This window comes from Schistocerca piceifrons, chromosome 1, assembly GCF_021461385.2.
Source record: "Schistocerca piceifrons isolate TAMUIC-IGC-003096 chromosome 1, iqSchPice1.1, whole genome shotgun sequence".
Classification (NCBI taxonomy): Eukaryota; Metazoa; Arthropoda; class Insecta; order Orthoptera; family Acrididae; genus Schistocerca; species Schistocerca piceifrons.
Genome location: NC_060138.1, coordinates 343,592,216 through 343,664,304, shown reverse-complemented (window position 1 = coordinate 343,664,304; position 72,089 = coordinate 343,592,216). Strand labels below are relative to the sequence as shown.

General features: G+C 43.1%; 1 protein-coding gene across 1 annotated transcript; it reads right to left on the bottom strand.

Annotated features, from left to right (window-relative positions):
- Positions 1–27,299: 27,299 nt before the first annotated feature.
- LOC124710447 (PE-PGRS family protein PE_PGRS30-like) lies at positions 27,300–67,563 on the bottom strand. Its single transcript, XM_047240926.1, has 4 exons — positions 67,468–67,563; positions 45,575–45,637; positions 32,888–33,145; positions 27,300–29,327 (listed from the first exon to the last, which is right to left on the bottom strand). Exons 1-4 carry the CDS (start codon positions 67,553–67,555, stop codon positions 27,712–27,714), a joined length of 2,025 nt encoding a protein of 674 aa, XP_047096882.1. The 5' UTR covers positions 67,556–67,563; the 3' UTR covers positions 27,300–27,711.
- Between the last annotated feature and the right edge of the window lie 4,526 nt (positions 67,564–72,089).

The window sequence follows — 72,089 nt, the reverse complement described above, 5'->3', positions numbered from 1 at the left end:
GAAGTCAGTGGTAGCGGAGCATGCTTGGAGCTAGGCCATCGGAAGACTGAAGCGGGCGTGGCAGGTGCCCAACGAGAATATAAACATATATTGTGCTGGAATGAGCACCAGTGGCGTCACAGGAGGCAGCGCGGCTTTGTAAGGACGGCAGGAGTCACCGGACAGTCACTACTTGACAATGCCCTAGGAGCACTTGGTCGAAAGCCTGTGGATTTTAAATCACTTGATGCGGCTGGAATCACAAGAGAATTTCAACAGTTTCTGTAGTGGCAGAAACATGCTTTCGTCTATACGTCTACATCTGCATCTACATTACATACATACCCCGCAGGAGAGTACCTTGTGCCGCTAGCAGTCTTTACCCTTTCAGTTCCATTCACAAATAGAGCGCGGGAAAAAAGACTTTTTATATGCCTCCGTAGGAGCCCTAATTTCTCTCCCTAGTTTCTGCCATCTTTTCTTCGTCGTCCTAGACGAAATGTACGTTGACGGCAGAAGAATCGTTCGGCAATCAGCTTCAAATGGCGGAGTAGCCGTGCGGTTCTAGGCGCTCCAGTCTGGAACTGAGCGACTGCTACGGTCGCAGGTTCGAATCCTGCCTCGGGCATGGATGTGTGTGATGTCCATAGGTTAGTTAGGTTTAATTAGTTCTAAGTTCTAGGCGACTGATGGCCTCAGAAGTTGAGTCGCATAGTGCTCAGAGCCATCTGAACCATCAAATGGCGGTTTCCTAATTTTATCTATAGTGTTCTGCGAATAGGACGTCGTCTTCTACTCATGGATTCCCATTTGAGTTCACGAAGCATATCCGTAATAGTCACATGTTCATGGAGCCAACCGGTGACAAATCTAGCAGCCCGCCTCTGAGCTGCTTGGATGTCCTCCCTTAAACCGATATGGTAAGGATCCCAAACACTTGAGCCATACCCAAGAACTCGTCGCAATAATGTTCTATACGCGTTCTGCTTTACAAATAAGCAATACCTTCCTAAAATTCTCCCAGTAAATCGTAGTCGATCATTCGTCTTCCCTACTACAGACCTTACGTAATGGTTCCATTTCGTATCGCTTTGGACGTTACACTTAGATATTTAATCCACGTGAATGTGTCATGCAGCACTCTGCTAATGCTGTATTCGAACACTGCAGGTTTGTTTTTCCTATTCATTGCATTTAGAGCAAACCGTTATTCGTCACAGCAACCAGATATTTGTCTACTCATCTTGTATCCTTCTACCGTCATTCAACGATGATACCTCCCGTGAACCACAGCATCACCAACCAACAGCCGTACATTGCTGCTCACCCTACCCGTCAGATCATTTATGTACACTCCTGGAAATTGAAATAAGAACACCGTGAATTCATTGTCCCAGGAAGGGGAAACTTTATTGACACATTCCTGGGGTCAGATACATCACATGATCACACTGACAGAACCACAGGCACATAGACACAGGCAACAGAGCATGCACAATGTCGGCACTAGTACAGTGTATATCCGCCTTTCGCAGCAATGCAGGCTGCTATTCTCCCATGGAAACGATCGTAGAGATGCTGGATGTAGTCCTGTGGAACGGCTTGCCATGCCATTTCCACCTGGCGCCTCAGTTGGACCAACGTTCGTGCTGGACGTGCAGACCGCGTGAGACGACGCTTCATCCAGTCCCAAACATGCTCAATGGGGGACAGATCCGGAGATCTTGCTGGCCAGGGTAGTTGACTTACACCTTCTAGAGCACGTTGGGTGGCACGGGATACATGCGGACGTGCATTGTCCTGTTGGAACAGCAAGTTCCCTTGCCGGTCTAGGAATGGTAGAGCGATGGGTTCGATGACGGTTTGGATGTACCGTGCACTATTCAGTGTCCCCTCGACGATCACCAGTGGTGTACGGCCAGTGTAGGAGATCGCTCCCCACACCATGATGCCGGGTGTTGGCCCTGTGTGCCTCGGTCGTATGCAGTCCTGATTGTGGCGCTCACCTGCACGGCGCCAAACACGCATACGACCATCATTGGCACCAAGGCAGAAGCGACTCTCATCGCTGAAGACGACACGTCTCCATTCGTCCCTCCATTCACGCCTGTCGCGACACCACTGGAGGCGGGCTGCACGATGTTGGGGCGTGAGCGGAAGACGGCCTAACGGCGTGCGGGACCGTAGCCCAGCTTCATGGAGACGGTTGCGAATGGTCCTCGCCGATACCCCAGGAGCAACAGTGTCCCTAATTTGCTGGGAAGTGGCGGTGCGGTCCCCTACGGCACTGCGTAGGATCCTACGGTCTTGGCGTGCATCCGTGCGTCGCTGCGGTCCGGTCTCAGGTCGACGGGCACGTGCACCTTCCGCCGACCACTGGCGACAGCATCGATGTACTGTGGAGACCTCAGGCCCCACGTGTTGAGCAATTCGGCGGTACGTCCACCCGGCCTCCCGCATGCCCACTATACGCCCTCGCTCAAAGTCCGTCAACTGCACATACGGTTCACGTCCACGCTGTCGCGGCATACTACCAGCGTTAAAGACTGCGATGGAGCTCCGTATGCCACGGCAAACTGGCTGACACTGACGGCGGCGGTGCACAAATGCTGCGCAGCTAGCGCCATTCAACTGCCAACACCGCGGTTCCTGGTGTGTCCGCTGTGTCGTGCGTGTGATCATTGCTTGTACAGCCCTCTCGCAGTGTCCGGAGCAAGTATGGTGGGTCTGACACACCGGTGTCGATGTGTTCTTTTTTCCATTTCCAGGAGTGTATATAGAGAACAAGAGTAGTCCTATCACACTTCCCTGGGGCACTGCTGACGATACCTCTGTCTCTGATAAACTGTCGAGGACAACGCACTGGGTACTTTTACTTGAGAAGTCTTCGAGCTATTCACGTATCTGGGAATCTAATCCGAATGCTCGTATCTTCTTCAGCAGTCTGTAACAGGGCACAACGTCGAACGCTTTCCGGAAATCTAGGACTATGGAATCTGCCCGTTATCCTTCACCCGCAGTTCACAGAATATCATGTGGGAAAAGGGGAAGCTGACTTCCGCACGAGAGATGCCTTCTAATACCGTGCTAACTCGTGGACAAACTTTTCTGTCTCAACAACATTTACTACATTCTGAGTATGATTTCAAGAATTCTGCAGCAAGCCGATGTCAAGAATATAATCTGTAATCTTGCGGGTTCATTCTTTTAACTGTCTTATACAAGGTATGCAGGAATCGCCTGCTCTTGGGACTTTGGGCTGAGCGAGAGATTCTTGATGAATGCAAGCTGTGTAGGGAGACAAAGCTGTAGAGTAATCTGTGTATAACTCGCAAGCTCTAATATTGGTAATAACACACCCAGGGGACTCACCACCAAATTACCAGTGACACCAAGAATTTATGAGGTACCGCAGCGACGCGGACGAAACCTGATTTATTTCAGTTTTTACGTGTGAGGCGGCACTAGACATTCTTGTTTCCACCTTCCTTTCTGCGCAGCGACAACCCAACAAGCCGCCACGTCTATGCTGTGTGGATTTACTGCGATGAACGAATGTAAGTCTATAGCTAAGCCGTTAGTGTACCATAAAAAACTTCAGAATGAACACGGATGTACTCAAGCGATCTAACAGCCGTTTATTATTTATTTTGAATCAGGTTTTCTTGGTATTCGCTGTAAATAGCGTAATGTCAGTGTATTACAAACCACATTTCAACTGGCGTCCGTGCAACGAGGATACTGAGCTTTGTGTGAGACGTGATTTACAACCAGAAAATTCATTTATTAGAAGACATACAAAGCCTGCAGCGACAGGTTTATAGATACTCTCTGGTCATGGAATGAGATATGATTTACAATTACCAACATCTGCTGCATTCGACAACTACTTCTGTAGCTATCTGTAACAGCTGTAATCTTTCCCTCCCACACATCACCATTAAATTTCTCTTAGTCTCTTCATTATTTTCAAAAGCTTAGAGAGGCGTAAGATATCCATTAGAAAAACTTTTTACTTATCTTCATTTTCTCTTGTTGTTGGCTCCAAGTCTTGCGTCTAGGGGTACATTCTTGCGGCTGAAATTTTGATTTAACGTTGTGGGTTCCTGATGACTAAATAACTGATAAAGATTTGCCTGTGTATTTCTTGTGTTTTATTCTTTGTCACATTATTAAATATCACAGCTTTTTACAATTTCCACTTAATATTCCATATTACATTGTTAGTGTCGATCAATACAGTAAATACGTCTGTATCCATAAGAGGCATGTCCACTACTAAATACACTCCGCGGCAACCCAATACTCCAAACACTAGAGTGTCCAAGCAAAAGAGTTTACAAACATTCCCCACCAAAGAAGAATAATCACCAAGTCATAACATTATATTACAAATGAATCCAGAAGCAAATTTAATAATTAGCGCTAGATTGTGCAATTAATGATATGAATTTCAAGTATACCAGAAATTTCGTAATTCAAATATCTCCAGAAGTACGTATCAATTGTAACACATTAATTTCTTTTCATACATTTTAGCCTGAAATACAAGACATCGTTCACAAAATCAAATGAAACTTTTTCAGTGAAACAGCCGAGAACGTTCACCAATACAAGAATCAATAGTATATATGGCATCGGTTATTTCCATATAAAAAAAATGCTAGAAGAGGCTGTTTCATTACACAGCTATAATTTTTCATCCAGAAATAGAATGTTTGTTTTTTTAACTACAGGTTTCTAGCTTCTCATCTATCTCTACGTTGATCATTCATTCTTCAGGCTCTCTGTTATAACAGATTAATCACTTTGCTACTGAGGGAAACTCAAAAAGTTACCCATCGTTAATGTCTACCAACGGCAAGTGTATTCTTTTTTTATTTTTACCTCTAACCTTCGTCAAAATCATGGAATCATTAACTTTGTCTGCTTTGTCTTTCTCTGCACATCACATTCTACTTTTCTTTGTACCTGTCGTCTTTTACCATTCCGTAATTTCTCTCTCAATCACTCTCAATCTCTCTCCCTATCTAGGAAACACAGTAAAGCAGCTGGCTACTGCTTGCCGCGTAGGACCCAAGAAGTTCTAGAAACCTGTAGCTTTAAACATATGATTCTCGTTTGTCTTCCCCTTAATGAATTTTTTTACCGAATAGAAAATTTTTTTGTAGCATTAATTTCAGTCTTTTATACTCTCCCGCAAAGTTTCATTAAGCTGAAAAAGATGTCCCTATCTGGTGCTGAGACTTACTTATTTTTGTTATTACTTACTTATATTACCTCTATATTTTCTCCACCATACTCTAACAGTTCTCAAACTGACAATAAAGTACAACCAATAGTTCCCCATTATTTTCCTTGATACAGAAGCGAGTTCAGTGCGTTCCTACATCATCACTCGGCAACCGCATATCATTCACCTCAGATCAGGACTGCTCAAGCAGTAGAAATTGAAATCAATGTGAACGTCGCTTTTTCCTCATATAATAAAATAATCTGCACAACTGCAGTGACGCATGTCCTTTACGGACAAGCTTGTCGATCATACACGGATAAATACGACTACCCCATGGATGTGATGCTGTCTCAATAGCTGTTTGCGTATCATCTCAATCAACTTCCTGGGCTGATCGCTAAATGACTCTGTTATCGCATTGAATCTAAAGCACTGAATTAAGAAATTAGCGACCTGTTTATGTCTGGATTGTCAACAGTTGAGTGGTGCCATTGGCCAGTTGTGCATCACGTGGTACAAAACGGCCATTTTGCACCAAAGAAATACATTAGAGTAAATTGGAGAATTGATCTGATTAGCGGTTATCTTCGTGTGTAGAGGTGTGTGAAAGACACCTTAAGAGGCTAACAAAAGAGGTCAACTTTTCTGTGGTAAGGAATGCCGCAGTGTCGTGCAATGAACTGCTGCTCGAGGGCAGAGTGTGGTGGTAGGTGTCTGCGAATTCCAGAATGCTAAAGGAATGCAGAAAAATGGAAAATATGAGTTCATCGATTTCGGAAGAAAGATGTATTTCCACACGAGTCTGCTAAACAATTTTAAATATATAAACATTTCGCTCATTGTAGATTACTTAAAAAATTGAGCAGACATGCACTGGTCAGTCAGTACATTATGACCACCTATCTAATGGCCGATATGACTTGGCCGGTCGGAGTGGTCGAGTGGTTCTAGGCGCTACAGTCTACCTAGTTCGAATCCTGCCTCGGGAATGGATGTGTGTGATGTCCTTAGGTTAGTTAGGTTTAAGCAGTTCTAAGCTCTAGGGGGCTGATGACCTCAGACGTTAAGTCCCATAGTGCTCAGAGCCATTTCAACCATTTGACTGCTTTGGAATGGCGTAGCAATGAGGCGTGAAAGGTCGCCGGAGGGAGCTGGTACCACATCTGCACTCACGCATGTCACCCAATTCCTGTAAATTCCGGGGAGGATGCGATGAGCTCTGACGCCACTTTCAATCATATCTCCCCTGGCCTTGTGATGTGGCGCATTATATCTTGTTGAAAAATGCCACTGTTGTGGAAAACATGATCGTCATGTTTCTTAGCAATCATATACAATCGCTCACTTGACGAAAGGTCTCTTCCTAAAGACTGGAAAGTAGCATAGGTCACATCAATATTCAAGAAAGGAAATAGGAGTAACCCATTGAATTACAGACCCATATAACTGACCTCAATTTGCAGTAGGATTTTGGAGCATATACAGTGCTCGAACATTATGAATCACCTTTAAGAAAATGACTTATTGATACATAATCAACAAGGCTTCAGAAAATATCGTTCTTGTGCGACACAGCTAGCTCTTTAATCCTATGAAGTAATGAGTGCTCTCGACATGGGATCTCAGATCTAGTCCATATTCCTAGATTTCCAGAAGGCTTTTGATGCCATTCCTCACAAGCGACTAGTAATCAAACTGCGTGCGTATGGAGTATCGTCTCAGTTGTGTGACTAGATTCGTGATTTCCTCCCAGAGAGTTCACAGTACGTAGTGATAGACGGTAAATCAACGAGTAGAACAGAAGTGATATCTGGCGTTCCGCAAGGCAGTATCACAGGCCCTCTGCTGTTCCTGATTTATATAAATGATCTAGGTGAGAATCTGGGCAATCCCCTTAGATTGTTTGCAGATGACGCTGTAATTTACTGTCTGGTAAAATCATCTGACGATCAATTCCAATTACAAAATGATCTAGAGAGAATTTCTGTATGGTGCGAAAAGTGGCCATTAGCACTAAACAAAGAAAAGTGCGAGGTCATCCACATGGGTACTAAAAGAAATCCGATAAATTTTGGGTATACAATGAATCGCACAAATCTATGGCCTGTCAATTCGACTAAATACCTGGGAATTACAATTAGAAGCAACTTAAATGGGAAAGACCACATAGGTAATATTGTGAGGAAGGCGAAACAAAGACTGCAAAAAAATGATTCAAATGGCTCTGAGCACTCTGGGACTTAACATCTATGGTCATCAGTCCCTTAGAACTTAGAACTACTTAAACCTAACTAACCTAAGGACATCACACAACACCCAGCCATCACGAGGCAGAGAAAATCCCAGATCCCACCGGGAATCGAAGCAGGGAACCCGGGCGTGGGAAGCGAGAACGCTACCACACGACCACGAGATGCGGGCACAAAGACTGCAGTTTGTTGGCAGAACACTTAGAAGATGCGACAAACCCACTAAAGAGACAGCCTACATTACACTTGTCCGTCCTCTGGAGGAGTATTGCTGCGCTGTATGGGATCCTTACCAGGTCGGATTGACGGAGGACATCGAAAAAGTACAAAGAAGGGCAGCTCGTTTCGTGTTACCGCGCAATAGGGGTGAGAGTGTCACTGATATGATACGCGAGTTGGGGTGGCAGTCACTGAAACAAAGGAGGTTTTCTATTTACGACATTTCAATCACCAACTTTCTCTTCTGAATGCGTAACTGTTTTGTTGACACCCACCTACGCAGGGAGAAATGATCATCACAATAAAATAAGAGAAATCAGAGCTCGAACGGAAAGATTTAGCTGTTCCTTTTTCCCACGTACCATTCGAGAGTGGAATGGTAGAGAAGTGGTATGAAATCGATGAACCCTTTGCCAGGCGCTTAAGTGTGAATTTCAGAATAACCACGTCGATGTAGATATAGAAGAGGTGTATGTGATACGCGACCAGTGTACGATACCTTGCACGTTCCACTGAACCCATGGATGCCCATTTGAATGTCCCCAAAACAAAACGGAGCCACCACCAGCTTGTCTCCGTCCTGCAGTACAGGTGTCAAGGAGATGTTCCCCTGCAAAACGACACATTTGCGCCTTCTCACTGCCTTGATGAAGAGGGTATCGGGATTCATCAGACCATGCAACACTCTGCCAGCGCACTAACGTCTAGCGCCGATGATCACGTGCCCATTTCAGTCGTAGTTGCCGAAGTCGTGGTGTTAACATTGGCACATGCATGGACCGTCGGCTGCTGAAGTCCATCGTTAGGAGCGTTCGGTGCACTGTGTGTTTAGATACACTTGTACTCTGCCCATCATTACAGTCTGATGTTAGCTCCTCCACAGTTCGCCGCCTGTGCTCTTTTACCAGCATGACCAGCGTCCGATGCCCGACATCTGCAGTGAGTGGTGGCTGCCCAACTCGACGACGTCTGGATGTGGTTTCATCTTGGTTTCGCCACGTGTTGAAGACACTCGCCACAGAACTCCCTCAACACTCGACAAGTCGTGCAGTTTCCGAAATACACTCCTGGAAATTGAAATAAGAACACCGTGAATTCATTGTCCCAGGAAGGGGAAACTTTATTGACACATTCCTGTGGTCAGATACATCACATGATCACACTGACAGAACCACAGGCACATAGACACAGGCAACAGAGCATGCACAATGTCGGCACTAGTACAGTGTATATCCACCTATCGCAGCAATGCAGGCTGCTATTCTCCCATGGAGACGATCGTAGAGATGCTGGATGTAGTCCTGTGGAACGGCTTGCCATGCCATTTCCACCTGGCGCCTCAGTTGGACCAGCGTTCGTGCTGGACGTGCAGACCGCGTGAGACGACGCTTCATCCAGTCCCAAATATGCTCAATGGGGGACAGATCCGGAGATCTTGCTGGCCAGGGTAGTTGACTTACACCTTCTAGAGCACGTTGGGTGGCACGGGATACATGCGGACGTGCATAGTCCTGTTGGAACAGCAAGTTCCCTTGCCGGTCTAGGAATGGTAGAACGATGGGTTCGATGACGGTTTGGATGTACCGTGCACTATTCAGTGTCCCCTCGACGATCACCAATGGTGTACGGCCAGTGTAGGAGATCGCTCACCACACCATGATGCCGGGTGTTGGCCCTGTGTGCCTCGGTCGTATGCAGTCCTGATTGTGGCGCTCACCTGCACGGCGCCAAACACGCATACGACCATCATTGGCACCAAGGCAGAAGCGACTCTCATCGCTGAAGACGACACGTCTCCATTCGTCCCTCCATTCACGCCTGTCGCGACACCACTGGAGGCGGGCTGCACGATGTTGGGGCGTGAGCGGAAGACGGCCTAACGGCGTGCGGGACCGTAGCCCAGCTTCATGGAGACGGTTGCGAATGGTCCTCGCCGATACCCCAGGAGCAACAGTGTCCCTAATTTGCTGGGAAGTGGCGGTGCGGTCCCCTACGGCACTGCGTAGGATCCTACGGTCTTGGCGTGCATCCATGCGTCGCTGCGGTCCGGTCCCAGGTCGACGGGCACGTGCACCTTCCGCCGACCACTGGCGACAACATCGATGTACTGTGGAGACCTCACGCCCCACGTGTTGAGCAATTCGGCGGTACGTCCACCCGGCCTCCCGCATGCCCACTATACGCCCTCGCTCAAAGTCCGTCAACTGTACATACGGTTCACGTCCACGCTGTCGCGGCATGCTACCAGTGTTAAAGACTGCGATGGAGCTCCGTATGCCATGGCAAACTGGCTGACACTGACGGCGGCGGTGCACAAATGCTGCGCAGCTAGCGCCATTCGACGGCCAACACCGCGGTTCCTGGTGTGTCCGCTGTGCCGTGCGTGTGATCATTGCTTGTACAGCCCTCTCGCAGTGTCCGGAGCAAGTATGGTGGGTCTGACACAGCGGTGTCAATGTGTTCTTTTTTCCATTTCCAGGAGTGTATTTGTTCAGAGCCTCCAGGCCATCACAGTCTGCCCTTGTTCAGACTCATACAGATCGCACGCCTACTCCATTCTACACACGGACAGCACGCTCACTGATACTGCCTACACGGTGCGTGTGTCTGACTAGCAGGCATTTCTCGCCAGGTGACGCTGCTACAGCCTGGATGGGTTTATCATCCTCAGTCCGTGGGTCCACATACCTGGACTTCAGGGTTTTATTTCGCAAAGCTTATGAACAGTTTCTATCGACTTAAGACCTCTGTTACACGTTTGTGGAAGTTTCATAGATTCAGTCCATGCCACTAGATTGCACCACAACCTGGTTGCAGCACCCACTCTGATGTTTTGAAGATACGGTCGGCAAAATGGCTGCACACGGCGCGCGCTCTGAAGGTAATTCAAAATGATACATTATTGTATATCCTAAATTCACTTTATTTTTTGCTTTGCATTGTAAAAATAGTCATAAATGTGATTGATATATGTTTTCTCCAAAATTATCTCTTATTTCGAATACAGTGGACATCGAAAGTCGAAGTACACATACGTGTACTTCAGGTCTCACCCTCAAAGTTTTTCTGTTTACCTTATTCATTGTGAAGTTTTAATAGTTATGAAATTGTTTCTGGAAATACTCATAGTTATCCTACGGTTGAGGCAGAATGTTATATAATTTTTACGATCTCGATTGTTTAAACATCAACAATCAATTTATGGCGTTATTTTCAGTAATCAACGTTGAAGAAATACTGCGGATACTGAAGGAGAGTAACTTCAGTTCGCTTTCAGACGATGAGAGTCAACATTTTTCGGATGAGGAGGCTTTCCGTGAATCTGCTGTCGCTACTGAACACGCAGAAATCGAAATAGAAGACCCTACCACTGAAAGGTCGCAGGGCAGTGGACGTGAACATAAGTTACAATGACTTGCTAAAAAATGAAAAGCAGGGAACCAGGTGAAGATAATTTCGCAAATCTGACGGATGGTGTGTTAAGGGATCTTGCTGAATACCTTTTTGAATATTATGATAAGAATTTTCGGAATGTTGATGCAGAAGAAACAAATCTGTATCATGTGCAAAGTAATAGCAAGAATTTCCTTTGTTGTGGTTGAAATTCTAATGGGTATCCTCAAGCTATCACAAGCCAAGATTTACTGGAGTAGGCTACCTAGCCCGCGTCTCGTCAGTGATACTATGACTTAGATTTCGTAAATAATTTACATGATCATGATAGGACTGACAAACTTTGGAAAGTGGGCCTATGGTTAATTTTTTGAGGAATAAGTGTCTCACCTTGCCACGATCTAAACATCTCCCAGTTGATGAGCAGATGCTTCCATTCTCTGGCAGATGTGCGATGAGAACTTATGTGCCAACTAAGTCTAATCCTCTAGGGTTGAATAACTTTATTTTGGAAACTTCAGGTGGTTTAGTTCTTGACTTCATAATATATACTGCCAAAGGAAGAATGCCTGACACTGAATTAAAAGAAATAGGTTTAGGTGCGAGTGTACTTAAGCTTTTGATTGTGACAGTTCCAAAAAAATGGACAGCATGTAATATACAGTGACAGATTTTTTACAGGCACTAAGTCAATTGAGCTTCTCTTAGGCAACAATGTATATCAAACAGGAACTGTAATGTAAAACAGAATTTCTGACGTGGCTTCAAAATTCAAAACTGATTGTGATCTAAACAGAGGTGAATGGAATAAATATGTGAGGAAAGACAAAAAGGTGTGTGCACTTAAATGGAAAGATGATAAGTCTCTTATTTTGGTATCATCTTGAATCGGGATTGAGCCGCGAGTTACTTGTAAGCGATGGTCAAAGGCTCAATATTGAATTATCGATGTACCACAACCAGCTATTCCAAGAGTTACAATTGTATCATGGATGGTTTTGACCTATGTGACAGATTCATGGTCTTCTACATGTTAAATACCAGAACAAGAAAATGGACAATCGGACTGTTTAACCATTTTACTGATTTAGCTACTATTAATTGCTGGATTATCTACAGAAAAACCTGTGCAAAAGAAGAAGCACCAAAGTGTAACAGACTGTCCCTAATAAACATCAGACTGAATTTGGCTAATGTACTGATAAAGTGTTCTCATGTCAGAAGTCCCTCACAACTCTCCAAAGAAATAACCTTGGATGAACAAGAGATCACTGACAGTTCAGGAGAAGACGATGACAATAAATCCAAAAGAAGAAAAGTTGTTTCGATGCCAAGGAAGCCAACTTGGTGTGACCAGATTGATCTTCCCCAATACGTAGAGGCAAAAAATTCTTCTAAATGTTGCTTTGAAGGTTGCAAATCCCGCACAAGAAACTTGTGCAAGAAGTGTAATGCTTATTTATGTATGAATAAAAACAGTTGTAATACGTTTTTCAGTGTATTATTTCTTTACCTGTTAAGACCTGAAGTTCAAATACGAGTACCTCAAATATTTTTGACCGTACAAAAAGTAAATATACAAATAATGTAATCCTGAATGTAATTATGTGCAAGACTAATAAAAATAACACTAAAAAAATTTTCTTCACTTATTTTATCATCGGGACTCAAGAGGTTATATTGATAATAGGTCGGTTGTCATAATGCTCTGGCTGACCAATGTATATCAAATACAAAATACACAGGGTATATTCTCAAACACTCGAAATATTTTCTTCCTCGTGTTTTCTTCGCTTCGCATTACTGTCTTCTAAAGTTTATTTTACTCTTAATACAGTTGCGTAAAACATTAAAATTTCATATAATAGTACACTTCAATATCTATTTTTATTTTACACCCTATCAATCTGAGATGAATGCAAGGACGACGTTAAACTATATTTCATGCCTGTTGAAGCTCATATTCTGAAGGATCAGGAAACTCTTTAATAATTTCCGGCCACATTATTGTCCCAGAGAAGTCGTTGATGACAATAGCTTGCTAGTTCCATTTGTCTCTTTTGATCCTGCTGTAAAATTGTACGATCTTTCCAAACAGTAAAAATTAAAAATTGCCTGGGAACTGCGAGAAAATCTAATAATACAGGACATTACGATAAAATGAAAGTTTGTTCTGCTTATGCAATTTTTAAGTCATAGTTTTTTAACAGCAGTGAAGTGTGCAGTACAACAGAAAATACTTTTTCTGTTGAGTCAGGTACATATTTTATAGGCAATTTACATTTATGTCCTCGAGGAACAGAAAAACTGGAAGGAGTACAGCTGTTGAAGACAAACGCTATGATGCTGTGCAATGCCCCACGAATGTTATTCAGCTGTCTGAGAATCGGGAAAAGAAATCCTGGAAAACAGGAGTAGTTCTGACAAGTACTTGGCAGCAGTTGGCAGTCAGAATTTCTTCCGAATGAAAGAGTTTTCCACTGTGTTTTACTGTGTAGGCTTTCACAAGATGCCCTGGAAAATATTTTCATCATAGTCCGAGAAAATAATTCAGTTCCATATTCCATCAGGTTGAAGACAATTCTACGGCTTATTGCTACGTCACAGTAGTTTCGTCCCAGTCGCTGTTGCAATCACCACACAGAACGCAGATGTAGGTGAGATAATATAGTTTCTACATTATCTAGTCACGATAACCGTAAAACAAGTTTAGCAGAAATATATGTTATGTGATGTATTCCATGTACCACCTTCAGCAAGACAGCAGTATGAATGAGAAAGAATTCCTATGTTAACCTACCTCAAAAGCTACACTTCCGACGACAGTTTAGAAAGCGTATTGGAATCAGCGGTTAACATTATTCAACTAGCAATAAACGTTTTATGTGTCAGTGAAAAACATATTTTGGAGTAAGCTTTTAACATTAACCAGACAGCAGAAAAAGGTTTTTGTATCAATGAAAAACAGATTTTGGTCTCGAAGATGTCAATTCAAGTACTGAAGGGAGATGCATGGAAAGCAGTCCATGAACTCCTTGACAGTATTCCGTCGCCAGCCGGAGTGGCCGAGCGGTTCTAGGCGCTACAGTCTGGAACCGTGCGACCGCTACGGTCGCAGGTTCGAATCCTGCCTCGGGCATGGATGTGTGTGATGTCCTTAGGTTAGTTAGGTTTAAGTAGTTCTAAGTTCTAGGGGACTGATGACCTCAGAAGTTAAGTCCCATAGTGCTCAGATCCATTTGAACCATTTGAGTATTCCGTCTTGTTACTCTGTCAGGGAAAATTGTATATGTACTCCTGGCAAACGTTGTATATTCTTTTGAGGAAATGTTACCGTCAGCTAGAGATGTGTGCCACTACAAGATGTGGTAGGAAACGTATAGGCAAGAGAAATGCAGTAAGGTTATTTTAAGAGGCCGTCAGAAGGCAGATAATTTACTTCTTATATTTTTTGGCTAATTAAGTTGGCTGTTATATAAATGGTAAGCAACTTGTAATCTGTAGAGCATCTGTAAAGAAACATAAAGATGTTAACATGTAGACAGAAGTATGCTCTTTTGTTTCAATAGCGTCTGCAGTTCCCAAATCTCTAGTTCAAACTATCTATCTATGCTGCTATTACATCTAGAGCATAATTTACTTAGCATAAAAGTAGCTGTGAAGAAGCTTTGCTCACATGACTAGGAAAATAAAATGCCATAATTCCAGTGACGAACTTACGAAAGTCATCATTTTTAAGTTCTGTCCATAGCGCAACTACAGCCACAGTGGTTCAAAATGGCACTCGCCACCGAGTTGGCGGTACTTTTTTTTATATTAACGCGTGGTGTCTGTCTGTTCTTTCGGACACGTCCGCCTCGATGGGCTATGAATCCACCGCCTTCAGTGCAAATGCACAAATACGTTCGACTTGCAACAGGAATCTCAAAGTAGCGAGCATGGATGACATGCACGGAGGCTGCAGATATTTATAGGTGGCGCTACGTTGGAATGTGGGTCAACCGAGGGGCTTACTGGGATAGTTTGCAAAATTATGATAAACCTGTGTCTGGGTGGCGAAGAGGTTAACGCAACTCCCTAACGAGCAAGAGGTCCTTGGTTGGAATCCTAGTTTGATACACATTTTCAGTCGGCGCTGCTGACTCCGCGTAAGATCCCGATGTAGCTGACATCATGAGTTCCTTTCTGTTACTTTCTTTTCTCCTTCCCCACCTTCTATTTACGTAATAGGTACCTTCTTTATTCGGGCCTTTAGCTGAACCAAGGGGAAGTTCCATCTCAGACACCCGAGATGTCCATGTTGTTTCTGCCACCCAGAATTATTCCGATTTTCAGAAACTGCGAAAATTTTCCCGTCATTATCTCTTCATTTTATGGACAGTTAAATTGTATAACTACTGTGCTTATGGGACAAGCGCATGTGTATAAGTTGCAAATGCTTTACTTACTGAGGAAAGTATAATGCAACACTCGATCATCACAGTTTCTACGCTGACAATCTGCAGCATCTTTATAAACTTTTATAAACGAATAACGTGCCCAACGCACGTTACAATGAACGTGAATCAAAGTGTTTTTTATTATCTTCTTCACTTTTTGTTTTCTGATACTATTCACAAAACTAGTTAGATGCAACATGATTCATTCCCACGGCAACTGGTGGACCAAACCATCAGTAGCTAACCTTGCTCAAGATTTAACCTACGGCTGGTATATATTCCTTCTCATCCTTACAGGTGTACTGCTTCGGTGTATCGATACATAGAGGAAAATTTTAACAAGAAGTCAAGGTCGCTACTGGATACAGAAATCTGTTGAATTAGTGATTGTCACCCTAATTAAATCGATCATAAAGCCTCAGTTACACGGGGACGAATTACCAGTGTTAATAGGGCAAGAAAAAACTGAAATTAAAATGAAACTTTCAAGAAGACAAGTATACCAGTCGCCAACAGCAGCTGACCTGTTTGTAGAAGCTTTCGGTCTACTGCACCGCTCTACATTACCATGCACTCTAAATGCTGACCGCGCGGGTTAGCTGCGCGGTTTCAGGCACATTCGCACGGTTCGCGCGGCTCACCCCATCGGAGGTTCGAATCCTCCCTCGGGCATGGGTGTGTGTGTTTCCATTAGCGTGAGTTAGTTTAAGTTAGGTTAAGTAGTGCGTAAGCTTAGGGACCGATGACCTCAGCAGTTTTCTCGCATAGGATCTTACCACAAATTTCCAAATTTCTAAATGATGTTCCCGATGTGGGGCGTTGAGTGCACAAGGGAATCAAGTCACGATAAGGAAGTTCTGAGAAAAATTTACATAAAGCTTTTTCTGGATAATTGATTACAGGAAAAAGTTTACGCCATTTTAAAATGCTTGAATGACGGAAGGTATTTTGTATAATGTATTCTAATGATGATGAAGGGTATTTCAACTGCTGCTACATACTACCTTGAACAGAAATGTAAAATTTTATACTTCGTTATTTTGTGCACTTCTAACAACCCTACCACAAGAAAGATCAAAATTTAATAATGATTGTGGTGTTGCTCACGCTGCTAAATACTGCATTTTCGGGCAACAACAAAGTTATTATGTGGCAGGTGTCATTAGAGCACAGTTAATAAAGTCATTTTATGTAATAATGAATAAACTAGGCACTCATCTTTTCGTGTTTCCCACGCTGGTCTCGTTGTAAAATCATGGTTCAATCGTCGAAAATCTAGGTGGTGATGATTCCAAAGAGGCCCTGGTTTTATTATGCGATATTCAAAAGTTTTATAGATCTGTTTCACAAACCATTCTTGAGGATTAAACCTTTGAAAGTTAGCACAATGGTGATGTAAAAAATAATCAGCACTCCGAATTTAAGTTACACTTCCTTTTTATTGCTTTTGTTGCAATATCACATAACACACAAAACATCACTTCACAATACAAAACATACTTGAAAACATCTTCCTCACTGTTAAAGTTTACATTTAATAAACTGACTACAATGTGCGTCTATCCAATATGACGTCCATGACTTGACATTTTCAAGGTCCGACTCTGTAACAACTCACCACTTACGCGCCCAAGAATCAGAGTTACAAGTACGTCAAAGATCATAGTGTCAAAAGAAAGAATACACATAAGAATAATATCATTGCAACACAAACATATCGATGTATCAAAGTACTTCTACATTAATGAAATCAAATCTGAATGTTGTCTCAGAAATATCTCAATTACTTTACAGAAACACAGTAGAATATTGCTGGTGTCGAGAGGTTGAGTTGAGGTGCCGTAATGGTTACGTAATGCAAGTACCATTACACACTGAATGCACACTGAGAGGACAAAAGGGATATCGATATGCACATATACAGACGGCTGTAGAGTCGGGTACACAAGGTATAAAGGAACAGTGAATTGGCGCAGCTGTCATTTATATTCAGGTGCTTCATGTGAAAAGATCTCAGATGCGATTATGACCACACGACAGGAATTAATAGACTTTGAACCGCAGAATTGTAGTAGGACCTAGACCCATGTGAGAGTCCATTTCGGAAATCGTTAGGGAATTCAATTGTCCAAGATCCACTGTACCAACAGTGTGCAGAGAATACCAAATTTTAGGCATTACCTCTCACCACAGACAACGCAGTGGCCGACGACCTTCACTTCACGACCGAGAGCAGCGGTGTTTAGGCAGAGTTGTCACTGCTGACAAACTAACAATGCTGCGTGAACTCAATCAACTTGGTAAATACGACGAACATATCAATTAGGGCAGTGCGGCGAAATTTGGCGTTAGTGGGCTATGGCAGCAGACGACCGACATGAGTGCCTTTTCTAACAGCACGCAGCATCTGCAGCGCGCCTTGTTGGCTAGCAGCCATATCAGTTAGACGCTAGACGATTGGAAACCGTGGCCTGGTCAGCTGAGTCCCAATTTCAGCTGGTAAGGGTTCGAGTGTAGTGCAGACCCCACGAAGCCATGGTTTCAAGTGGCCAACTAGGCGCAGTCCAGCTGGTGGTGACTCCATAACGGTGTCGGCCATGTTCACTTGGGATGGACTAGGTCCTCTGGTCCAAATGAACTAACCATTGACTGTAAATTATTCTGTTTGGCTACTTAAAGACAATTTGCAGCCAAAAAAGACGGAATATTTATGGATTACAGTTCACCATATCACCGGGCGACAGGTGTTCGCTATTGGCTTGAATAACATTGTGGAAAATTCGAGGGAATGATTGGCCACCCAGATCTCCCGCAATCAATAACATCGAACATTCACAGGACACAGTCGAGAGGTCAGTTCATGCACAAGATCTTACACCTTTAGCAATTATGGACAGCTGTCTCTATAGCTGCAGTGATCCTTCAGCGACTTGTTGAGACAATGCCACGTCGAGTTGCTCAAGTGCGACTGCTAAAAGGAGGTCCGACACAATATTAGGAGCTATCCCATTACTTTTCTCACCTCTTTATTCCAATCTTCAGGTTTTATTGAGAAAATAGTACAGCAAATACATCCCTGGAATATATAGTTATAGTTTTATTTCCTATGTCTGCTTGTAACAGATTTATCCAAACAGAATTTGTAAGTAGGCTGTTTACGTTTTTATGTTGGTAACGCCACGTAGCGCTGTGTATGAAAATCACTGACTGTGCTGTGTGCAGTCTATGGCTTGTTGGCATTGTTGGAATTTTTGATAATGTAGTGTTGGGCAGTTGGATGTGAACAGAGCATAGCATTGTGCAACTGGAGGTGAGCCGCCAGCAGTGGTGGATGTGGGAAGAGAGATGGCGGAGTTTTGAGAGCAAACAATCTGGACGTGTGTCCGTCAGAAAAACGAAATTTGTAAGACTGGATGTCATGAACTGATATATATATTATGACTTTTGAACACTATTAAGGTAAATACATTGTTTGTTCTCTATCAAAATCTTTCATTTGCTAACTACGCCTATCAGTAGTTAGTGTCTTCAGTAGTTAGAATCCTTTATTTAGCTGGCAGTATTGGCGCTCGCTGTATTGCAGTAGTTCGAGCAACCAAGATTTCTGTGAGGTAAGTGATTCATGAAAGGTATAGGTTATTGTTAGTTAGGGCCATTCTTTTGTAGGGATGATTGAAAGTCAGATTGCGTTGCGCTAAACAAATATTGTGTGTCAGTTTAGCGATGATCAGAATAAGCAAAGAGAGAAATGTCTGAGTAGTTCAGTTTTGCTCAGCTGTTTGAAAATCAAATAACGCAAGAGGTTTATCAGCATAGTATTTCAGTACTTTTTCTAAGGGGAAGTTTCATATGGCGACCCTGAGAAAGCTACGACGTTTCTGAGATTTGGCTGAGGTTTTATAATGTTATTATTATGATGACAATGTGTATTATGCTGTTGAGGTATGTTTATAATCAATAACCTGATGCTACAGTATATGAGGACTGTTATTACGTGTTTATATGTATATGAAAAAGGATGTTGGAAACCAAGAATCGTAGTTTAAGAGTTATGACTTGTTTGTCCATGCGTGAATGTATCACAAGACTGTTATTCATGAGATTTCGTTTCTACATATTTCTACTGTAATTTTTCGACCTATGAAACTTTATTGGTATCAAACTGTCACTGTAGCGGAAACTGCTGTCGTAAATTTTTGGTAAGAAAGTTAAGTGACCTTGACACAATGTGTTCTGTGCGCCCAGCTGCGCCAGTTGCATAGAGAAAAAGCCGTTAGGTGGAGAAAAAAGAGGCCATTAACCTTGCTATTGACATTCGTTTGTAGAAAGCATCAGAAATATGACACGCTATTACTTGGAAATATATGATTATACTGTGGAGCTCGTACTTTTGTTACTTACTGAAATGCTTATGAATTGATGGGAAATATTCTTACATGTGCACACCTGATTATGACAAGTGTCTTTCTACGAGAGTTGAGAGAATTTCTACTGACTTATGAGATGCCACATGGCTATTGAATGATGTTTTTATGCTTTGCTTTGTACATAGTTGCTTATTTCATTTGATATCTGGTTTCCAGCTGTATTGCAGCATTGGTTTTATAAAATAAAATTAGATGCATTTTCTAATGTGAACACTTTCTGTCTACAGATCTGTTAAATAATAATTTTATGATCCACATTCTTCAAAAAAGGAGCACTTGGAAAGGAAAGAACAATAAGAAGGGACTAATAACAGTAACTGCATACATAATTTTCTTTTCAAGTACTTGATAATCTTTTTTTTTGTGGAATAAGTTGTTCTGGTGCACCACTTTAATGACATGGACGTTAAGATGGATAATAGACATTTCCTTTATCTGCATTGTTGTCTTTAGTGTACTATTTTTTCTGATTGTGGGTTTGTCAGGTTTAGATATCAGTTATTGCATTTGCTGCTACTGTTTGCGAGGCATAATGCAAGTGAATTTCTCTTTGTATTACTCTGTTAAGCCAGTTTTACTACTGATTTTTTTTCTTGTTTGCTGCACATTTCCTTATATTAGTTGTAATATTGCATTTGCTTGCTAATTTAGATATACTGCTGCTTGCTTTGCCAATTTGCATTTTTTGTCATTGCTGTTTGTGTTAATTGGTTTGTGCTGCTGCATTGCCTCGTCTCTTAGTTTATGCATCTGAGCTTAGTAGATTTAAGTTAGCTTAAAAGGGGGTAGGCTATAAAAGAGAATGAGTTGCAATGAATTGGAAGAAACGTATTGAGAAGTTATACGAAAAAAGTTTGTACAAAACAGGTACTGCACAATGAAGAATAATTATTTTGAAAGAGGATATGAATAGAATACAGAAACCAGGTATAGATAGGACTTTTTGGGAATAATGATGAACGAAGGGAGATCTCCAAGAAGTAAAGAAAGTTTTGTTTGCAAAATACTGCAGCAAAACAAATTCTGTCCTTTCCTTTTGTGTTATTCCGCTTTGTGTTTGTGTACCCTTGTGTATTTGTGTTCTTCCTGTATTTATGTGTTTAGCAAATAAGAGTTACATTGTAGAATTTTTCTATTACTCGGCTACAGTCACTATCATGTGGAATACTGTTATCCTCAAATATAATTTGTATTTATGTTATTTACTTTGTAAAGATGTTTAGACATTATTTTAAAAAGCTATTCTGATCTTTTATGTATTTTCTTATGTCATAATTTCTGTAACACTGACGTATATGTTTAATTCTATTCTTTTGTGAAGCCTGTACTACTACAAATGTTATCTGTATTGTTTTGTTCTTTAATGATGTATTTTGTACCTTTGTAATTGTATTCTTATGTTGTAAATTTATAATTGTATAGACACTAGTTCTTCAAATTAAGTTCCATTTCACTGCACACGTTTCTGTTGGTCATAGTATATGCACAATATGTGGAAAAAGGGGACTGTTAGTGCTCGCACGTGTGTTGATAATTCAGCAAGGGACTGGTTAACAGCGTTGTTGGTTCTAAGGGCACCAAAAAGTTTGTGAGTGCACAAGTGGTGGTTTATGGACTTGCTATATTTCCGCAAGACGCTTCGATGGTGATTGTGCACCTGCACAGTCGCAAGAGATGGCTTCTGGCCGTCTCTACAAGGACTGCAGTGGATCTGCACCTCTGGTGACCCACCAATACCATAATCTCTACCAGGACTATAGTGGGACTGCTCTATGATGACATACCTACCAATATTCTTCAAACCTTCTACTGACTCTGCTGTGGGTTTACTCTGTTGCGGCCCATTACCTGTCTGCATCTCAGAGCACTGTCTTTCCATTGGAAGGACAACTCTACTTCCTCAAGACTGCATGAAAATCCACTACTTCTGTGTGCATTTTCTTTTACTGCTCAGACTTTGAGAAAAAAGAAAGAAAACTGTAATTACTATTGTGATGAATGATCAGGACTGTCTTTATGAGTACAATTTTTGCTTTTGACCAACATTGTATCAATAAGTGTCTGCATTTGATATTTTTGTTATTGTATTTATGAAACATTTTATCAAATCATTATTGGCCACTGCCCAAAACAACTTGTAAAATTTTTTGTGGGGAGCATGGGGGCTATGTAAGTAGGCTGTTTAGGTTTTTATTTTGCTAACGCCACATAGCGCTCTGTATGAAAAACACTGACTGAGCTGTGTGCAGTCTATGGCTGGTTTGCATGTTGGTATTTTCGCTATTGGCAGTTGGGCAGTTGGATGTGAACAGAGCATAGCGTTGCACAGCTGGATGAGAGCTGCCAGTAGTGGTGGCTGTGGGAAGAGAGACGGCAGAGTTTTGAGAGCGGACGATCTGGACGTGTGTCCGTCAGAAAAACGAAATTTGTAAGACTGGATGTCATGAACTGATACATAAATTATGACTTTTGAACACTATTAAGGTAAATACATTGTTTGTTCTCTATCAAAATCTTTCATTTGCTAACTATGCCTATCAGTAGTTAGTGCCTTCAGTAGTTAGAATCGTTTATTTAGCTAGCGCTATTGGCGCTCGCTGTATTGCAGTAGTTCGAGCAACGAAGATTTTTGTGAGGTAGGTGATTCATGAAAGGTGTAAGTTATTGTTAGTCAGGGCCATTCTTTTGCAGGGATTATTGAAAGTCAGATTGCGTTGCGCTAAACAAATATTGTGTGTCAGTTTAGTGATGATCAGAATAAGCAAAGAGAGAAATGTGTGAGTACGTTTAGTTTTGCTCAGCTGTTTGAAAATCGAATAACGTAAGAGGTTTATCAGCACAATAATTCATTAATTTTTCTAAGGGGAAGTTTCAAGTTATACAATATAGACTCAAAGAAAAATGTATTTGCTTTCGTCTGCTTGCTCTTGAAAAACCGAGGATACTGTTGTGGTAATGTCACACAGTAGGATTTTGAAAAATGGTGACACACAGCCGCAACATGTAAACGCTCCATGTCCTTTCCCTTCGCGTTTGTTGCTGTCGACGTTAGGAGCGCCCTGCTGTTTGCTATAAAATTATGTAATGGGATGGCTGGGGTTGTCCATTAAGTCATTTTCCTCAGATGACATATCAAGGTATAAGGAGATTGTGTTTCATACTGTAACCATCTCATAGTCAGTCAGTTCATGACGTAATAAACACCAATTTTTGCTGTTAGTTACCGAATTCTCCAAGTTTCCAGTGTGTATGAAGTCTGAGAATTTCATTTCAATGGTATCACATCTGGGGGACGTTTACTTTGCTGATCTAATGCTACTTTCCATTGGCATTCTTCACTAAACCAAAATCAGAAGTGCTGGGTAAGTGATAATGTCTTGAAACCAATAATTTATTATCAGTGGCTGAGGCTTCACATTCGGATCTTGATATAACTTCATGAAAAACAACTAAATTTTAATGATCCTGTTTTTGCCGGTAAAATAGTCTGAATGTAAGATTATTTTAATTTTTGTAGAGGATAGATACTCTTACAGATCTCACTCCAATCCGTAAGAGATATATAAAGCTAATGTCCTTAGGATTTCCGGAACCAACACTTTTCTGAGGCCTTATAATTGGACCTGAGTTAACAAGTTTGTAAGGCGTCTGGATTTTATGGACCTTGCATGAGCTTGATCCATAACGACAGGATGATACAGTGTCAGATCATCAGAAAATAATAATTATATTATATCATAAAAGGCAATTGCAGTTAATCTCATCTACTGAAAATTAAAAAAAAACATATCTACCGTATATGGACAGGCATGAACAAACAAGTTAAAATGAAACGCATTTTGTAGATGAACTGAGCAGGTGGTTAATGATATTATAAAACTCCCTATTAGCAAAATAACAGCGAGATTCAGCGCAGAAAGGGATAACGCCAGAAGAATACATTATTCCTTTTAATGTAAATAAGGCCAAGATTGAGTGTAAGTGGCTGCATGTCATTAACAGGGCTAGGCTGCGATCCAGCAAGAAAAATAAAATTGTATTCATCTCTAGCGAGATGGTGATTGGCTGAAGACATACTTCTCATGGCAGACCACACAAGTGTGTCGAAATAAGCGAGGACGTTGAGATCTTTGCTTTCTGCGAAGTGAGGACGATATGCTTCATGTATTGTGGCAACAGATAGCAAAGCGGTAGTAATTAATCCTGGAGGAATTATTGCACATCGCTCCGACCCATTATTTTGACTAGGGAAAGATTAATGTTCTACGGAATGCAGGATAGTTGCGACTGAGTGAATTCAGTCAAGATCAGAGTAGGGAATTAGCATTTCAGATCCATCATGGAGACAACACTGTTGCAGATGCCACTTGGTAAAGTACCATCATGCATTAGACCACAGTAAATGTTGAGTCTAGATTTTGCTCACTCCAACTTGCATACGCTTTAACCATTGAATATCAAAAGCTAGGATACTAACCTACCCTCACAATGAATACATGAGAATTTTTTTCATTGCTTAAAAAAGTACATTTATTCTCCACCAACTCAGTGCATGACCAGCTACAACAACATAGATTTAAATGAGCTGATGAGGATTTTTAATGATCTTTCTTTCCAGTGATAAAAATTTTTCATGTGCGGAGACAACGATTTTAATAATAGTCATTTCAATATGTCCAAGAATTAAATATTTTGTTATGGATTGTCAAAAGTAACTGAACATGATTGTTGTTTACCAATTGACCCCTGAAAGCAACAGTTGATAAATTGTATGTAGAATAAAAAAGAAGGGAATAGCTGTGTTGTTTTTCTAGAATAGACCACAAACTTTCAATTTTATTAATTCATGCATTGTAGGTACATGACAGCAGCATTTCTAACGATTTTTATTACGGTCCGCACCTGATATTAGCCACCTTACAGGGCCAGGGTCATACTTATTTAGAATGTCTGTTTGACACCCTGGGCTTCAGAATACAGTTCAGTCGTTTTGTCCATTTGTGTGCTAAGTGGAAAGCTATGTTTGCACACATTAGTACACTCACTGTGCAGATACAACGATCAGACATATGACAAGTCACTGAAGATACAGGTTTTTCCAATTGTAATCAGTTTCTAGAAGAAAGTAAATGCATTTGCTCTTCATTCATAATCATCAGTCCGCTTCAGTTAGAACTTACATACTGACAAACCAAGCCATAGAAACTGTTAGAGTGGGAATGTTCCCCCCTTGTGCTCTAAACAAAAGACTTCTTCTCTCCATGCTCAGCATTGCCGTCACTCCTATTGATGTTATTTAAAATACCTGGATTTGAACCTTTTATACTAAGAAAACAGCTTCATAAACAGTAATCAGAAGATGACCAAAAATGTACTTGATTCCCTTGTGCTCTGAACGCCACATATGTGGATGACACATTCGTCGTCAGGACAGATGGAGAAATCGAACTTCGCCGTTTCCACCAGCATTTAAACCAATAACAAAATCTAAAAGGAGGGAATGTACTTGTACGTTTTCTCACTATTAAAGTCTATACGAAACATAAAAGGAAACTCATACACAGAGTTCATGTGGCAGACAAGTAGTGGACAGGTACCTGAACACCATGTCCTGCCGCCACTCAAAAACAAAAGATACCTTCAATGTATTCGCAATTGCGAATATGGACAACCATCAGCTGCGTAATGGAATGGCAGCAATGAAAATTTGTGCCGGACTGGGGCTCGCTTATCGCGAGCAGTCGCCTTACCATTTGGCTATCTGTGCAAGAGCCACAGCCTGACTCAAACTTCCGAATGTTGTCAACCATCCATCTACAATCTGTACCCATACATTCATTATGTACATTCCCGTACAGGTGAGATATTTTACTTGAATGTGAGGGCAGATAAATACGATATTGGAGTATTGGCAGTTGGGAACTTGGGCAACCATCAGTATTTGCTCATGCATGCATAATTCAGAATAACACAGGCATTACAATATCGTATCAGACAAAACAAAGGAATTCCGCATTTTATACAGCAATCACAAGACCCACTGAATCAATGGCACTGATAGCCTGGGGGGTGAAGTAAGAAAGCTATGAAACATTTTCGGGAAAATGACAGAAGTGAATGTACCGTAAGGAAAGCTATCACTCCAGGAGTGCACGAGCTTAGCTACAATAATGGACCGGCTTGTATAAGTGAGATGGAGAACTCCATCAACACACGTCTTGCAGAGAGTAGGAGATGCATATGGCTTGGTTGGCATACTAAAACGCCTGTGGAAGAACAAGTGTGATATGCCAATACAATCAAACAAGCTCTTGTTTTAAATATACCGCTGTCTAACACTAAGCGAGAAATGAGTGATGCTTTCAAGATAGCTAAGGAGCCATCCAATATGAACTGTGACAAGGTGTACACATACTCGCTGTCTTGGCTGACAATACTTACAAGCCAGTGAGCTGACTGTGCTAGCGGAATCGCCCAGTTAACGTTACACTATAGGCAACTGCGAACACTGAAGAATTGCAGGCACCACAGACCATTACGTAAGAAGCACCACGACGGTAGCTTTCGCCCTATTCGCCAATGACAATCAATAAAAACTCACATAAAATTTCCCAGTAACAGCAGCTAAAACCCCTAGCCCTTGATTCTGTCACCCAGTCAAAACATAGTACGCCATATCTTCAAATAATAAATGTGAAGCTGCAAGTAGACACCATGGTGAAAGTTGCCTACAATAGCAGCCAATACGTTAGTGATTTTATCACATATGACTCAGGCACACACGCAGAAAATTTTTGTTAAAGTGGGCTCTCATAATTTTATTATTCTCTGTAAAGAACCATTTGAGACCCGGGTCCCCAATACCAAAATACTCAGAAAATATCCCTGAACAACCCCCTATATTTCAACGATGGTTTAAGACTTAACTCTGTTTGTGTCCTTTCAATTTCAAGTACATCTGGTTGAAATTACTCAGAATGTTTATTGTTCAGCTGTACGAGTCCTATAATTAGTTGTGTGAACCTAAACTGCAGATACCTATCTATTTCAACTCTTGAACATAGGAAATCCATCATTTACATGATGAAATGCTTATATTGTATGTTCATACTGAATAGGTGTCCTATACTTTTATTTATCGAATGTGTTTTACGTTTTTTCTATCACATTTTTATTATATGTTATGTTATTTCATTAAAAAAACAGAATGTGACGTTGATCACAGACTAATTATTTGGGAAGGTTATGTTATATAACTGAAATCATGATTGAGTATTACAACAAAGAGATGTTAAAAGGAGTCATCCATACTAGGTGTCTTCACAGTTTAGTATTGACCATAAAATAAAAACAGACATAACTGTAAAAAATTTATTTTCGAATAACATCATTGAACGAAATCATACTTTCAGCAGTGCCCTGCAAGTTTAAATTCTCACAAATGGCATTCATACATCAGTATTATACACAACCAATGTTAACTAACAGTAATTTGGGTTCAGTGAATTCGCTGACCAATAAATCCAGATGATGTAACTATAAAAATTCCTCGATTTTTTGTTTTGTTTTTCATATCAATCTTTGCATTTTACAGTTGAAACAGTTGGAGTATTTTTTGAAATGTAATGGCTGGAAGCGTATCTATGGGGAATGGATTTATAAAGTGATATCAGAACATGTCTGTTCTAGCGAGTAGTTTTACACATTTGTTTCTGTGTTGCTCAAGATAGAAAGCATTCTGAGGCATGCACTGAAGGGAAACAGAACCTCTAGTGGTAGCCACCCTTGACAACTTTACGGCCAAAGCCCTTGATGACCAGCTCCGCTATATCCCGGACAAACCCACCATCAGAGCTGTCAGAGCTACCGGAGCTACCAGATCTACCAGGGATACTATCGCAGTCAGAGCAACCGGAGCTGTCAGAGCTACCAGAGCTACCAGATCTACCAGGGATACTATCGCAGTCAGAGCAACCGGAGCTACCGGAGCTACCGGAGCTACCGGAGCTACCGGAGCTACCGGAGCTACCTGAGCTACCGGAGCTACCAGAGCTACCGGAGCTACCAGAGCTACCGGAGCTACCAGAACTACCAGAACTACCAGAGCTGCCAGAGCTGCCAGAGCTCCCAGAACTACCGGAGCTGCCAGGGCTGCCTCCAAAACCACCAAAACTCACAGGATGGCTTCCAAAAGTGTAATCAACTGAGCTGCCAGACGAATAGCCAGTTCTTGGATATCCTGCTCCACTGTTAACTAAGGAACCAGAGTCAGCGTCAGCACTGCCTACATGTCCAATAGGACCACCTTCATGTCCAGCACCTCTGTAAAGTCCATTGTAGCCTCCAGCTCCACCAACCAGGCCAGGACCAGGAACTCCATAACCAACTCTCACTATTCCAGTTCCACCACCACTTCCAGGTCCCCAATGGCTATTTGTAGAGTCATGACGTTGGAAGCTACCAATACCAGGGCTGGCTATACCACTAATTCCTGTTCCGCCAATAGGTCTATGTATTTCTTGTCCAAAACCTCCTCCATCAGATCCACTATGACCCAAATATCCTCCAACAAATCTCATACCAGCAGATCCAGATGAGAAACCATGAGAGACTCCAGAGTATCCTTCTTTAGTCCCAACAGTATCACCTGCTTCACCAGCTCCCACACCATGTGCTGTACCACTAGGACCATTGTGGTCTAACAAACCTCCTACTCCACCAGCGCCACTGTGACCAATTCCGCCAAATTTTGGTCCACCTCCAATACCGCCAACTCCTCCATAGCCTCCTGAGATACCAACAGTAGAACCTGTGCCTTCAATTCCAGTGGCACCTGGGCGAGAGCCCCAAGGTCTACTGCCAAATAAACGGCTGTCAGATACAATTTCATGTCCACCACCTATTACTGTGGGTCTACCAACCAAGCCTCCATGTCCAACAGTTATTCCTGCAAGTCCACCACCTAAGCCTCCAAGCCCACCAGTTATTCCTCCAGGTTCACCGCCTAAGCCTCCATCAGCTATACTCCAATATTGACGTGCCACATCACCATGTTCACCTGCTATTCCTCCATGTCCGCTATTTCCTCCTAATACACTTTCTCCAAGAACAGTTTGTACAAATTCAGTTCCTCCTGTTCCAGGGTTGCCTCCTACACCACCTAGTCCCAGTACACCACGTCCTATGCCACCAGATCCAGCTCCAAGACCACCTCCAATGGCTCCCACACCATCTGTGTAGTGTCTGTATCCTGTTCCGTGTCTTCCAATTTCGCTAATGAATCGACCATGCTCACCAGCTCCTATTCCATGAGATCCAGCTCCAGGGAACGGTGCTCCCAAATACCCTGATGCTGACTCTGAACTAGACCCTGAGCTGCTGCCACCTGTTAGGACAATCACAGAGATAGACAATTGATTTCAACACGAAATAAAGATTGAAACAAGAAAAAATGTATTACTTTCCTTCTCATAGCATTAATTTTTTCTTTGTTTTGTGGTTGAAGTAAATGAAAGTTGAATAAATATAATTGAAATATCACATAGGTCATTTGTTCAGCGATATACTCAATATCTTTTGCATCATAGCTAAAATATGTATTCAATACAACACCCAAATATAAGGAATGGATAAAATAAAATTAAATGTCAAAGAGAAAGCTATTCCCCTATGTGGCGATATTATTTGTAAATTGAGCAATGGCTGAAACCAATCCAACTGCTGTAAGATACGTGTTAAACAAATGTTTTACGTTGTGGAGATTGACATGTAGATCGTGATCGTTACTAAAAACAAATAAATTAGAAATTATAAAAACTTTCAAATGTGTATAAAGGTACATTAAATATAGTGGACAGTTAGAGAACCAATTACGACATTACTGCTCTTTACCTTATATGGACATATGATAATAGTGGTTTAGACGTTTTCAGTTGTTTATTGAGGGAGGTGGACACATATTTTAGACGCTAGAATCTTTTTTGAGAGGAGGAGCTTCAGTTCCATTCCACATTCCTGTTGCAGTTTTGTGTGAATTTTCTAAATTACTATCGTTTCACAACTTTCTTATCCAATCTTCGAGTTACCCGTAATAAAGGAGCATAAGTATTTGACACCCAGCGAACAGCGGGATCATTAGCTCACGTGGGTCAAGGGGGGGAAGGAAATTGGCTGTGTCCTCTTTCAAAGGAACCATATTTGTGTGTTAGTATGAGAAACAGGGAAAACCTAAATCTGGAAGGGCGCACAGAGACATGAACTATGAACCATTCTTAATGCATATCTGGTGGTATAGCTACTATGCAACCTCGCAAGAGTTAAGGTATATTTCCCAGTTGGCCCTGTCATTTAAATGGTGCTGTAGCAACAAGAGACCTACACCAATGTTTTTGCAAGTTGGAGAGTGTGCAGTAATTAATGAAGTGTTGTTCTACATTTCGGTCTTTTTTCTTGATGTTTTGCTCACATACTTCTACGAAGTTCCTAAGGACAGAAGAACACGAGGCAAACAGATTTCCTGTGTTAGGAGTTTGTTGACTGCTCATAGAGTGTTTTTAAGTATGGAGGGTAAAACCAGACCCAACGGTGTTAATGACTGTGTCATATGACTCTGACAATACGTTTCGAGTATTTATGCCTCCATCATAAGGTGAACTGAATTACTGTTGGTACATTATAAACGTCGATTTTACATTACTGGCCATTAAAATTGCTACACCACGAAGAAAACGTGCTACAGACGCGAAATTTAACCGACAGGAAGAATATGTGATATGCAAATGATTAGCTTTTCAGGGCATTCACACAAGGTTGGAGCCAGGTTAAGGAGCCACGGGGCCTGCACCATACACGTCATTCGGTTGCAAACACACGCAACTTTCCTCAGACTTGAACTTTTCTTTACATTAACTGCATCCACATGATTACTGTGGGATTCACACTGTGCTGTTTGGCAAATCGTTCGTAAAACTACACTGCTCACCATTAAAATTGCTACACCATGACGATGACGTGCTACAGACGCGAAATTTAACCGACAGGAAGAAGAAGCTGTGATATGCAAATAATTAGCTTTTCAGAGCTTTCACACAAGGTTGGAGCCAGTGGAGACACCTACAACGTGCTGACATGACCAAATTTTCCAACAGCTTCCTCATACACAAACAGCAGTTGACTGGCGTTGCCTGGTGAAACGTTGTTGTGATGCCTCGTGTAAGGAGGAGAAATGCGTACCATCACGTTTCCGACTTTGATAAAGGTCCGATCGTAGCCTATCGCCATTGTGGTTTATCGTATCGCGACATTGCTGCTCGCGTTGGTCGAGATCCAATGACTGTTAGCAGAATATGAAATCGGTGGGCTCAGGGGGGTAATACGAAACGCCGTGCTGGATCCCAACGGCCTCTTACCACTAGCAGTCGAGATGACAGGCATCTTATCCGCATGGCTGTAACGGATCGTGCAGCCACGTCTCGATCCCTGCGTCAACACATGGGGACGTTCGCAAGACAACAACCATCTGCACGAACAGCTCGACGACGTTTGCAGCAACATGGACTATCAGCTCGGAGGCCGTGGCTGAGGTTACCCTTGAAGCTGCATCACAGACAGGAGCGCCTGCGATGGTGTACTCAACGACGAACTTGGGTGCACGAATGGCAAAACGTCATTTTTTCGGATGAATCCAGGTTCTGTTTACAGCATCATAATGGACGCATCTGTGTTTGGCGACATCGCGGTGAACGCACATTGGAAGAGAGTATTCGTCATCGCCATACTTGTGTATCACGCGGCGCGATGGTATGGGGTGCCATTGGTTACACGTCTCGGTCACCTCTTGTTCGCATTGACGGTACTTTGAACAGTGGACGTTACATTTCAGATGTGTTACGACCCGTGGCTTTACCCATCATTCGATCCCTGCGCAACCCTACATTTCAGCAGGATAATTCACGGCCGCATGTTGTAGGTCCTGTACGGGCCTTTCTGGATACAGAAAATGTTCGACTGCTGCTCTGGCCAGCACATTCTCCAATTCTCTCACCAATTGAAAACGTCTGGTAAATGGTGGCCGAGCAACTGGCTCGTCACAATACGCCAGTCACTACTCTTGATGAACTGTGTTTTCGTGTTGAAGTTGCATGGTCAGCTGTACCTGTACACGTCATCCAAGCTCTGTCTGACTCAATGCCCAGGCGTATCACGGCCGTTATTACGGCCAAAGGTGGTTGTTCCGGGTACTGATTTCTCAGGATCTATGCACCCAAATTGCGTGAAAATGTAATCACATGTCAGTTCTAGTATAATATATTTGTCCAATGAATACCCGATTATCATCAGCATTTCTTATTGGTGTAGCAATTTTAACGGCTAGTAGTGTATGCATGACCTAAGTACCCTTCCATCATCACAGTGATACTGTCATTCTTTTCTGAAAAATTCGATTGATAAAAAGCAACCAGTAATTTAATTCACCTGACGATTGATACAAAATATTCTTAAACACGGTGTAGAATTACGCAGAAAAATTTGTGGTTGGTTTCCGCTGAATTTGACTTATCACAACATGATCTCCATTGTGCTCTATAGCAACCAATATATTTCATTTCGAGACGAGAAGATATATCTGGTACATTACATCATACGACTCTGTGACTGTGGGAGCTATGGATTCTTTATGTTAAGCGTAACCAAAAACGCTTTTGAAATACTATGGAAAGTCGGCACAGCTTTTGATTTCAGCTGGAGCAATGTGTAAAGCTTACTTTACCCTAGGTACAAACCTGAACAATATTATAGACTCAATAAGAGCAGCATACTTTATGGGAAAACGTGCCAGTAGCTAAGCAGAGCCTTAGAAGGGCCTACACCCCAGGCACAATATACTCACGTGGAGTAATCCATCATTAATATTCTCGCCGCGTAACACGACCTAAAGCCACTCACCTGCTCCGTATCCAGCCTGGCTGGCGCTGTGGCTTCCAGACGCTGAGCCACCAGGGCCTCCCAGGGAGCCGGCGGAGGAAGACGACGCAGAGTGGCTGCTGGAGCCTGAGCCCGAGCCTCCAGCGCCGTACGAGGAGGAGCTGCTGCCCGACTGGCTGCCGCTTCCAGGGCCGCCGCTGGACGACGACCACGAGAATGATGAGGATTTGGAGAAGCTGCCCGAGCCCGTACCAAAGTTGCCATATCCGGGATTCAAGACTGTGCAGACAAGAAATATACACTATCAGCAGCTAAAGTAAACTAGTATTACTTAGTGATATTTTAAAATTGTTCCTGTCCCTCAAGAAAACAGTCCTTCACCGTACGAACTGTCTGATCCAGGTTTTAACCTTGCGGAAGTTTCTGTTGACGTTGGAGGACAAAAGACTCCACAAAACGCGTCAGTTATCGCCGTAACTCTCTTACACATGCACAGATATCCGAACACACACGGGACTTTGTTGTTAGTGAGCCGTGGTAAAAATTTGCTGTTTTGAAGAGCGAGCCGCAGCGTGTAGTGTGAAGCAGTCGCCCTCCGTACCGAGCGAAGTGGCGCAGTGGTTAGACACTGGACTCGCGTTCGGGAGGACGACGGTTCAATCCCGCGTCCGGCCATCCTGATTTAGGTTTCCCGTGATTTCCCTAAATCACTCCAGGCAAATGCTGGGATGGTTCCTCTGAAAGGGCACGGCCGACTTCCTTCCCCATCCTTCCCTAATCCGATGAAACCGATGACCACGCTGTCTGGTCTCCTTCCCCAAAACAACCCACCAACCAACCATCGCCCTCCGTTTCTGACGGTGGCGCCGCTATCGCAATCGCACCTTTGGTGTCTCCCTCTGGTGGAAAAGGGGAAAGGTTGCCTCTTCACGTGCATTTAAGGGGCGCGACAAGCTCGCTAGTAGAGGACAGTCGAAGCCAGTTAATCTGTTAGTCTGAGTCAGTCGGAGGCAGTTGGTCAGCGAAGGCAGTCTGTCAGTCTAGGCGAGTCTGGTCAGTTGGTCAGCCAAGTTAGTCTGGGTCTGTCTCTCGTCTGCATTGGTGAGGCGGTTAGTGTCTGTCGGTCGTCCGGAGTGCTAGTATGTCTTATGGCGTCAGTCTGCTCGAGTTTGTTCAGGCAATGGGCATTGGTGGTTGGATCGATCGGTTGCTCGGTCGAGCACTGAGACACAAGATGACTTGTCCGCCTGGAGCGTCGGCGCATGTGAGGTGGCCACGTGAGTCCAGTGGCCGCGCCGTATAGCGAGGGGTAGTGGCTTCGCGGCCGACACGAGAGCAACAGGAGTCAACCCACGACGTCGGTCTGGCCGGCGCGAGCTGCGACGCCGTGAGACGGGACATCGGCGCTCCTTTCTGCGTCCGTTGAAGCGGCTGGCAGCGGACGGTTCGGGAGAGCGTTTTGGGGATACTGCGTCAGGTCTTTGCCAGAAATCGCAGTTATTAGAAGGTAAGTGATTAGTGATATGCTCTTTCAGTTATTTGTTAAATTCTACTTGTGTTCTTGGTCAGTCTCTCGTCCCCAGCTTGCTCGCATGTCTCTCGTGCGCATTTGTTAGGCAGTTAGTGTCTGTCTGGCTGTCTGTCGGTCTGCCGTACGTCTGTCATGTTTGTCGGATTCGGTGTTAACGAATTTATTGCTTAAAGGCCGAATTCTTGAAATATGTTTTTTTATCTTGCCTATCATCTTGCGAGGTGGTGTATGTGTAATGTAGAACATGTTGTACATTTTATGTAAGTCTGCATTTATGTTCCTTTTTTTAATAGTAATTTTAGGTTATAAGGTTGCTACCCTTCCACCGTAAGAGTCCTTAAAAAAATCAAATTGCACTTTCGGTGGCAAATAATTTGTGTGTTGTACCATTTCCATCCCTCTTACGGGCTGCATAGTTTACATGTTTGTGTGAGTTGTTAAAATTTTTTTAGTTTAAGGTAATCTGGTGTGCTACAGATTTGCACCAGTGTACTCTTTCAGAGGTTGTTGTGAGCGGTCATGACTACGGCCGTGTTGAGAGGGAGCAGGCAAGCTTCTCAGCCCGAAGGCTCATACTGTTAATATTGTTCTTCCTGCCTCTAAGTAAAATTGTAACTTGATATTTCGAGGGTGGTTTTCTGCTTATAATTTTAAATCTGTTTTAAAAGCTTTAGGAATAAAATTCACATTTGTTAGAAGTAATTTCATTTTCCATCAGTTACTTCCTGGAAAAGTACTTCCACGCACACGTAGTATGATTAAATGTGTTAATGTTCTTGATGAATCGCTAGTAAATAAAGTAAATTCTTTAAGAAAAGATTTTGAAATTAAATTCACGGTTCAATTAGGTCTGGACGTATTGTCCAAGAAACAAGTAAAACTAGATCAAATTCTGCAATTCCATCCTGTGTTAGCGGTGGGTTTCTCTTAGTCTTAAGGATAATTCCGAAATTTGAAATCCCCCCCAAATGTTCCCAACTAGAACTCTTTCTGTGCCACTATAAGCTCTGCTGGAATTTGACTAAAAAGAATAAACCTTTGGGATGGGGAGTAAAACATATGTATTAAAAAACTACATACATTGCACATGTCGAACAAGTCATCGATTCATCTCTCTTTCGAGAAAATACACTACACCATAATATTTTTGATTAGTATATTTTATCTTAGAAATATATAAAACGTAGCACATATCCTTCAGTTAAAACTTCCGGGGTGAGAGGCCGTGGTCGATGTATAAAACTGATTCCTGACGTTTCGTCTCCAGCTACGGGAGACATTGCCACCAAGGTTTGAATGGGTGTAGCATTTATAGAGCGTCTGGGACAACCGAAAAATCGGACGCAGTAGAGCATGTCTTTCGAGATGAGAACCAAGAAATGAAATTCAGTGAGACGAGCGTTTTAGCAAGGACATCGCATTATCATCCAAGTATGTGTAGAGCAGCAATACCATCATAATTTTAATAGAGAAGAAGGAGGTTTGAAGTAAGATAAAATATGAGTGTTGACTTCGTGCCGAAAGAATGACAACCGATTATTTTTAATCTGAATTGACGATGCCATCCAGAGATTACACACAGGCGGCTCACGTGAAGTACGTTTGTGCCCTCTATGCGCTCTATAAACGCGATAGGCCTTCAAGCCTTAGTGGCAGTATCTGTTTTACCTCAGAAGATGACTCCTGTAGCTGGAGACGAAACCTTAAGAAGCAGATTTATACTTCGACCACGGCAAACAGCCCGGAAGTTTTGTTTCAAGACGTCGGACCCGAAATTCTACATTCTATGAAGAGCTCATATCCCCCGGTTTTGATCATGATTTTCATGTGGTGTCTTTGAATATAAGGCAGCTGCCGGAGCTGGTACGTCCCTCAGAGAACGCATAACTAGGAACCCTTTACTGAAGTTCCAGCTTCCTGGCAGCTGCCTGAAACGAACTGATCTGTTCAATGGACTGGATCTCAAACAGCCCCCTCTGCCCTTTGAGGTAGATAATTTTTTTAAAGGTCTACTTGCATTGACTGTGGCGCAAAATTTTATTGTGGAATAAACATAATTTTTTGTTGCTGAAACCGTGGCAAGTATTTCTGTAGTTCATCTGACTAAGATAGATTGGGCGCAATTGCACATATGGATGCTTCCTGAGATTACATCAGTTACGAAGGAGTATGGATTTTCGTTACGCCAGCCAGAGCAGAAGATATGAGAATCACCTTCACTAAGATAGAAGCATTTGAGTTTTGAACGCAGTGTTAGTTGCCTGATAGGTCAAATGTCAATTACTTTTTGAGAGTTGCATTGAACTCGACGTATCAGAGAGTCAGTCATGGACCTTAACAGAGTGGTAGCTTAGTTGTATGATGTGGAGTGGAGATGATTGGATGGTTGAGAGGGGATTAAGGGACTAAACAGAAAGGTCATTAGTCCCTCAATCCAGGGATAGTTCATCCAGAATTAGTGAAGCCCATGAAGGAAGTGTTCTGATGATTAAACTGTGTAGGAGCAGTAAGACCGAGGTATTGAAGATCATACTGATGCCAGAACTGTAAAGGAATTTACGGAGAAGTATATGTATTGGCAGTATATGGATTGGGGCAGTAAGTAGGTCAGAGCAGATGAAGGGTCTCCAAAGGTTCATTCATCCATTGGCCCCACCATGCAGCCAACCCCCGCCAGCCCGATTTAGGACAAAGACAGTTACATGGCAGAGAATGTTTTCTAGCTGTAAAATTCAGAGCAGGCTAAAAATGTATTGGACATCGCTTGGATCAACAATAATAAAAACAAGAGGAGAGAAATACGCAAGGCAGAAGCAGTCCCGGATGTACGACATTTGCGAACCGGGCAGAGATATTATAGTAGTGCCTGACACCCTCCCCCAAACCCCACTCCTGGAGCGTTCGAGATAGGACGTCAAAAATTTAAAAAAAGTCGATTTTTAAAAAATATCTTCATTTTGCAGCGCACATCTTTCTGAAGTGCTTGATATATAAAACACATATCTACGAGGGAATGTAAGACATTATTTGGTCTTAAGTGTGCCCAAGTACAGTGTCACACGTCTTCACACAGCGTTCTTCTACTGCACGTCACTGTATTTCCCTCTGTGAAATTCAGGCGGATATATTTTGTAAATTGTAATGGAAGGCTACATTCAGCACAGTGTAAATTAAAATGTCCTGTGGTTCCTCTCCTGCTATCAGTCGGCAATCGGTCAGTTTGACATCCTACACCCCTAGAAATAAAAAAAAGAACCTCAGAATTAATGCTGGGTGGTATTATTTGTGACGGGGTGAAAAAGAAACTTTTCAAAAAATTTGCACTCTTTATTGCCAGTTAATTAATAACTTTTTCTTTTGTGTGACATTACATTAAATATAGAAAGATCAAACCAGTAAAGACAAGCCAGTACACATTCCTTCAATCATTAGGTCCCAGCATTTTTTCTCTCTAATCTTGATACAGCTTTACAAGGAGCACTTTTCTTTCTGCGAAAGAATCTATTACCTATCAAAGTTCGTCAAACGTTTTGCTACATGAAAACTCAAAATGTCGTTGTCTAATACTGAAAAAGTTGTTTGCACGAATAGTACCCAAGACTGATGTGGTTTCTCGACTTGGTTGCGTCTATTTCGCCACTGTCTGCTAGATAAAACGAAACAGCTCTTTGTATTATTGCAAGAATTGTAACACATCCCAAAAAGCGATACTGTTTCGGAACAAATGGTCATTTTTATATACCTCAATTTCATAAATAACACGACAGAATATAGTTCACGAAGTAGCAATTGGAACTTACCATTATGGATAAAGGGATGTAAGGCGAAACCTTAGGGCCCACATATCATCACTTGTCGTTTCCAGTTACTACCTTATTGACATAAATACCTCTGAAACAGGTAGGCCTTAGGCAATCACAGTTTCAGTTAATTACAACACAGATTGAGTAAGATATCAGATCTCAATAATAGGGCAATAAAAACAGGTAGGCTTTAATTAATAAGTGTTCTAACTAAGCCAAATTACAAATAGTTCTTAATTTTATTAAAAGGCAACAGGCGGGCCTTCAATAATAACAGTCTCAGTTAAGTAAAATTACCAAATAGAAAGCAGGCAAGCCTTCAATAATAACAGCCTCGGTTAAGTACAGTTACCAAATAGACAACAGGTAGACCTTCATGAATAACTGCTTCCGTTAAGTAGCCAAGAGTTTAATTGCCTCCTCACAAGGGGTGGACCAAAAAGCTTATACGCAAGGGGCTCAAGACTACCAAATAGGAAGGCCAAGGAAGTGTACAAAGGGAGGACCGGCCTTCCAAGACCCCTTTCGTAGGGTATAGACTGGCAAAAGAAATATTAACACAGCAAGGTTAATTACGTGAAAGCAACAATAACCAGCCAAGCGGTGTTCCTGAGTCACTGCAAGATATCGCCCCTACAACGACGGCGAAACGCCTGAAAGAAAACCGGGCTGCCAAACCCAATTAAATAGCCTCAGCAATTGCAAATTTTGAGACGCAAGCATCCTCTAAGCAAATATAATTAACAGAGCGATGACGTCTGCAATGCTCGAAGGTATCTCAGAACCGGCACATGGCCGTATTACAAAAGAAAGGTACTAATCTGGTATTAGAATACGTTTGGTAGGGAGGCCGGCTAAACCCCAACCATCTAGGTACTGCGTGACGACAAAGAATTTGGATGGCCATTCTTGGCATGGAGAGCCAGAAAAAATGGGGCTTCCACTGGGATATTAGCTACTGTCTGTGAGCCTTCACAACTGCAATGAGTGGATGGCTCGTTAAATCAAATAAAGTTATGGGTTAGCTTGGTATGACTTATGTGAGAACGACATAATAGAGTAGATTCCTTTCAGGCGAAACGGAAGGAAGAGCGCCATGAAGCAATAATCTCCATTAGAGTGCGGAGTATCCAACCAGATGCCATTTCATTTCTGATGAGCAGTAATGTGATTTGCAAACACAAATCTGCATGTGGGACCAGTAAAGCGAATAGGATGTGAGTAACCGCTCTTCTTGGTAAATGGTCCTCCATTCCTTGGGATACCCATATGACGTGGGACACAGAAAAAGACAACCAAGCAGTTATTAAGACTAAGCTCATCGAGACGGCCATAAATATCAGAGATCACAGTGTGGTAAAGGCAACAACGGTCGGTGACCTAAATTGAGCCGCTACGTATTAAAACACAGTAAACAGAGGCCTAATAAAATGGAGGACTCTGTTAACGGCTATCAGCTCCACTGTCTCAAGACTGAACGCTGAAAGGTCATAGGTATGACTGAGACTTTAGGACCTTGAAATAGATCGGTCCCACTTCATCTTTTGGGTACCAACCAATTGTGGGGTGGGGAGTAGGGGTGCATAAGAAAACACAGGAACACATTAGAAGAGGTGGAGATTCTGATAGAAGGCTGTGAGGCATATTCGAACTGGTAATTCTACCTGAATGTGAGTTTCAGGAGGTTGACGCTCCTTTTGTGCAAAAAGAATGGGATACGTTGGACGATGAGGGAATTGTAGAGGGCAAATGAATAGGAGACAAAGAGTTGGTACCATCGGATCTGAAGAGATAAGATCCCCACTTCGACAAGGAGACTGTCTAGGGGACTAGTCTAGAAGGCGCCAGTGGCCAGACGAACTCAACAATGATAGACTGGATCTAACAATTTCGAAGCTGAAAGTGTCCTTGATCCATAAACCTAGCAATTGTAATGCAGTCTGGATGAGTCAAGAGCCCAGTAAATATGGAGAAGAGTAGCATGATCTGCACGGCAATAGGTGTGGGCAAAGAAGTAGAAATTGCTAACCTTCTATATACAACCAGTCTTTATAAGACGGATGTGGGGCAGCTAAGTCAGTTTTATCGAAAAGGAGATCCAAAAGACGGATCTGTGCAACAACTTCCGAGAGCTCGGTACTGAGCAGGCTTCAGGGTCAGAATGGACCCTAGTGCAACGGAAGAAATTGATGATCCACGTTTAGTAGTAGAGAAGTGGAGACCATGTGAAATGGTCTACACAGAGGCCCATTAAATGCCGCTTTGGAGCTGACGTTCAGCTGAGGCTACTGAGTGGGATCTGTACCAAATGCAGAAGTAGTCCACGTACACTGCAGACGTGATCAAATTCCCGACAGAGGTCACTAGCCGATTGATGGCGATGAGGACACTCAGGACGGTGCCCTGTGAAAGCTGTTCTCTTGGCTCCATGAAGAGCTGTAAGTAGTATCAACTTGAACCCAGAACAACTGGTGGAATAAAAGTTGACGAACAAATACCGGCAAGGAGCCTTCAAAGCCCCAGGCATGGCGCTTAAATAAAATGTGGTGGCACCAAGCGGTGCTGTATGGCTTCTGACTGGTTTGATGCGGCCCACCACTAATTCCTCTCATGTGCCAACCTCTTCATCTTAATGTGGCATGTGCAGCCTATGTCCTCAGTTATCTGCTAGATGTATTCCACTGTCTTCCTCTACAGTTTATGCCCTCTACAGCTCGCTCTAGTACCATGGAAGGCATTCCCTGACGTCTTAACAGACCCTACCATCCTGTCCCTTCTCCTTGTCAGTGTTTTCCAAATATTCCTTTCCTCTCCAATTCTGCGCAGAACCTCCTCATTCCTTACCTTATCAGTCCATCTAATTTTCAACATTCGTCTGTAGCACCACATCTCAAATGTTTCTATTCTCTCTCTTTCCGGTTTTCCCACAGTCCAGGTTTCACTACCATACAGTGCTGTGCTCCAAAGGTACATTCTCAGAAATTTCTTCCTCAAATTAAGGCTAATATTTGATATTAGAAGACTTCCCTTGACCAGGAATGCCCTTTTTGCCATTGCTAGTCTGTTTTTGATGTCCTCCTTGCTCCGTCAGTCATTGTTTATTTTGCTGCATAGGTAGCAGAACTCCTCAACATCATCTACTTCGTCATCATCAATCCGGATGTTAAGTTTCTCGCTGTTCTCATTTCTGCTACTTCTCATTAGTTTCATTTTTTTCGATTTACTCTCAATCCATATTCTTTTCTCATTATGCTATTCATTCCATTCAGCAGATCACATAATTCCCCTTCCCCTTCACTCAGGATAGCAATGTCAGCAGCTAATAGTATCTTTGATAGCCTCTCACCGTGAATTTTAATTCTACTCCTCAATATTTCCATCATTGCTTCTTCGATGTACAGATTGAACAGTATGGGCGAAAGACTACATCCCAGTCTAACACCCTTTTTAATCCGAGCAGCTCGTTCTTGGTCGTCCACTCTTATTATTCCCTCTTGGCTGTTGTACGTATTGTATATTGCTGTTCTCTCCCTATAGCTTACCCCTATTTTTTTAAGAATTTCGATCATCTTCCATCGTTTTACATTGTACAACGCTTTTTCCAGATCGGCAAATTCTATGAAGATGTCTTGATTTTTCTTTAGTCTTGCTTCCATTATCAACGGCAACGTCAGAACTGCCTCTCTGGTGCCTTTATCTTTCCTAAAGCCAAACTGATCGTCGTCTAACACATCCTCAATTTTCTTATGGCTTATGTAGATAAAAAAACTGCAATGAAGTGAAGCATGTCAGATCGCTGTTTTCAACGCACCAGATGGTTGGTTATGGATCCTCGCTCCCAGAAGCCACACTGATGGGTGGAGAACCCAGCGTAATCTATGGGCAACCATCCTTTCCAGTTGTTTGCAGATCATGTTGGCCAGGCTAGTTAGTCGGTAGCTTTCGAGATATGTTAGGTTATTGCCTGATTTAAGTATTGGGATGACCATACTATCTCGCCATTCGATCCAAATGCTGTTGAAGATCCCGTAGAAGATGTAACATTTAGGTGTTGGTTCGTCTGATTATGAACTGAATCAGGGCTTGCGGTTGTATCCCGAGATGAGCCAATAGCCTGAAACAGTTCCCAGTTAGAGAAAATTTCATTATATGATTCGGTTCTGTGGGGATAGAACATAGGAGGGTGTTTTCAACTGGTCGTTTCTGCACTGGAAAGGCAGCTGGTTAAGAAGGGGACGCTGATGCTGTCGCGAAGTTGGTCAGAAGTTGTTCACTAGGAACTGATGCATCAGTACAAAGACCGCCCCCAGAACAAGATCCAGAATAGTTGTTGGTCGTTGACAGCCCAGAAGACTATGGAGCCTGGTCCACACCTGGGATGAAGATGCGTTCGTTTGCAGGGAAGAGACACACCATTTCTTCATACTATGTTTCATTAGATAGCGAGCCTTACAATGAAATCATTTAAAAATCATAACGACGGTCTGCGAAGGTTGTCGGTTGAAACATTGTAGGGCTCTTCAGCAACCCTAAACAGCTACTGCAGTGCCTTGGGTTCACCATGACATTAGCCGGCGGAAGAGGTGACCTGTGGAAAGGGGAATAGCAGTTCAAGCAGCGTTGATGGTGGCGTTGGAGACATCTTGCACAACATCGTCGATGGAATTTGACAGAGAGAAGAGGGGTGGTAACAGACTGTTTATGATGTTCTTCCTCAGTCGGGATTCTCTACAGAAAAATTTGGAAAATGTAGATCAGACTCAGAAGAAGAGCACATATTACTGCAGCCGAGAAATGTTGAATTCCAAGAAAGGAAGGCAGAACCCAAAGAATATCTGAGTCAACATCAAAGGTTGCCACCAAGAGACAAGGAGCAAGAGAAGAAAATATAATCAGAGATGACAGATAGCATTACAGGACAGGAAGAAGGTGTTGCAGAAGCTTGGGACGCTGCGCTTGCCACAAAGAAGTGGATATGATTTTGACCCTTCCAATTTTTTAGGTTGAGGGTTCTACTTTAGTGTGCTTGTTCCGTGGTAACCATGTGACGGGTCGTAGAGTTCGTAGAAAACTGGAGTAGTTTTTGACTTGGGGAACTGACTTGGTAAAGTTTGTACAAGTGTGAATAAATTACATTGGTTACATGAGAACGTAAGTGAGCTTTCATTATTTAACTCTGAACAGTTTTCAGTATTTCTGCGACTCTCTTCTTTTCTTATATCCTAGGAATAATTTGAGAGATAAGGTGAGAGTGTCAGTGGTGGACAGTTTTCAATTCAGACAGAAGTAGGCCTCAAGCCAGTGATGTGAGACACCTGTAACTCGTCTCGCAGATGAAAGTGAGTTTTGCAGCTTTTATCAAAACAGTTTCACGAGTATTCGAACAACCATTCGAGTCTGCTGCAAGTTATACGCACCTCCTCGAAAATGAAAGCAAACGTTCTAGCGAGACTGTGGAAAATTACTGTATTATTACATAAAGTCAGAGACTAGTACGGTAAATTAAATGCAAAGCTTACTGCTCACCGATTTGGAAGTGCACAGCAGAGAGCACATTCTTTATGCACTATAATCTTAATCTTTACTCATGACTGGAAAATGGGATGATGACTGTTTACAAACAAAATACTTTCTTGAGATCAACGTTACTGGTAGAACATAGTTTCTTCATCTACGTTTACATCCGCATGTACTATATGTTGTACTATCAGTGAATTATTTTAGGAAATTATTTTAAATGTATATTGTTATTATAAAGCGAAATAGTGAACTTCAGACCATCAAGATGATCAATTGCTTATGTGCCACAGTGCGAGTCGTACTTAATTCACTCTTAAATATACTGCAGAGATTGTAAAGCACATTTTGCTTCTGTAATACGAAAAAAATTGAAATTTTATAAGTAGATTTTTGTCAAATGATTTCATCTTCCTTAGAGCTTTTGTCAATTTATATTCTTCGGTATTTTTCACTCACCTATAGGAGTAGAAACGCAAGAAAATTCACGAGGCCCTCTGTGGTATATGAAGCCACGTGTCAGTTCATTCTGGATCGGAACGCTCGCGCTTGATTAGAATTTCTGTGAGGCTCGTACATAAATTGCAAAGGCTGCTTGTTGCACAGACAGTCTCCTATGTCCCAGTGATCTATCACTAATCCTGAGGCTGTCTCTTACTGTATTCCATATTCAACCAATTTGTGCGCCCACTCCGTAGCCCCACACGCTGTTACTCCGATGTGTGTGTTATTCGCATGTCATAAAATGTGCATAATGATGAATAAATATTTAAGATTCTCAGGGGTATAAAGCTATGTTTCTCTATGTTCAGACCATTCAGCAAACATCGAACGAGATTGAAATAATGTTAATATTTATTGAATACTCATGCAGCGTGTTTATCTAACACTACTGAAGATAATGACGTTATTTGCGAAGCTGCGGCAGCATCTTTCTGTGACCATATCGACAGCACATTCTCAGTCTGATAATGACTCCCGACTGGGACAATGAGCTGTGTGCCTTGAATTGTTCTCCATCCATTCTTAAATCCTCCTTTACAGGCCATAGTCACATTTCTTCTTTAGCGGGCATCGAGGTAGTACAGAACCAGAAGAAAGGGAAGTCATATCGAATTGAGCTGATTAATTCGATTGATCACTTTTGGGTTAAAGGTGTGAAGTCCACGAGATGGATATGTATGATTACTCGCCGATCTTTCGAATGTGATAGAAACTGACATTGTATCTCAGGTTAACTCGGGAACTCACTTTTGTACTGTGCACTTATCACTTCAGTTGTCTGGAAACGTCTCACTGGCCATTACAAAGTTTCAGTTAATCATTAATTCTCACTTACCAGACCGCACAAATTATTTAAAACCTTAGAAGAGGAAGTGAAATGAGTTGAATTAATGAGACTCAAATGAAGGTCGATTTCTGGATGGTACGTACATTCATCAGCAAAGCAATAAGGGATATAAAACCTCAATACTGTGTACCATTAAATGCTCGAGAAGTACGCAAATAAATCGTGATGTATGATTAGCATCGTATCGTTCCAGTTGGAGAAAAGGACGAAAAGTATCATGTCCTACTCTAACGGGAGTCTAGGAAGTAATGCTAGTGCTGCGGTGGTACAAAGTTAAAGGAAAAAATAGGTCCTATGTGCCGTTCACAGTTCCTTTCTGCAGCTGTGGATGGAAAAATAGAACCCTCCCGCCGGAGGTTCGAGTCCTTCCTCGGGCATGGGTGTGTATGTTGTTCTTAGCGTAAGTTAGTTTAAGTAGTGTGTAAGACTAGGGACCGATGACTTCAGCAGTTTGGTCCCTTAGAAACTCACACACATTTGAACATTTGAAAAATAGAATTACTTACTATCGGAAGCGAATGGCACAGCTCCAAAGCGCTCTCCCAATACGTCCCAGGCCTTGACGCCACCTAGAACAACATAACAACAACGTCAACAATTGCCCTTTGCGTCATCATGCACAAGCACCGGCGCTCCCTCTGCGAACTCGGTCTTGCTGTAAGACCACCGCATGACGTCACACTTCATGACTTCATTCGTCGACAAAACCGGCTTGCCGCACGCCCCATGGGTTTCAGGACGACACTGCGCTTTGCAGAAGAGAACTGATCGTGACTAGATGCATCACGTTTCGTTCATCGGTACAGGAAACATGCAGTGCTTCTAGAGTAAGCATTTACAGACGTATTCTGCACTCGTATAGTTCAGTAAAGTTGTTAAATTTTGCATTTTGCGATGAATTTTATCTCTCAATAGCAACTACGTGTTAGCTGCATTCTCATTTCCACATAATAAGGCCGCTTCGATTTGCAATTAACTCACGTATTACACCGACAGCGATGTTTACTGTGAGAAAGTGGACGACTCACTTTGTTCAGTTGTTAAATTTTAGTCTTCGATTATGGACGCGAAGACCTAGAACGGATCAGTCATTTGTTCTTACGAGAAAGTGTACTGGAAGCGGTGCAGCACTTCTTTTCTCAGTGCAGGGTGTAGCTAAATTTGCTTCACTAACGTGAAGGACTTGTATTGTGGAGCAAGATGATTAAGCCTAGCGTAGGAACTCATATTTGGAAACGTACCGTTTCCCCACCACAACACACGTTCTTACAGGGTGTTTCAAAAATGACCGGTATATTTGAAACGGCAATAAAAACTAAACGAGCAGCGATAGAAATACACCGTTTGTTGCAATATGCTTGGGACAACAGTACATTTTCAGGCAGACAAACTTTCGAAATTACAGTAGTTACAATTTTCAACAACAGATGGCGCTGCGGTCTGGGAAACTCTATAGTACGATATTTTCCATATATCCACCATGCATAACAATAATATGGCGTAGTCTCTGAATGAAATTACCCGAAACCTTTGACAACGTGTCTGGCGGAATGGCTTCACATGCAGATGAGATGTACTGCTTCAGCTGTTCAATTGTTTCTGGATTTTGGCGGTACACCTGGTCTTTCAAGTGTCCCCACAGACAGAAGTCACAGGGGTTCATGTCTGGCGAATAGGGAGGCCAATCCACGCCGCCTCCTGTATGTTTCGGATAGCCCAAAGCAATCACACGATCATCGAAATATTCACTCAGGAAATTAAAGACGTCGGCCGTGCGATGTGGCCGGGCACCATCTTGCATAAACCACGAGGTGTTCGCAGTGTCGTCTAAGGCAGTTTATACCGCCACAAATTCACGAAGAATGCCCAGATAGCGTGATGCAGTAATCGTTTCGGATCTGAAAAATGGGCCAATGATTCCTTTGGAAGAAATGGCGGCCCAGACCAGTACTTTTTGAGGATGCAGGGACGATGGGACTGCAACATGGGGCTTTTCGGTTGCCCATATGCGCCAGTTCTGTTTATTGACGAAGCCGTCCAGGTAAAAATAAGCTTCGTCAGTAAACCAAATGCTGCCCACATGCATATCGCCGTCATCAATCCTGTGCACTATATCGTTAGCGAATGTCTCTCGTGCAGCAATGGTAGCGGCGCTGAGGGGTTGCCGCGTTTGAATTTTGTATGGATAGAGGTGTAAACTCTGGCGCATGAGACGATACGTGGACGTTGGCGTCATTTGGACCGCAGCTGCAACACGGCGAACGGAAACCCGAGGCCGCTGTTGGATCACCTGCTGCACTAGCTGCGCGTTGCCCTCTGTGGTTGCTGTACGCGGTCGCCCTACCTTTCAAGCACGTTCATCCGTCACGTTCCCAGTCCGTTGAAATTTTTCAAACAGATCCTTTATTGTATCGCTTTTCTGTCCTTTGGTTACATTAAACCTCCGTTGAAAACTTCGTCTTGTTGCAACAACACTGTGTTCTAGGCGGTGGAATTCCAACACCAGAAAAATCCTCTGTTCTAAGGAATAAACCATGTTGTCTACAGCACACTTGCACGTTGTGAACAGCACACGCTTACAGCAGAAAGACGACGTACAGAATGGCGCACCCACAGACTGCGTTGTCTTCTATATCTTTCACATCACTTGCAGTGCCACCTGTTGTTGAAAATTGTAACTACTGTAATTTCGAAAGTTTGTCCGCCTGAAAATGTACTGTTGTCCCAAGCATATTGCAACAAACGGTGTATTTCTATCGCTGCTCGTTTAGTTTTTATTGCCGTTTCAAATATACCGGTCATTTTTGAAACACCCTGTATCTCCCGCATTTTCGGCTCCACTGACAAGGATATTACTACATCCTTTACCGATCACCTGATGCCCCATACCCACCACAGATTTATTTGCACGCCGTTCAAATGAGCTTGCGATCTACTCATGGAGGTTTCTACCTGCTGTTGTGCTTGTGATGTTTGTTAGTACTGTACGGTAGTAATCATTCATTGCAGTACAGAAAGCTAGATACACCCACATTTCATTTGTAGAGTGTTGCTGGTGACCATGGTGAACTACACGTTTTTGGAAAACTGACATTATGCTATAGTACGAGAAAATTCGGTGCAGTGGGAGAGTTGCTCGTCAGTTGTGCACGGAGTGTATTCCACTCCGCCGGACACAATAACACTCCCTCTTTAATACGGTATAACAGCAGGTCTCGGAGACGGGTACATTCACCACCTGTAGGGACGACAAGTACCAGAAACATAGCAAGTAGACTGAATGTGGATCGACCAACTGTCTGGGGTGTTCTGGATGGCAGCAGCTATACCAGTACCAGCCCCATCTCCGCTCTGGAAGGTATTGGCAATGCAGCCACAGGATTTTTCATTTGGAGTCAATTTCTACAGGTGGTTCTTGCACCGTTGTGTAGACGAGCCCATTGTCCTATGGCCAATAGTTTTCACGGATGGGGACAAGTTCACCAGGAAATGTGTTCTCGATTCCTACAATAGTCCTGTCCAGGCTGACAAAACCGGCTTGCCGCACGCCCCATGGGTTTCAGGACGATATTGTCTGAACATTTGGGCAGGGATCCTGGATAGATGTGTGACTGCGCCGTACCTTCTTCCACCACATCAGAAGGTGCCACGTATTTGCGATTACTTGACGGCATACTGCATGGGCTCTTGGAAAATGTGGCACTGCATGTGCGTCGAAACATGTGGTTCCAACAGGATAGCGCACCACCTCAATTCTCACGTGCTGTCCCTGATCGTCTGGGCAGCAGTGATAGGTCGTGATGACCCTATTGCTTGGCTTGCACATCCTTCCGATTTGAATCCACTACATTAAAACCGTGGAGTCACATCAAATCCTTGATTTACGAGATCCCTGTGGCATCCGAGGAAGACGTACTGGTGCGTATTATTACGGCGGCGGAGCCTGGTGGACCAGGAATTGGTGATCTTGAGTGCTGGAACATGATACGGAAGTATCCGCGATGATGACGGTGATCGCTACATAGAGGCCTACTTGTTAGTGGACCCAGAGGACAAGCTGCAGAAGACAGAGAGCAACGTATGTTGCGCTGTTTTGCGTGTTGTGGCAAACGGTACTTTCCTGGACACGAGAACTTTTACTAAATTTAACTGTCTTGATCTCCGCTACAAGTCCTCAGAGTCTGTAAAGGAAATTTGGTTACACCTTGTACACAAGCAGTCAGAATTACGTATTTGGTACATGAGGATTGCAGTTGGAGTGAAACGGATGCACTGTAGCAAAAATGGTTCAAATGGCTCTGAGCACTATTGGACTTAACGTCTGAGGTCATCAGTCCCCTAGAAAACTACTTAAACCTACTAACCTAAGGACATCACACTCATCCATACTCGAGGCAGGATTCGAACCTGCGACCGTAGCGGTCACGGGGTTCGAGACTGTAGCACCTAGAACCGCTCGGCCACACATTGTTGCAGATTTGGGAAGTAACTACTCAATAATATTCCAGTAGCAAACAAGCACTCCGTCCAGTGTGCGAGTTACATATATGGCTTATTAAAAGTAATTGATCTACTTGTCGAGAAATACGTAACAACTATTTTTTTAGTTATCAGTCTTCTGATTGATTTGATGCGGGAGAGAAAAGAGGGAGAGAAAGAGATCTGTGTCGACTCATAGTATACTCTTCTAAAATAGCAGCAAGAGGGCACCGTGCTTACCGTTTCCTTTTGACAAACGGATAACTAACAAAAACCTTCAAGAGACAGTGAGTAGAAGATTGAAATTTAACGTAAGACATTGGAACAAAGACAATAATAAGGAACGTTATGCTATCTTCCTCGCTTCCCCTTGCTTGCCAAATACTGGCAATGAAAATTTGGACTTCTCCGCTTCCACACAATCAGGCGTGAACAACATCGACTACAGAGCTACGGAGGCGAATGATTTGCTAGATGCATGGAACGTTATTAACATATTCATTGACCACTAAATGGTCTTTGCACATCTTTTCTGCTGACTTCCAACTGCAGATTCCATCCGTACGAGGAGGTCAATAAACAATGCAGCATATTTCTTCTTGGCCAATTTCGGCTGAAAAAATGAGAAATTTGTTGTGGGATGTCGTGGAACATTCCTACTTCAGCGCTATGGTTTCATGAGTTCCGATAGGTGGTGGCGCTATATGCAGCCTCTAAAATGACGTCTATAACGAAGGTGTGTCCTGATTAGAGAAGAGCATCACAGATATTCACAGGCACTTGTAGAATGTCTACAGAGACCTGGCTGTGGACAAAAACACAGTGAGTGGTTGAGGTGGCGCAAACCTGTCCTATCTCCCGCGTGCCGACCTGTTACACACAGTTGCGACTCCTGCAGTGTTGTAACATGCGGTCAGTCTCATTCGATGTGACCGACGTATCTCAATCAAACAGCTCGCTGCACGACTGGACGTCTCCGTTGGCAGTGGTGACACACTCGTCCCCCTCGTAGTGCGACGATCAACTCTAAAGTGTATTGCGCTACCCTCAGGAAATTGAAAATCGACTTGAACAATAATTTGTCACAAAAATACAAATGAACTTCTCCTTGTCCATGAGAACGCAAGGCCGCATACAATTTGTTGGGATGTTACCCACATGTGCTGTGTGAAGGTAGGTGTACGTACTGTTAAGACCTTCGGTACACACACCATCAGATTATTTGACTTGTCGCTCTAACGAAGTAGGCGAGTGTCAGCAATATGTCTCGTGGTCTTATCGTGGCGTGTTTATCTTCTGCCGTTGGGTCAGACGATAGAAATGCCACTTGCACGCTTAGAGTAGCAGATTGACGATACCAATTTTAAACAGAACTTGATTAATTTTCACACACATTTATTAAAATAATAACAAGCATACACATTACGTAACTTGATTCTGGATGCTATTTATAATTGACAATCTGAAGTTCCTTTGGTCTTGGTACGTTAATCTTATTCTCACATATCTCTGATACTTGACAAAGTGTCTATACATTTATCTTCATGGCTATGTACAGGAATATGATAATCTTCTTAGGTGCAGACTGAAACTTGACTGTAGACTGGTACAGACAAATGCAGACTGGTGCAGACTAGTGCAGACAAATGCAGACTGAGTAATCGGAGGTCTGTACACTCGTTATAATACATCGCGTGTTTAGGTATCACTGCACGAGTGTGATCCGCGAGGAGATAAGATTCTACGTTAGCAGCAATCTCAGTGGCTGCATTACATATTAATATGCGGATCGGCGGAAGCAGAATTTGGTCCATCTCTAAGGTAGCGCCATCTCGTAGTGCGGAGACGGACGAGCGCTGCGCCTGCGCTGTTGTGCTTAGCGGTGCGCGCTCTAGTGGGAAAGTTGTGTACGCGCTGACTACGTGGAACTATGTACACAGCACAATTCTGCACACCTGAGAGCAGCTCACAAAACTTCATTGGACTATTCTTCCTCATCCACCTTACAGCCCACATCTCGCACGTTCCGACTTACATCTGTTTGGCCAATGGAGGAGGCTCTCCGTGGAAAGCAATACATCGATGATGGGGAGCTTACTGCTGCAGCAAGATGTTGGCTCGGACGTCGACCAGTAGAGTGGTACCATGCCGGCCTACAGGCGTTCCCAGTCAGGTGCCGTAATGCCGTCGCATTGATTGTAGATTATGTTGAAAAATAGGATTTTGTAGCCAGAAAAGTGAGAAATATATGATGTACTGGAACGCGAATAAAAACAAAATTGCTTTAAGAAATAACGTGTTGCATTACTTATTGAACATACCTCGTATATGCAGTGCGGCATCTTCGATGCGTGTCTGCAACTCTCGTCTCGAGTTATATAAACCGAATAGCTAAAAGTCACAGAGAGGATTGTCCGACTTGGAGATGTGCCATGAGTTAGGCCCAAACGTTGCGACTACATGCTGCGTATGGCTTGAGTGTAGACATGATGGCTGATCAGTCCGTTACAGGCAGCTGTGTAGTGAATGTTGCGGTATTTATTAAGTAATAGAACCCAGTACGTTGTCCTCGATGGTGAGTGTTCATCGGAGGTGAGGGTATCATTTGGTGTGCCCCAGGGAAGTGTGGTAGGTCCGTTGTTGTTTTCTATCTACATAAATGATTTTTTGGATAGGGTGGATAGCAATGTGCGGCTGTTTGCTGATGATGCTGTGGTGTACGGGAAGATGTCGTCGTTGAGTGACTGTAGGAGGATACAAGATGACTTGGACAGGATTTGTGATTGGTGTAAAGAATGGCAGCTAACTCTAAATATAGATAAATGTAAATTGATGCAGATGAATAAGAAAAAGAATCCTGTAATGTTTGAATATTCCAATAGTAGTGTAGCGCTTGATACAGTCACGTCGATTAAATATTTAGGCGTAATATTGCAGAGCGATATGAAGTGGGACAAGCATGTAATGGCAGTTGTCTTCGGTTCATTGGTTCATTGGTAGAATTTTGGGAAGATGTGGTTCATCTGTAACGGAGACCGCTTATAAAACACTAATACGACCTATTCTTGAGTACTGCTGGAGCGTTTGGGATCCCTATCAGGTCGGATTGAGGGAGGACATAGAAGCAATTCAGAGGCGGGCTGCTAGATTTGTTACTGGTAGGTTTGATCATCATGCGAGTGTTACGGAAATGCTTCAGGAACTCGGGTGGGAGTCTCTAGAGGAAAGGAGGCGTTCTTTTCGTGAATCGATACTGAGGAAATTTAGAGAACCAGCATTTGAGGCTGACTGCAGTACAGTTTTACTGCCGCAAACTTACATTTCGCGGAAAGACCACAAAGATAAGATAAGAGAGATTAGGGCTCGTACAGAGGCATATAGGCAGTGATTTTTCCCTCGTTCTGTTTGGGAGTGGAACAGGGAGAGAAGATGATAGTTGTGGTACGAGGTACTCTCCGCCGCGCACCGTATGGTGGATTGCGGAGTATGTATGTAGATGTAGATGTAGATGTAATGGGTGCAAGGCGGATGTGTCGCAGCACATTGGATATTGCACAAGAATTCCCGATTCCAATATCAACGGCGTCTCGGGTGTGTCTTGAACATTGCAGAGACAGTGTTTACACACGCGAAAACCGGCGCAACGTCACGTCGCCTGCGGTGTAGTGTGCGTTAGGCTGCCGCCGACTTGAATGTAAGGCGTCAAGGAACCGTCTCCACCAGAATTGTACGGAGGTAAATATAACGCATAGCTTCAGCAACCGAACCATCGATTCATGTCCCAATTTGTTCCCATGACTTTAGGCCGCTCAGAGGATTTTTAGCTTTCTTCCGTAAGACACAAAGGAATTAAAGACATCAGCTGCCAGTGGGCACTGATTCATATAAATGGGCCAATTTGAAGATATGTGGCAGATTGGGATTCGAACCATGGCCTCCTGCTTACTAGGCAGACCCAAATTCTCAACTTATATCACACACTATTGGTATTGTGTCCCTGCTCATTAGCCACTTTACTCGCGGCATCTCTTCGATTGTTACGAGAGTTAGAGCGCGGTGTGCATCTGCACTGATGACGTCCGAAAGAACAGGCACCATAACCATAATTAAGGCGTTGGAGGGCAATGGTCCCTTCAGTGCAGATACAGATGCTCGAACTCTTAAGAGAATTTGGGAGATTCCGTGAGTAATGAGACTAATGGACAGATGCACTATGTATAAGTTGAGAATTTGGGTCTGACGGGAGATTCACAATGGCTCTAAGCACTATGGCACTTAACGAGGTCATCAGTCTCCTAGACTTAGAACTACTTAAATCTAACTAACCTAATGACGTCACACACTCCCATGCCCGAGGCAGGATTCGAACGTGCGATTGTAGCGGTCGCACGGTTCCAGACTGAAGCGCCTAGAACCGCTCGACAACACCGGCTGGCCTGTCTCTGTTCTTTCGGACATTCTGTATCTATTCTGTTATATTTGGGACAATTTTGGATGCATCACGCAAAATTTACGCCTCGTCACTCAAGATTAGCCTGTAGCTCCTCGTCTGTTTGAAGCGTAACGTCTTGGTGGAAGATGATTCCTTTAGCCATATTCAAACTGTTATGTGGGGCAGTGGACACTAGCATGTAACCCAGAAATTCACGTACCAGCAGAGCTGCAAACTATGCATCAGTGACGGCTTTAACCAGTAGCAGTCCATTGTGAATTTTTCCCAATGAGTCAACTTCTCGAAATTTATCTTCAACATGTTCCACAAAAAATAATGGTTTTGTCACAGTAACAATATCCCCAACATTTCGAGTACACACTGTTGGATAAATTGTTTCGCTCCCCGATTTCTGGATTGTTCCTCTTCCCATGCGGTAGCCGCATTAGAGAAAGCTGTATTGTTACAACTGCCCGCAGTGAAATACCTGTCTGGAGACACAGCTGAACAAAATGCCCATTATTTTGAAGTAATTAAATAAGTTTCATGAACGAAACGTCCATCCCGATACCACCTACTCCAACTCTTCAGTTAATGGGTCTCCCCCAGACGCCACCCACCCCCTGCATAGGCCATCTAACACGACGACTGTGGCCTGAGTCCTATTGCGCCAGAAAAATGAGTGTCTACTTTTTGTGTAGGATCAGAAAAATCAACCTATGAGCTGACACAAAACGAAGAGGCTGATAAAATTATCCTGCAGGAGGAGGGACACAAGCTACTAGAGGCATTTTTAAGGGGGCTTCCAGTCGATTTGTCGACGAGAGTGTGGACGGAAAATACAAAGGACTTCTCTGCTACCATTAAAGTTGTTACACAGCTAGAGAAGGTGGACATAGCAATGATATTTAAGACATTTAACATTAAGTATTGAAAAATGTTACTGTACATGTGCAAAGGTAAACTATACAGGTCTTGTGATCAGCCAAAATGGCGTGAAGACTAGTCCAGGGTTGAAATATGTTGTCTCAGATTTCTTACTGCCACAAACAACCAAATTAATTTCATCATTTTTAGTTGTGTGTAATTCTTATCGAAAACTCGCTGAAATTGCTAGACCATTAACTCATTTGTTGAAAAAAGCTATGATATTCCAGTAGTCAACTGTCAGACCACGTCTGAGAAATTGAAAGAGGTATTAACAACAAGTGTAATATTTATATCAAGATGATATCTGTTCTTTCGGACATGTCCAAAAGAACAGATACCATCTTCATATATAAATAGTTAGGGCTCACCTGTCATTTAACCATCTTCTTCTGTGCGGATGCACAAAGAGTGCCCGAGCTCTTACGGGAACAAGCAGTAAAGCCGCGAGTAATGGGTATAATGGGGAGGGGCACTATGAAAATAGTGCGGGACAATAAGTTGCGAATGTGGGTCTCACAGGAGGCGTGCCAGATATAATTCCCTGCAGTCGCACTATCCTGTGTGTCCTCAGCGGGTCAGATGGATAGAGCGTCTGCCATGTAAGCAGGAGATCCCGGGTTGGAGTCCCAGTCGGGGCACACATTTGCAGCTGTCCCTGTTGACTTATATCAACGCCTTTATTCAGCTAGGGCTATTCATTTCATTGTAATTTCAAGTCTGATATCATATTACCTAATTACAAAAATAATTTATCCTATTCTGTGGTGGAGGCAATTAGGTGACTGAATAGTTTTAAGTCAGGATATAGAGAGCAAGAAACACCCAATAGTGTACGGACTAAGACAGTTGAACAAAGCAGAATGGAAATACTCAACCATGGAGAAAGAGGTGAAGTGTGATATATGGTATTACATATATTGTAGGATGGTTGGTTGGTTGGTTGGTTGTTTGGGGAAGGAGACCAGACAGCGTGGTCATCGGTCTCATCGGATTAGGGAAGGAAGTCGGCCGTGCCCTTTCAGAGGAACCATCCTGGCATTTGCCTGGAGTGATTTAGGGAAATCACGGAAAACCTAAATCAGGATGGCCGGACGCGGGATTGAACCGTCGTCCTCCCGAATGCGAGTCCAGTGTCTGACCACTGCGCCACCTCGCTCAGTATATGGTAGGAAGATCAGTTGCTATTGACATGGTGTCAAAATGTTTACTAGGACTGGAAGATTCTTTGAGTAGGTTAACCCATCAGGCTTTAAAGTTCAGTGAATTCGACTATGAGACAGTACGTGAACACAGCAAGAAACATAGCATTGCCGATGGCTACAGCAGTAAGATTAGGGTCATGCGATTGCTTGGCAGAAACCTTGCTCCCTGTCAAGAAACACAAACTGCTGACAATGACTGCCATTTATTTCGGACACAGTCGCAATTTTCACTACATGAGGGACTCATTTATAGGATGATGAAGTACGCAACATGTGTTGTGGTATTTACAACTTTAAAGGATGAACTTATGAGGGAAATGCATGACCATGTATCAGCAGGTCACAGAGGCAAACGAACAACTGATTGTCAAATAGCTGAGCAGTACTGATGGAGGACAAGGAGGTAAGACGTCAACCAGAATGTGAGGAACTGTATGCCGTGCATACAACATGCTGATCTCAGTCATCAATGAGTCTGCTGCAAAGATTATGGAGGCATTCAAGCTATTTGAAGTGATGGGAGTGGACATTTTGTGTCCATTCAGTTTAGCATTGGTAGGTAGCTCTACATACTAAACATCACAGAACACTCTACACATTATGTCACGATGGTTGCAATACGGACTCACAAGCGAGTACAGTGGCACATGCCATGGTAAACAGCTGGTCATTAAAGTCTGTCATTTGCAGCACTATAATTACAAAAAAAAATGGTTCAAACGACTCTGAGCACTATGCAACTTAACTTCTGAGGTCATCATTCGCCTAGAACTTAGAACTAATTAAACCTCACTAACCTAAGGACATCACACACATCCATGCCCGAGGCAGGATTCGAACCTGCGACCGTAGCGGTCGTTCGGCTCTAGACTGTAGCGCCTAGAACAGCACGGCCACTCCGGCCGGCTATAATTACAAATCAGATTACTAACATTATGTCCAATGTTGTTATGCAGCTATGCTATCTATTGCGGATCTGGAAGCCCAGAGCCCCTTCCATCCTCAGACGAAGGGGAGAACGAAATGCGTACATTGTACGTTTGGCAAGATTTTAAGTTATTATCTAAACAGTTGTCACAATAAATGGGACATTTACCCATTTACATCATAGCTACATATGATTGTAATGTACATACCAGTGTTGGATTTTCGTCATATGAGGTGGTATATGGTAGAAAGAAACCATCACATTTTGATGAGATTAAACCCAAATTGGGGAAAACAGGGAGATTATGTTAATATCTTAATGTAGTTGTTATGCCTCTTTGTGTTAATGAGAATGGTGCAAATTCCATTCCCTCAAGTTGCGTTACCATCAAGGAAGTCTAGAAATCGTAAACCATCAGCAAATATGTACAAGTGAAAACACAGGCAGTGTTGTCAATCTCCAAGAACAAATGTTACTCATTGTAATGTCAATGGATGAGCTACACATGTGCCAGAGAGAGACGGAGGGAATTACTATATGTCTGACTAGGTTGGTTCAGACTGACACACGAGCCTGTGAAATTCTGTTATTCTTAGATAAGGCGAAAGCAGCAGGACGTCAGGGGGAAGTGTTAGAAGGTGGGTATGCATTTGATTTTACTCTTTGTTTACTCCAGAGGTAGTGACAGTAAACTGCTACAAATGCGGAAAGCCCAAGGCAATGATGAGATTCTAATGAAGAGATAGTGGGATTTTAATTGATCGTACGACTTATAACAAAGCTGGTCCGATGTTCTCTATCCCAGCTACTGCCACTGAAACAGCCATAACGAATCTGACACGGCCTTTGTTGTATTAGCTGGAGAAGCTACTAGGTATGCTACTAACCAAGAAGCTAACTAGTTTAAATCACACCATAAACTGAGAACTCATTCACTTATTGAATGCGTTTATCATCTCACTAAAGGGTCGAATCACCGCTAAGCGAATATTCCAATATATGGTATTGCGATAAGCATATCCCAGTTTCTAGTACTGTAGTGGTTCTGATTTTGGTTTGTGTAACCTACATCTGCCTGAAGCAGAAAACCTCACACCCTGATGACCTCCTGGTAAATTGTATAAAGTTACAGATTAGTTATGGAAGAAGTAACTAGAGAATTACTTGGTAAACAAAAAGTAGTGCAAAGCATAATGAGGAGTTGAGACAGATTGTTTACTGTCAAACGTTGGCTGAGGAATTTGTAAAGATGATAGCATTTGATAATGCACTGTATTATTCTGCAACTAATGATTCAGTGGGATCATATTCCTGTAGTGAAGCAAGGCAGTCCAGTGAACTAAATCTGGAAAATAATGTTTAGAATCAGTAGTACAGACAGTGAACCTTGTGGTTTAAGATGAGGTAGTTTAAGTGGAAAAATATGTCACTGTATATATTGCCAACTTGTAAATATATGTCAAGATTTTGCTGAGGACCCATGAGCAGAATTCGGAGACCGAATTTTCTGAAAGAGAGAGGCATGTTTGCTGCTAATAATTTACTTGTTGCTCCTGGTTAGAACTAAGACGCCTTTCCGGGTTAATGCAAGAAGGCAGGGAAGTTGGCCAAACCAGATGGCAGAGCAGAGTTAAACCAGGGCTACCTGCTGAAAGTGTGAGTAGACTTATGAAGCGTCGGGGCGGTTACCTCATGTTGTCTTCAAGCAGAGGGACCACAAGCGTAAACAACATCGATACAGCAGAAACGGAAAGACCCCACTGTCAGGATGTCCTGGTTACTTCACATCAGAGACACGTACTTGTGACTTACATGGTAAACACAAATGCTGTAGCAAAGCAAGGAAGTGCCAAGACTGTATAAATACTCATCATTTTTAGCCAAAGGTATCACAGTCTCCCGGTCACTAGTCCTGAGGAGGCACCTATGCATTTGTCTATGAGTCTACAACTCTGTATGCCACAAACAGTCGCCCTCTCTGAACTCTGCCACTGCTAGCTGCGGCTTTGCTGCTGGTGCTAAAGTCTGATGCTGTCGACGTAGTGCTGTCCAATCGGCGGAACACCTGGAGCTCCTTAATTTGAGACTGGGGCTGTGCAGCCATTCAACTGTCATCGCCTGTGTGGACAAACTCCGTGTTCTCTGCCTCTGATATGGACATATTATGCTGCTCTGGGTGACACCCATGGTCTAGAGAGTCGGCACGGTAGATCAGCGTGGTCGGTCAGAGGGTTTAGCTACCCTCTGTAATAAAAGAAACCGAGTGAACGGATCAACGAACAGCCTGAACGGGTGTCATCGGACGTCTGCCACGAACAAATTCAACGAACAATGTAGAACAAAATGAGATCCACAAAAAAAGAGGTAGCGTGTTTGATTAGTAACCAGAACGGTATCGGTCCTGGGTTCGAAACCCGCACTCGCTTAAATATGGATTAATAATCAACATTCGCGGCCGAAGGCTTCCGGCGTAAGAAGTATCCCTCATTCTGCCGACGGCCTTTGCAGAGGGTGGAGGAGTGAACAGAGCTTTAGGGCACTCTCTTGTCCTTGGGGTGGGAAACTCAGCAATGATCAACAGCATGAGGATATAGAAGGCAATGAAAACCACTGCATTAAAGACACATAACGTGTGTCCACAGGACACATGGCCTGTAACTGAAGAAGTGTTATGATGATCTCTCCATTGGCAAAAGATTACGGTGTTGTTACCCATTCGGATCTCCGGGAGGAGACTGCCAAGATGGAGGTGACCAAGAGAAAAAGAGTTAATAACCAATGAAAGGATAACGTTCTACGAGTCGGGCGTGGAATGTCAGAAGCTTGAACGTGGTAGGGGAGCTAGAAGATCTGAAATGGGAAATGCAAAGGCTCAACCTAGATATAGTAGGGGTCACTGAAGTGAAATGAAAAGAAGGCATGGATTTCTGGTCAGATAAATGTAGGGTAATATCAACAGCTGCAGAAAATGGTGCAACGGGAGTAGGATTTGTTATGAATAGGAAGATAGGGTGGAGAGCGTATTTCTGTGAACAGTTCAGTGACAGGGCTGTCCTTATCAGAATCAACAGAAAATCAACACCGACAGAGCTAGTTCAGGTATATATGCCGACGTCATTTGCTGAAAATAGGGGACAGAGAAAGTATATTGGATGGGATATTGAATGGGTAATACAGTACATAAAGAGAGGTGAAAATCTAATATTCACGGAGGACTAGAATGCAGTTGTAGGGGAAGAAGTAGAAGAAAAAGTTATAGAGGAATATGACCTTAGGACAAGGAATGAGGGAGAAGAAAGACTAATTGAGTTGTGAAACAAATTTCAGCTTGTAATAGGGAATACTCTGTTTAAGAATAACAGGAAGAGGAAGTATACTTGGAAAAGGCCTGGTGATATGGGAAGATTACGGTTAGATTACATCATGGTCAGACAGAGATTCCGAAATCAGATACTGGATTGTAAGATTTACCCAGGAGCGGATATAGACTGAGATCACAATGTACTGGTAATGAAGAGTAGGTTGCAGTTTAAGATATTAGTCAGCAAGAATCAATAGGCGAAGAATTGAGATACAGAAGTACTAAGAAATGACGACATACGCTTGAAGTTCTCTAAGGCTATAAACACAGCAATAAGGAATATCTCAGATGGCAGTTCAGTTGAAGAGGAATGAACATCTCTAAAAAGAGCAATCACAGAAGGTGAGAAGAAAAACATAGGTACAAAGAAGATAACTGCGAAGAAACCATGGGTAACAGAAGAAATACTTCAGTTGATCGACGAAAGAAAGAAGTACAAAAATGTTCAGGGAAAATCAGGAATACAGAAATACAAGTCGCTGAGGAATCAGAAGCTAAGACGAAATGGCTGAATGAAAAATGTGAAGAAATCGAGAAATAAATGACTGTCGATAGGACCGACTCAGCATACAAGAAAGTCAAAACAACCTTAGATGAAATTAAAAGCAAGGGTGGTAACATTAAGAGAGCAACATGAATTCCGCTGTTAAATGCAGAGGAGAGATCGGATAGGTGGAAACAGTATATTGGAGGCCTCTATGGGGGGGAACATTTCTCTGATGTGATAGAAGAAGAATCAGGAGTCGATTTAGAAGAGATAGGGGTTCCAGTATTAGAATTTGTTGTGTCTAGACAAGACAGCCTAGACACAATGAGAGGAAGCCGAAAGGCACGCGCTAAGTTAAAGCAGGAGGGCGTGAGGTCTGAAACAGGATACGTAATGAATGCTATAAAGAAAAGTACGTAGCTTCTGGAATACTTAACTTTAATCTATCCTTTTGGTACATCTGGAGATTGTGGCGATACAAGTGAGACTCTTTAGATACATGCAATGTTACTAATGGCGCCTTGCTAGGTCGTAGCCATGGACTTAGCTGAAGGCTATTCTAACTATCTGCTCGGCAAAGGAGCAAGGCTTCGTCAGTGTAATCGCTAGCAAAGTCGTCCGTACAACTGGGGTCGAGTGCTAGTCCGTATCTCGAGACCTGCCTTGTGGTGGCGCTCGGTCTGCGATCACTGACAGTGGCGACACGCGGGTCCGACATGCACTAATGGACCGCGGCCGATTTAAAACTACCACCTAGCAAGTGTGGTGTCTGGCGGTGACACCACAGAATTGGTATTTAAGAGAGCTTTGGAGGACTTAAAATCAAATAAGGCACAAGGGACAGATAACATTCCATTGGAACTTCTAAATTCATTGGGAGAATTGACAACAAACTGACTATTCATATTGGTGTGTAGAATGTATAAATCTGGTGATATACCATATTTCTTTCGAAAAAATATCATCCACACAATTCCGAAGACTGCAAGAACTGAAAAGTGCGAGAATTATCGCACAATCAGTTTAACAGTTCATGCATCCACGTTGATGACAAGAATAATATACAGAAGAATGGACAAGGAAACTGAGGGTGTGTTTGATGACGATCAGTTTGGCTTTACGAAAGGTAAAGGCACCAGAAAGGCAATTCTGACGCGGTTGATAATGGAAGGAAGACTAAAGAAAAATTAAGATACATTCATAGGATTTATCGACCTGGAAAAAGCGTTCGACAACGTTACATGGCGTAAGATGTTCGAAATTCAGAGAAAAATAGGGGTAAGCTATAGGGAGAGACTGGTAATATATAATATGCACAAGAGCCAAGAGTGAATAATAAGAGTGAACAACTACAAAATAAGTGTTCGGATTAAAAAGAGTGTAAGACTTGGAAGTATTCTTTCGCCCCTACTGGTCAATCTGTATACCGATAAGCAATGATGGAAATAAAAGAAAGATTCAGGAGTGGAATGGATGCATAAAAAATTCAAGGCAAAAAGATGACAATGATATGATTCGCTGATGACATTGCTATCCTGAGTGAAAGTGATGAAGAATTACATGATCTACTAAATGGGATAAACAGGTCTAATGAGTGCAGAATATGGACTGAGAGAAAATCGAATAAAGACGAAAGTAATGAGAAGTAGCAGAAATAGAACAGTGAGAAACTTAACATCAGGATTGATGGCCACGAAGTAGATGAAGTTAAGGAACTCTACTACCTACGCCGGCAGGGGTGGCCAAGCGGTTAAAAGCGCTACAGTCTGGAACCGCGCGACCGCTACGGTCGCAGGTTCGAATCCTGCCTCGGGCATGGATGTGTGTTATGTCCTTAGGTTAGTTAGGTTTAAGTAGTTCTAAGTTCTAGGAGACTGATGACCTTAGAAGTTAAGTCCCATAGTGCTCAGAGCCATTTGAACCATCTACTACCTATGCAGGAAAATAACCAATGACGACATCAAAAGCAGAATAACAATGGGAAAAAGGGCATTGCTGGCCAAGAGAAGTCTACTGGTATCAAATTCTTGCTTTAATTTGAGGAAGAAATTTCTGAGAATGTACGTTCGGAGCACAGCATTGTATGGTAGTGAAGCATGGACTGTGGGAAAACCGAAACAAGAGAATCGAAGCATTTGAGATGTGGTGCTACAGACAAATGTTGAAAATTAGGTGGACTGATAAGGTAAGGACTGAGCAAGTTCTGCCTCAGAATCGGAGAGGAAAGGGATGTGTGGAAAACACTGAAAGGAGAAGGGATAGGATGATAGGACATCAGTTAAGACAATGAGCAAAATTTTCTGCACTGAAAAAATGTTTTCAGTTCTGACACAAAGAAGTTAAAGACGTTAGCTGCCAGTGGGCATTGATTTCTATCAATCGGGCGAGTTGATAATTTGTTCCAGAACGATATTCGAACCCAGGCCATCCCGACGCAGTGGTCACCACAACCACACTAACAACCCCAGTACGCCTCCCGTCAGATACAATTATCAACTTACAGCACACACTAGTGTTGTAGTGCCACCGGTCATTATCCTCATAACTCGCGGCATCTCACTGATTTCTGTCAGAGGTCGAGCTTGGTGTGCATCATCATTGAAGGGATCATTGGCTGTCACCGCCTTAATTAATAATTAGTTTTTAATTCTGAGATAACGCCGGAATGAAATTAACCTAATAGTATTTTGTTACCTCCGGCATGTTCCTTCGACCACGGAATGTAATGAAGTACTGATTTACATTTCTTTACGAAAGATACTACGTAACAACATACGTGGTGCTCCTAACAGTGTATAAATTGCGTATCTGAAAGGAAGAAGCAGCATGTGACAGTAGTGTTATAAACACTAGTACGGTGCGGTCGTAAACTAGGATTGCATCTTTCCGTGAAAGATCGGTACCCCTAGGAAAAATCACAAACGAGTATTGGTGGGGCAGTCAATGAATGGGAAAAATATCGAAAGTTTTGAGAAAAAGAAAGTAATACAGATTTCAGTGCTGTAAAACTGATTTGTAGTCATAATGATATGAAAGTCACGTTTAATTAATCTTCCAATGAAAGAAGTTGCTGGCAGAGAAGAAAAACTGTGTGTTGTTCGTTTTGTGTGGTTGGTACGTCTTCTTCGTAACTGGTGTGTACTGTGAAGAACACTTTTCGTCTACACCACATGTCTTCCGTTTGCCAGTGATACTGATGTGGGCTGCCTTCTCGCAACCGAATTGCACTATCATTCCGTATGACTCGCAGAACTTTGTTTGCGACAAGTCTGAAGATGAGCTGATGTCATCAGGCTCTTTAAAATGCTAATAATGCCTCCTACAAATCGAGCCGCATGAACGTGGCGTGACTTGTGAAGAACGTACATGAAAAACTTGAGTACCTACCTCTCGAAAAATATTTCGTAGGTCCGGGTGTTTACTTGGAAACGATGACGTTCAGCGCAGTCATTCCCGTAATGTGAAATTTACCCGTACTTAATTATAAACTTACAGAAACGCAATAATTGAAACGGATATTCGACCAAACGTGACACTTTCAATTAATCTGTTAGGGGATGCTACACCTCAAGCAATCGCTCAGATACTCTGGTAGAACTTTTTCGATAACATATAACACATGGAATATGCTACGTCTCTTAGGGTAACTTCAGAAGTGGAATTTACTGAAGTGCAGAAGCTGCCTGTAAGTAATGTCCGACTGGAGACGTGTCTGTCTGAATAATCGATAGTGCGATGACTCGAACCAAAACATAACGAAAATAGGCCAGTAGCCACAGTTTCAGAGCAAGATTTGTAGAGACATCTCATATTATATTAAACGATCGCTTAAAACGAGCTCTAATATAAACGATGGAAGTTTCCCAAATAACAGTGCTTTATATAACATTTTAGTCGCTTCGGCGGAACGAGTCAATTACTGTGACAAAAAAAGCTGGTGGAAAACTAGAAGAACTGGTGAAAATATCGTGCGATTCTAGACGGGCTTCTTTTGGTGGATCGTATTGGAGACAAGTATCTGAATATTCATTTCCAGGACATTGGACTGGCACTAAATGTATGTTAGAAACTGTGCTGATTAACGACTGATAGTTTTTAATATTATTACAGCGCACAAGTCTTTGTTAGGGAAGTTGTGAGGTGGTTCATAACTGACACATTTACTCCTGGAAATCTTTCGATGGTTAAAATCTGTGTTCCCAGTCTCTCTCTTACCACTGTGTAAACAATTCGGAACCCTTCGCTATCTTCCACGTACAAAAACGTCTTGCATGTTATAAGTTAGGTGTTATAAGTTAAATTGTGCTTTGAGTCTAACTTCCCATGCCTTTCCTTTCCGTCAAGCCGTGTTCTCTTGGTATTTTTCGTGTTCTTTCTTTTCTGCTATCGAATTCCAGTCCCCAGCCAGAGTTACATTTCCGTCTCCCTTAATGTCATGAATTATATTTTTAATTTCATCGTGCGTTTCCTTCAGTTTCTTCGTTACTTGCAGTAGTAGTAAGCATATATACTGTAAGTACTTTGGTGAGAATCAATATCATTGATTATTAGTCTTGTTGGACTCAGACTTTGTGTTTACATCTCTTCCGTGCTGTTTCTCTACTACGTTTTCTACGGCTTTGTGTAAGGGTTAGTCAAATGAAAACGAAATGGATGGGAAAAAGTAATTAAACTGTTTATTATTTCAGAAGTAATCGCTATAATTGTTAATACAGTTATCCCATTGTGAAATAAGACAATCAATGCGTTCATGGAAAGATATTTGCTGTTGCCTAAGGAATCAAGCGTGCACCTCTTCGCTCGAAGCAAATCGACGGCGGCGAATGTCTTCCTTCAGGGTACTCGTACTCTAAACGACTTTGGCAACATATGGGCGATCATTTTTGTCGCAGATTGTTTCGATGATACTGCAGATGTTTCGATGGAAAGGACCTACTTCTCCTCCGTACAGTCCCGATCTCTTCCCATGCGGTTTTCACGTTTTTGGAGCACCGAAGGATGACATTAGTGGCCGTCGATTTGCTTCGGACGAAGGAGTACACGCCTGGGTGCAATCATGATTGCAGAGGCAATCACAAACATTTTTCCATGAAGCCATTCACCGTCTTGTGTCACAGTGGGATAAATGTATTAGATGAGACTGTCGCCCTCCTCTGGCTGATATACCAGGTATACACTGGACTTCTTTCCAGCCCTGGATGCTATTTCCTTAAGGGGCTCCATAAAGCTCCTAACATCGAAGATGCCCGCCCGGTCGGTCGTGCGGTCTAACGCACGGCTTTCCGGGCGGGAAGGAGCGCCTGGTCCCCGGCACGAATCCGCCCGGCGGATTTGTGTCGAGGTCCGGTGAACCGGCCAGTCTGTCGATGGTTTTTAGGCGGATTTCCATCTGCCTCGGTGAATGCGGTCTGGTTCCCCTTATTCCGCCTCTGTTACACTATGTCGGCGATTGCTGTGTAAACAAGTTTTCCACGTACGCGTACACCACCATTACTCTAACACGCAAACATAGGAGTTACACTCGTCTGGTGTGAGACGTACCCTGAGGGGTCCACCGGGGGCCGAACCGCACAATAACCCTGGGTTCGGTGTGCGGCGGCGGAGGGGTGAGGTGGACTGCGATAGTGGTCGTGGGGTTGCGGACCACTGCGGCTGCGGCGGGGACGGAGCCTATCCGTCATTTCTACGTCCCCGGTTAACATACAATACAATGCAACATCGGAGATCGCGTTTCTAGTAAACCCCTTTCTTCGTGTGCCTACTCGGACGCCGGCAGTCAGGCAGTTGTCCACATAGAGAGTGAAACGGCGGGGTCAGACGGCCAGTCCTGACTTTGACTCTCTGCCCCGAGCGACACTAACGCTTTACTACCCGCCAGCCACTCCGTGTTGAGTGAAGATTGCCTGTGTTGGAAGAACAGCAAAATGCCTCGCTAGCAGAAACCACGGTCGAAACAAGCGACACCTGAGTTGATGGAGATTACTTTTGAGATAATAAAACGGTTTACTTACTTTTTTCCATCAGTCTCGTTTGCCTGCCTCTTATAATTATATGGTATATTATTTTTCTTGAAGGAAGTTTAAAATATATCAATAAATAAACGAACTACTGAGAACGTGTTAGCCAGCCGGGGTGGCCGAGCGGTTCTAAGCGCTACAGTCTGGAACCGTGCGACCGCTACGGTCGCAGGTTCGAATCCTGCCTCGGGCATGGGTGTGTGTGATGTCCTTAGGTTAGTTAGGTTTCAGTAGTTCTAAGTTCTAGGGGACTGATGACTTCAGAAGTTAAGTCCCATTGTGTTCAGAACCATTTGAATTTTGAGAACGTGTTGTGCATTGGAGCCATTGTAACAGTGATGGCTTCCAGGCTTTCATCCGTGCCTACTAGGAAAGAGACACCGTGTCTACTCGTCTTCCTTTATCTACGTTTCTTTCGAACTGACATCTTGTGAAGACAGTTACATCCATCTCCGATGTTCGTAACACTTCGAACAAGAGCGGAACGTAATCCTGACATCACGCAGTATGGAACTGCGTTAATACTACGGATGAGAAATGCTGAGTGCGTTCGTCCGACTTACCCTGTGGGCGCGCCGTGGCGGCAGCGAGTAGCAGCAGCAGCAGTACTGGTGAGGCTGCCTCCAGCAGCCTGTCGGCGGTGAACGCCATGGCGCGCTTTCGCCGGTGGACTGGCGGCCGCTTCCTCCGCCTCTGCTATATACCGGTGACCACAGTCAACACTCAGCACGCTGACGCCTCGCTCAGATCACTGGCCGCTCCCACCCACCGGGTTCTCCTCAGCCCAAGGTTAAGGAGCCAGGGGGCCTGACCTGCACCATACACGTCATTCGGCTGCAAACACACACAACTTTTCTCAGACTTGAACTTTTCTTTACATTAACTGCACCCACATGATTATTCTGCGAATCACACTTTGGTGTTTGGCAAATCGTTCGTAAAACTACTTTCAAACTATTTCTCGAGCACTCCAGTCTCTAGTAGCACCTAAATCTTTCCTTGTGAGCTCTGATTTCTCTTATTTTATTACGAGGGTCATTTGTCCCTTACAGAACACTGCTCAAAAGTACACTACTGACCATTAAAATTGCTACACCAATAAGAAATGCAGATGATAAACGGGTATTCATTGGACAAATATATTATACTAGAACTGACACGTGATTACGTTTTCACGCAATTTCGGTGCATAGATCCTGAGAAATCAGTACCCAGAACAACCACCTCTGGCCGTAATAACGGCCTTGATATGCCTGGGCATTGAGTCAAACAGAGCTTGGATGGCGTGTACAGGTACAGATGCCCATGCAGCTTCAACACTAAAACACAGTTCATCAAGAGTAGTGATTGGTGTATTGTGACGAGCCAGTTGCTCGGCCACCAATGACCAGACGTTTTCAGTTGCTGAGAGATCTGGAGAATTTGCTGGCCAGGGCAGCACTCGAACATTTTCTGTATCTAGAAAGGCCCGTACAGGACCTGCAACATACGGTCGCGCATTATCCTGCTGAAATGTAGGGTTTCGCAGGGATCGAATGAAGGGTAGAGCCACGGGTCGTAACACATCTGAAATGTAAAGTCCACTGTTCAAAGTGCCGTCAATGCGAACAAGAGGTGACCGAGACGTGTAACGAATGGCACCTCATACCATCACGCTGGGTGATACGCCAGTATGGTGATGACGAATACACGCCTCTAATGTGCATTCACCGCGATGTCGCCAAACACCGATGCGACCATCATGATGCTGTAAACAGAACCTAGATTCATCCGAAAAAGCTACGTTTTGCCATTCGTGCACCCAGGTTCGTCGGTGAATACACCTCGCAGGCGCTCCTGTTGTGATGCAGCGTCAAGGGTAACCGCACCCATGGTCTCCGAGCTGATAGTCCATGCTGCTGCAGACGTCGTCGAACTGTTCGTGCAGATAGTTGTTGTCTTGCAAACGTCCCCATCTGTTGACTCAGCGATCGAGACGTGCCTGCACGATGCGTTACAGCCATGTGGATAAGATGGCTGTCATCTCGACTGCTAGTGATACGAGGCCGTTGGGATCCAACACGGCGTTCCGTATTACCCTCCTGAACCCACCGATTCCATATTCTGCTAACAGTCATTGTGTCTCGACCAACGTTTTCAGGAATGTCGCGATACGATAAACTGCAATCGCGATAGCCTACAATCCGACCTTTATCAGAGTGGGAAACGTGATGGTACGCATTTCTCCTCCTCACACGAGGCATCACAACAACGTTTCACCAGGCAACGCCGGACAGCTGCCGTTTGCGTATGAGAAATCGGTTGGAAACTTTACTCATGTCACCACGTTGTAGGTGTCGCCACCGGCGCCAACCTTGTGTGAATTCTATGAAAAGCTAATCATTTGTATATCACAGCATCTACTTCCTGTCGGTTAAATATCGCGTCTGTAGCACGTCATCTCCGTGGTGTAGCAATTTTAATGGAAAGTTGTGTATTACGTGAACACGACTCTGGGTGTCCGTCATACGTGACTGAGCAATAGTTGAGTACTGGGTGTATTACCACATTATATCTTCATCTACCACAAATTAAATACAAAGCAAAACATCATTGCCTGTGACCATGTTATAGACCATTCTTTGATTTAAATTCTGAGGAAGGCAGTCCTAGCAATGTTGAAACCCGGTTAATTCGTTAAAATTAGTGACCGAGGGCTGTTTTCTTTCAATTGTAATCTGCAAGATGTTGTCGTGTCAAGCTGAGCACTGGAACAGAACCTCCGCCTTGTAAGATCCTTCCTCGTAAACTGTTCATTATAGTCTGATCACACACAGCGCCTCCAGAGAACGTTCTGAGATAGTCTTGCAGTGTTCTCAGGTATCTGTAAGACGCCACAACGCAGAGATGGCCAGATATCGGTCTTCTCCTGCGTCGGCTATCTTGTTCAACTCGCCTTGTGTAGTGAACCGTCTTCCTGTAGAGCCATTAGCATATACAGCAACACGACCAAAATTGCATTAGTTTTGGATCGAATAGACCTCCCTTGCATCTTTCACTGCATTAAGATGTCGCATTGTACGTGCTTGACTGTATACAACCTCCACAAAGGACGACTGCATCTGTATACTTCACCAGGGAACACTAAAGCGACACCTAACAGTGTAATGGACAACGCAGCCAATAGATGGCGAATGATTTGTTTCCTACACTGACAGGGAAGATCTCAAGCGATACAATAAGACCACGGGTACCGCCGGTATTAAAATAGATACCCGTGTTCCCCTAATTCTTTTGAACAGTGTATATAAGTGTGTGGTGTCTGTCTTGTCGGACATATCAGACAGGGCAGACACCGCATTGTTGCTTGATGCAGCGCCCGTAAACATTAAATTATTTTGGATATCGAAGTAAACAGAACATATTTGAAGTGTATTCCACACATTTCACAATGAACCACATAAAAACGTTATAAAATGCCATAAAATCAGAAAATTGTAGCAAAATGATCAGGTATGCATTTACGCAATAAATCAAATTAATTGACTTCCTACATTATGGGGTGAACAGAAACTACAAGAGAGTCTCGCCGACCTGAGTGGCCGAGCGGTTCTCGGCTACAGTCTGGAACCGCGCGACCCGCTACGGTCGCAGGTTCGAGTCCTGCCTCGGGCATGGCTGTGTGTGATGTCCTTAGGTTAGTTAGGTTTAAGTAGTTCTAAGTTCTAGGGGACTGATGACCACAGCAGTTAAGTCCCATAGTGCTGAGAGCCATTTGAACCTTTTTAACAAGCGAGTCTCCAACCCTCGAACACACGAGGACCAGTCAGCTTCTCAGAATCTACAGTCCGAAACTAACTATGCAGTAAAACTTCTCAGAACTGCGACCCACGACCGTTGGGAGGATTCATGAATATTCTGCCTAAGAAACTGGCATACTGTTTCCCGTACTGCCGCTGTATCTTCTCGTCTTGATCGTAAGAGTGCATCGAAAATCACAGCATTTTCATTCTGTTGTCATCATATGTGCAACTGACTGTCATCCCTGCAATCCAGTTGACCAAGTGTCACATCCGGTTAAAAAGTTATCTGCAGTTTGATCTTTGTGTATGTGGTATGGTTGAGGAAGGCTATGATATGACATGTCAGAGTCCACATCTCCATCGCCTTTCCACACTAAACAGTGTTCATCCCTGTCCATAAGACCACAATACCTGTGAATCAACACAAGCGAATCAGCCATGTTTATCACGTGCAGTCTGGCCTGTCTCATGCACTTGTGATTGACTAGAACATACCATGTGAGCAAGTATCGGCGAAATGTTGCCAACTGGAACAGTGGCATTACCTTGTCAGTCAGTGCCAACGTTTTTGTATGCGTCCGACGGTGCATTTTCTGAGCATTGCCCACATGAACAGGGCCAAAGCTCTAACGTGGACATTCGTAAGGCCGAGTCCACAGCTGCACACGCCGAATCTTGAGCACCATCCCGTTTCTGACGAAATATTCGAAGGCCGCCAACAGGAGATCTGCAATTCCCATCGCCAGTACAAATGTCTGTGCAATATGTGGCATGCGCGATGCAATATATACGTGATATATTGCACGTGTTGTGTCATGTCCAGAACTGTTGAGGAATTATCTCGTACCCAACCGTGAATCATCTGGAGCCGCCATCACCGTCCTTCATAGATCACTTGTGAAAGGGATCCTCGGGCATCTCAATATTTCCACCACTTGTACTAGGCCAAGATCCCCATTCAGGTCTCATCCAATGGGGATTATCGCCGATTTCGCTGTATTCAGAACACTGCCCTCCTCGACTAAATACTGTGTGATCCAATCCAGGTCTCATCCAATGGCGATTATCCCCGATTTCGCCGTATTCAGAACACTGCCCTCCTCGACTAAATACTATGTAATCCAATCGAGGGACATTCGCACCTCTCTCTGCACAGGGAACAGCATTTTCTATGCATGTGGGCGACAAATGAAGGTATTACCCCTCAAGTTCATGCCAGTGACCATCAATCACAGTCGATTCATGAACGGTTCGAAGTGCTACTGCGAAGACGACCATTGATGGAGGGCCACCTTGCCTTTCGGTGCTCATTATCGGCGTAGGGCTAGCATCTCAGCCTTTCACTACGTCTCTGGAAACCGCGCCCTGTAGCAGCCGCAAGTTGATCTAAATAAAAATGGGTG

Coding starts and splice junctions, on each gene's coding strand:
- LOC124710447 (XM_047240926.1), bottom strand. CDS start 67,555: ATGGCGTTCACCGCCGACAGGCTGCTGGAGGCAGCCTCACCAGTACTG. Junction 45,638..67,467: donor CGCCACGGCGCGCCCACAGG/GTAAGTCGGACG, acceptor ATGTTGTTCTAG/GTGGCGTCAAGGCCTGGGAC. Junction 33,146..45,574: donor TGTGCCATTCGCTTCCGATA/GTAAGTAATTCT, acceptor TTGTCTGCACAG/TCTTGAATCCCGGATATGGC.